General features: G+C 52.6%; 1 protein-coding gene and 1 long non-coding RNA gene across 3 annotated transcripts in view; one reads left to right on the top strand and one right to left on the bottom strand.

The window, feature by feature from the left end:
* Positions 1-52,023: 52,023 nt before the first annotated feature.
* IRX2 (iroquois homeobox 2) lies at positions 52,024-62,294 on the bottom strand. 2 transcript variants are annotated; one of them, XM_049767936.1, is made up of 5 exons: positions 62,055-62,294; positions 60,505-60,910; positions 59,573-60,304; positions 58,983-59,056; positions 52,024-52,044 (listed from the first exon to the last, which is right to left on the bottom strand). In XM_049767936.1, exons 1-4 carry the CDS (start codon positions 62,292-62,294, stop codon positions 59,004-59,006), a joined length of 1,431 nt encoding a protein of 476 aa, XP_049623893.1. In that variant the 3' UTR covers positions 52,024-52,044; positions 58,983-59,003. The 2 variants fall into 2 exon arrangements, with proteins under 2 accessions (XP_049623893.1, XP_049623892.1); XM_049767935.1 differs by lacking the exon at positions 52,024-52,044 and adding an exon at positions 57,976-58,525.
* Positions 62,295-67,977: 5,683 nt separating this feature from the next.
* Positions 67,978-70,347, top strand: part of LOC126000813 (uncharacterized) — an 18,410-nt gene continuing 16,040 nt past the window's right edge. Inside the window, exons 1-2 of the long non-coding RNA XR_007492860.1 lie at positions 67,978-68,391; positions 68,501-68,595. This is a non-coding gene — a long non-coding RNA (uncharacterized LOC126000813). The remainder of the gene's footprint in view (positions 68,392-68,500; positions 68,596-70,347) is intronic.

The following is a 70,347-nucleotide window of genomic DNA, read 5'->3' as shown; positions in this document are numbered from 1 at the left end:
ACATAGCCAGGAGTAACCCCTGAGCGTCACAGGGTGTGGCCCAAAAAAAAACAAAAAAAAAAAAAAAAAAAAGAAATAAAACAAAGTAATTTATGTCAAAAAGGTTCTATGAAAAAGGTGGAAACCCCTATCTAGAAGATACAAATAAAATTAAAATTAAAAAAAGGGAGTTGGCGATGATGAGAGCCTCTAGAAGGACCCTGCCCATTTTCAGCGTATTTGATTTCCCCCCCACAGTTTATTACTTTTCTCTTCTTCAAACAAAACCACATAACTTGAACTATCTAGTCCCGCCTCCCAATTAGAAGGGGAAGTAAGGGAGGTACCAAGATCAAACAGGTGTAAGACCACTAAGTAGTAAACTAGGCACTGAGGGGACCACTTATTCTGGCAGCCCCAGGGGTGAGGGAGGAGGATATGGGAGGTAGGACGGGAGCGGAGGTGGAGCGAGAACAAATCGGTGATGGAAATCCTTCTGATTTTATGTAAATATGTACCTAAAATATTATTGTCAACAATATGTAAGCCACTATGATCAAAATAAAAATTATATTAAAAAAATAAATGCTAAGAATTTAAAGTTAAAAAAAGGGGGGGCTGGCAGTGGTGTTTTTCTTTTTTTTTCTTTTTCTTTTTGCATAGGTGCAGCAAACATTGGGAAAATTAGAAAGGAAATACCCTTGGTCTCAAAATACAGGGTATCTCCTCTACTCATGAAGCATCCTGCCATAAGACTGACAACAGGCTCTGGGCATACTAATTATCCAACCCCAAGGTCTTTCTTCATGGTTCCAGGAAAAGTTCTACTCAATCGTGATGGCTGTAGTCAGGCGTCTGGAATGAGAGATCTTGGTTTTTGCACAGATCCTATGTCCAAGCCAGGGTGTCACAGAGTGTCTTTTGATTTCATCTCACCATTAGGTGGTGATGCAGGGAAACCTGAAAGCAAGTTGCTGCTGTTTCCTATTGGTCAGGGTGTTATATAAACTTACCCTGGAGCAAGTTGGTGCAAGACTGACATTAGGGCCTCTCCTGGTAGAAGTTTGATTCTTGGTGCTCGTGCAGAAAACTATGCCGTGAACACCATCATTTTTTATTAATTTTTTATTTTTAATTATGAGAACAAAGATGCAAAGAAAGAGGACAAGGCAAAGTTACAGTGGAAGGACAATCACCCATAAACAGAATTCTCAGTAGTCCCATTGCTGATATCTTAACTTTAAACTTTCAGCCAAAGAACATTAAGAAAAATAAAACAGAACCCATGTACAATAACTTTGTCCCTCACGTTCTCAGATTGTAGTACATAATATTTCTTAGCAGCACACAAAGAAATCTAAAGACATAAAACTTATGTAACTCCTTAAACATGGAAGGCAAAGTACTTTTTTACATTTCCATGCACATGCATATTAGTTTAAGTTAACCTCAAATGTTCAAGTGGTTTTTTTTAAGAATTAGAGTCAAAGGAGCACAGTAGAACCGGTGTTAGAGTGGCAATTATTGTTTGCATAGGCCCACCAAAATATGCAGGACATGAAAAGAAAAAGCCTTGGCCTAAATACAATGCCTGAAGTTTCCTGGCAAAAGACCAACTCCAGGCTCCAGGCAAACTAGTTTGTCCAATCCAGGTCATTGTCTGTAGTGCCAATACACTTTTATTTTTCACACAGTCTCTGTTGTTGGTATCATGTTTCTGTATTAAAGATCCTGGAATCTGCATATCCTACATTGCAGTCAGGATGGTGCAGAGTGTCCTCTCGTTTCACCTCACAATTAAAGGGCAATGCAGAGAACCCTGTCCTGTAAGCAGGTCGTTGTTGTTGTCAAGTCTTCTTAGTGTCAAGGGAAGTCTCTTTTTTGAGCAGGTTGATGTCAGAGCCGTGGTAGGGTCTTCCCTGGTAGAGGATTGCTTCCAGGTGCTGTTATAAAAAACCTTGGATGTTTCGTAGATAGATTCCCTGGTTCAGGGGTGAATGGAGGATGCCTATTCTTCTGAGGCCTGTGCATGAACACCATCATTTAAAGGACAAAATTAGAGTGGATCAACAGCAAGACCTAAGCACACCTTGTCTGTCTAAAGTCCACTTCATATATGCAGGCAGATCTAGAGGAGAAACCAATGGGTAGGGAATACAGACAGACCATGCTAGTGCGAATTCAAATTGAGAAAGAAACTATGGCAGGCTTCCTGGGAAAGGCTTACGAAGGAGAAGAAAGAAGTGGGTTACAGGATGGTGTGAAACATGGAAGAATTTAGGAGGCAGAGAAATCTGTGGAGTGTGGACTTAGAGAAGCGGATACTTGGGTAGGGGAATCTGGAAGTCTCTGAGGAAGGTGATTACTGGCCAGAGCTGGGCCAGAGCTGGGTCCTTCTCCACTCTGGGAAGAAAAGGACATGGGTAAGCCATGCCACTGGCACACAGAGATGGACAGGGCAGCTTCCCATGGGGACAGGTAGTGCCATCTCAGCCTTCTTTGCAACCTGAATGTTCATTGGGATGGCACCTTTCATCTGGACCAACCAGAACCATCTGACATTTTAAACAATATAATTGCTACATCACCTTCTCTCAGAATACCATGGACATAAACAAGAACCAGATAACTGGAAAAGCCCAAGGCATATAAACATACAGTAAATACTTTTAACTAACACAGGGGTCAAAGAAGGAATATAAAATCATTAAAAGATACTTTAACTAAATAAAAATTAAAACATCACAACGCGTGGCCCCTGTGAAAGCTATGGTTAGAGGGAAATTTATCTTGCGGAATGCAGATTCTAGAAAAGAATTGAGATCTGAAGTCAGTCATCTAAGTTTCCACTTTAGAAGACAAACAAACAAATAAAGCAGCAAATAAAATCCAAAGTAAGCAGGGGGAAAAAGATTTAGAGCAGAAAGCAGTGAAATTGAAAACAGAAAATCAATAGAGAAGATCAATGAAATCACAGCTGGTTCTTTGGATTTAAAAAAAAATCAGTAATGCCTCTAGCCAGACTAATGAAGAAAAACTAAGAGAAGAAACACAATTCTTAATATAAAAAATAAAGGATTAGACAATTCGGTCTAATGTCCATTAAAATGATACAGGGATATTACAATCGACTCAGTGAGTACAGGGCTGACAATCCAGAGTAAATAAACGTGTTTCCCCTAAAACGACTTACATAAATAAGCAACCCAAGTGGATCATAGAGGTAGATTATACATCTGAAGAAATGAGGTTCAGAGCTGCCCCAATGGGTTTCTGGGTGAATTAAGGCAAGATTCAGGAATAGCCATGACTGATCGCTGCAGATGTTCATTCTTCTTCTTTCTTCTTCTTCTTCTTCTTCTTCTTCTTCTTCTTCTTCTTCTTCTTCTTCTTCTTCTTCTTCTTCTTCTTCTTCTTCTTCTTCTTCTTCTTCTTCTTCTTCTTCTTCTTCTTCTTCTTCTTCTTTTCTTCTTTCTTCTTCCTCTTCATTCTCCTCCTTTTTCTTTACTTCTTTTTCTTCCTCCTTTTTCTTTTCTTCTTCCTCTTTTCCTCCTTTTTCTTCTTATCCCTCTTCTTTCTCTTCTTCCTCCTCCTCCATCTCCTCCTTTTTCTTCTTTGTCTTTCTCCTTTTCTTCCTCCTCCTCCTTTTTTCTTCTTTTCCTCCTCCACCTTTTTTCTTCTTCCTCTTCTTCCTCCTCCTTTTTTTCTTTTCTTCTTCCACTTTTCTTCTTCCTCTTCTCTTCCTCCTCTTCCTCTTTTCCTCCTACATTTTCTTTTTTCTTTTCTCTTCCTCTTTTTCCTCCTCCTCCTCATCTGCCACCTTTTCCTTCTCCCCTTCCTTCTCCTTTTCTTTTCTTCTTCCTCCTCCTTTTTCTTTTATTCTTTTTCTTCCTTTACTTCCTCATCTTTCTTTTCTTTTCTTCTTCCTCTTATTTCTCTTCTCCCTCCTCCTTCCCCTCTCTTCTTCTTTCTCTTCTTCCTCCTCCTCTATTTTCTTCTTCCTCCTCCTCCTTCTTTTATTCTTCCTCCTCTTTCTTCTTCCTCTTCATTTTCCTGTCTTCCTCTTCCTTTTCTTCTTCTTCCTCTTCTTTTCTTCTTTCTCTTCTTCCTCCTCCTTCTTCTCCTACTCCTTACTCTTCATCTTCCTCTTTGTCTTTCTCTTCTTTTACTTCTTCCTCTTCCTCCTTCTTTTCTTCTTCCCCTTTCTCCTCCTTTTTCTTCTTCTTCTTCCTCGTTTCCTCCTCCAGTTCTTCTTTTCTTCCTCTTCTTCCTCCTCATTCTCCTCCTTTCTCTTTATTCTTCTCCTTCCTCTTCATCTTCCTCCTTTTCTTCTTCCTCCTTTTCTTCTTTTCTTCTTCCTCTTCTTCCTCCTTTTTTCTTCTTTCTCTTCTTCCTCTTTCCATCTTCCTTTTTCTTTTTTTCCTCCTCTTCCTTCTCCTTTTCCTCCTCCTCTTTCTTCTACTTCTCCTCTTCCTCCTCCTCCTTCTTCTTCTGCTCCTCCTCTTCCTCCTCTTCCTTCTCCTTTTTTCTTCTCCTCCTAGATCCTCACTCAATAGGATAGGGGGCTGCCCTGTAATCCAGGTGTAATTGACATCTCAAAGAAAGAGGTTAGGGAAACAGGAAGTTGAGGGCAGGGTTACAAGAAATGTCAAAAGAAGGTGCAAATCCCTGAGCCGAAGCCACCAGGACAAGCTCTAGGCTCTAATACTGGGCATTGATTCAAGGCTAATACAAGGCATATCCAACACTGAACAAGAGAATTCAAATGACCCCCCATGTCACAAGTCCCCCAATAAAATACTGATGTGGAAATGTAACCAAATAGCCACAGGAAGGACATTGTCTGAGGACCTCGTCTGCTGAGTGAAGTCACAGAGTCAAGAGCAGACCAGGCCATGGCTATGCTGAGGCAGATTCACATGGCCAGGTCACGGCTCTCCATCCACACGGTCTTTTGGGGATGTGTCCTTTCAGGCCATGGGCCTGGGAAGACAGCACAGAATGGTCAGTGGGGTGGGGTACTGTAAGGAACCCCTTCCCCAATGCCCTATGTTAATCTTACCTGGATGTCAGACCCACCCACACATGGGAGGGGGTCTGCGTTTTGAATAAAGAATAAAAAGTATTGCCTGGGGGTAAGGAAAGGCAGCATGGAAGCACGTAGAGCAGAGGAAAGGGAGACAGAGAGAGCTCCTGAAAGAAAGAGATGAGTTAGGCAGACAGGGCGCAGAGTCTTAACATGGCAGATAGGGCCATGGAATAAACTGAGCTGTCTCCGATGAAACTTTAATCAGACTACTTGTGATTATTTCTTTGCCGTTATCTGCATCTTCAGACCCGCTGGTGGAAGGGGCTAGACACGCCATGCCAAGAAAGGCCTCACCCCAGACACGTGGGCTTTAAACTTTATATTTTATATTAAAATAGGTTACCTCTATCTACAGCTGACTAGAACAAATACTTCAGGGATCTAGACTGCGAGATGCTAGCAAACTGGGAAAACAGAGTGATGGAACAGGCTCTAAACCACCCCCCCAGAAGTTGAACCCCAGTCAATCTGATCTGGCCCTTTGACAGGGATGCAAACGTTGCCATAGAACAAGGCGCCATTTTGGCAACTATTCCCCACTACTGGACGGCTAAAAGCAAAAGTGTTACTGCTACTGAAATTCCAGAGAGACTCTCCACCCTCCCCAAATTAGACAAAATAGATCCTAGAGCGGAAGACATGGCCCCATGGCTGTGTCCTGGGTTCCAGGTGGATGTTTAGGGGTCCATGCTTTGCAGGGTGTTGACCACGGTTCAAACTGATCTAATAACATTGAAACCTGCCTTGCTACCTTGTAAGTGACCTCACAACATCGTGGCTAGTTTTACCACCTTGTAAGTGACCTCGCAACATCATGGCTAGTTTTACCACTTTGTAAATGACCTCGCAACATGGTATGAAGCTTTGCCACTTTGTGACTAGGTTTACTTAACAAGGTGGAACAAGTGGCTTATTCAACAAGGCATTATTTCCCCGGCTAACCTCCTGTGTCCAGCTCTCGGGCGACCAGCCCCACTAAGCAAAGCAGCCTTCTGGGTGTCCATCAGGTCTCTATTAACAATTCATCAACTCAAAAGTTCAGAGGCTGCCCTTGCTGTGTCAGTGAGATGTGCCAGGTCTCCGAGGCTGGAACAGAGCAATCCGCTGAGTTGATAAATAATTTCCAGGGGCGACTCGCCTTTCAGTGGGAGGTCACTGTCCGGCCGCCCCGGCCAGTGTCAGCTGCCCTCAGACAAGACAAGACATGGTTTCGCTTATCAGACGTGCCAATTTCAGCTCCGAAATCTAAGATGTGCGAGTCTCTTCGTGGATGGGCAGGGGACGCTCTGGACTGGTGTGGCCCAAGCCAGGTAGGTCTGCTGCAGTCACTTGACGAATGATGACCACTTGGATGCTTCAGGGACCACGGCAATTTGTGGGTGCTCACTATAGGCTGTGTGATCCCTTTGATGGAGGCCCCAGAGTTACTGATACACACAGAGACAACCCTGACTGGATGTGGCCTCTTATCAAAAACCCCTCTGTTTCCTGGCCCCCCATAAGGGATGGGTAGCCATGGTGGCTGGAACTCAGAAATGCCCATGAGCCCCACCTGACACAGTAGTTAGAGATAGCTCTGTGAAAGGTGCCAGTCACCCACCTCTCCAAACTGATGTCAAGCGTAGGCTTCAGCCCTGTTCACCTATAGCTGTTGCTGGGCCCTTTATAAGCTAGGACTCACATTCATCGTTTCCTGTGTGAACCCTGTGGAAGTATAAATCTTCCTGGAGTTGGCATAAGTGGGTCAGTACAGGCTGGATGCAGGGCAGCATTCTGGCCATGGGACTCCCAGTCTTGCACCGGCATGCCTCTGACTGAGGTATGTGTGTGCTGAGCACACATCTGAGAAACTCAGGGACCTGGGTCTGGGTGCCATCCCTGGTAGCAGGGATCTGAAGCTGGCTCACCGAGTCACAGGTGGGGTGAATGAGCAGGTCCAGTTGGCAGCAATAAGTTCTGAGTTTGGCCAAGAGTGTGTCCATTTATCTGCCTGACTGCCAGATGGGGGAGTCTGCTTGGCATATCGGCCTGAGCACACAAAGTAAGAAGGTCCCCAACATCTGGGTAAGCTGTTGATGCTGGGCAGGGAGGCAACGGTGGTGGAGGAAAGCCTGTGGGCACCCATTGAAGACAGGGCCAATGGTCACCCTGCCCCTATCACACCAGATGACCCAGGTGACCCCAACCCAAACCTGGCTTTTGTATTTTTAGAAGTGATGTTCAGGGGCTGGAGTGGTAGCACATGAAGCTGACCCAGGATGGACCCAGGTTCAATCCTTGGCATCTTATAGAGTGCCCCAAGCCAGGAGCGATTTTTGAGCACATAGCCAGGAGTAACCCCAGAGCACCACTGAGTGTGGTGCCTGACAAAACAGTTCCTAGAAGTGATGTTCAATCCAGCTGTCCCCAGGACCTCAGCCAGCAGTACCCAACAGTGTCTGTCAGAAACTGCCATGTGTGCTGAGTTTTCAACCAACTGAGGAAGCCCTCGAGGCCCCTTGCCCTGTTACTCAGCTGAGGTGCAGCTGGGACTGTCCTCTCCCACAGAGATACAGTAGGCGGATGCTCAAGTCCTCCAGGGATGTTCTTTCTACAGACCAGGAACCTCTAGATTGGAGTTATGAGGGTGACACTGCAGGGCCAAGAGGAGCAGATCTGTACTTTCTGGGCTCCTGTGTCCCTTCTATCCCTAGGTGATGGGGAAGGGGCACAGGCCTCCAGAGCATGCAACACTCTCTACAGGGCCCTCATGTCACCCGTGTAGTGAGTTATGTCAGAAAACCAGCCGAGAGGGGCGAGGCCCCTATGAGTTCATAATTCACATGCAGAATGATGGAATCAGCCCTAATTTGCATCTTTATATCAGCCACTGAGCTGCTGAGCCAATGGCAGTTGAGCTTCTGGAATATTCCGAACAGCCTCGTATTTCTGTAAGATGAAGCAGGGGCCATTTCGCACGTTTCTGCTCTGTCTTCGCTCCGACCCTTCTTTGGGTGGGAGGCTCAGCAAACTGTAAAACACACGCATCAATTATCGCCAAAATAATTTGGAAAGGAAAATATCACACCATGTATTTACGACCGCCAGGCTTTGTTCTCGACCGCAGTGTCTCCTGTTCGCTCGTCCTCAATCAGAGCATCGCGGGGCGAAAGGGAATTTAGCAATAAAACATCAAAAGAAAGGTAATGAGAATTTGGTGATGCAAAACATTATCTCTTTCTCTTCGTGAGGTGCTTTACCTGAAGGAATAACTTAGGGCCTGTCATCCTCTCCCCTAATAGGATAATAAAACCCCAGTGGTCTGCCTTTACCTGCCAGATCTGCCCGGGTGCCTCCTCCCCCTGCTGCGCCCAAGGGGCCCCCTACTGCATCCGCACACAGAGGCTTCACCCTTGGGAAACAGGAGCAGCTGTTGGGATGGAGCTGGGTGGGTGTGGGGCTGACCCACTGGACCAAGGAGGAATGGAACAGCCCCGTGGGAGCTTGAGGAGGGGCCGTTTCTGCCAGCCTGGCTCAGGCCCACCCTGTGGGATGGGGAGACCCGTGTGTGCTACAGGACCCAGTTTCAGGGCAGGGAACTGGGGCTACACTGCCTGCACCATCACTTCTGCCTGCTCATGTGCTGGGACGAGGTACTAGCTGTTGCAAGTCAGCCCCTGAAGAAGTTGACTGATGGAGGGATGGAGGATGAGGCCTTTCTCTTCCAGCTCGGAGCACGCGTCTGCCACCCTGTCTAGCCGACGGTTCTGAGGTGAAATGGCGGGTAAACAGCTCGCAGACAGTCAGGCTCGTGGAAATATTCGCTTTATTCGGTGGACAAGACTGAAGTCCAAAGACTCAGCTTCAGTTTCAGCCAAAAAGCCTCGGCCTTCCACAGACCCTTGTTTTTATCCCCCAGATGGTGGGATCCCCCAATGGTGGGATCAGATACCAACCAATGGTGGAAGCAGAATCAGGTCCTACCCTAGGGTGGGGGCAGAATGCCAGGTCACACCCTAGGATAGGGCACAATCACCGATCAGTTTAGGGTGAGTAACATAGTAATCCCCCAAAATATTTACATACACAACAACTGGCTACACTGAATCCTCCATCCCAGTGCTCAGGGTTCTCTCTCTCTCTCTCTTTTTTTTTTTTCAAATATGGCAGACTAATGGGGAGGTGTTGATGTCATATAAATGAATAAATAAATATATAGCCCACGTGTTGGGTGAGGCTGCCCCAGGCATCATGTTTTTAACCTCTCAGGCGGATGAGTCTGAAGATGCAGAGAAATGGCAGAGAGATAATTTACAAGCAGCCAGTTAAAGTTTCATTGAAGTCATCTCACTTTATTCCATGGCTCTGACCGCCACGCGCATTTCCTCACATCTGCTTCTCTGCTAAGCTTTCTGTTCTTCCCCCTTCTCTCAGGCTTTTGCTGCTTCCTCCTTCAAGTGTCTTTCTCTCTCCTCTCCTCCCCACCAAGCCAGCATCTTTTTTTTCTCTATTCAAAATCACCAGCCCATCTCAGGTATGGGCAGGTCTGACCATCCAGGTGAGATTAACATCTCAAAAGGAAGTTTAGGTACCCCACAGGGGGTGTCTCTGTCTCTTCGTGGAGCCCAGTGGGTCCAGGACACCATGGGTCAGTGGGGGACTCTTCATGGGCTCCTCCTGCCTTGTGCAAACACTCAGCTTCCACTCTGCCCAAGCAGAGCTCATGTAAGGAACCCCCAGTCTCACGCCCAATCCTGGCATCTCACTGACCATTAGCCCCTTCCTCCCAACACCCTCAAAAGTCTCCTGTCACAGTCTGGGGACAGATGTCCCGATGGAAAGTCTGTGGGTCACTCCTGAAGTCAGAGAGAGGTGTGCATGTAAGTGATGTCTAGAATGCAGGTACTCAGACTTATATGGGTGTGAATATGCTTAGATATGTGCCACAGAACACACATGTGATACTTGTAGGTGTACCTATCTGAGACCCTGGATTTAGGTGTAGTTACCTGACACCCACCCATTTCTGGGAGGGGTCTTGGGAACTGAATATTAGGTGTAACCTTACCTGCTAGACCCTGCCCATTCCTGGGAGGGGTCTTGGTATAGGTATATAAGCCTTTGAGCCAGGGGATTAGGGCCTTACTGCCCTGCTGAGCTCGCTGGCTTTTGGATCTCTGCGTTCTGGTCTTTGACCAGCATGGAGCCCAAAGGGAAGATGGCTGAAAGGAGTTAAGATGCAGGGCCAAGAATAACTAGTGCTTGAAAGGTTATGAGTAGGCCACACACATGTGGTGAATAGGGCATGAATAAAGATGATGCTTCCTGATGCCTGCCTGTGAGTGAGTTCTATACCCGACGTTCACCTAACCTGGGACCCTGGGACCCGCAGGCTGAATGGGGTTGCTGAGCCACGTGGCCTGGGATGGCACTTCCATCCACCACCATCGTTAATAATTTGATTCAACAATACTCATATACTTACATGCATGTCTGTGTACACAGACATGCATGCCATACCATATTTGTACATGCATGTTCAGGCATGTGCTGCATGGTGTGCAGCTAATCACCTTAAGCACACACTCTGTTTTAATACCCATCCTGCTTTCCTGAATCCTCTTACTCAGCTTCCCTAAACACAGAAGCACACACTCTGTTGTCATCCCCTCTCACATCCTACCTGACTGGCTGACACAACACCTTACTCTCCACCTTTCTCTTCCCTAAGATAAATATCCATTTCCCACCTACAGTAAATGGAGTTACTCTCCCGAAGTGACTGGCAGATGCTTTTTGGTGAGTGCTCTATTCGCTTGGAATACGACCTCAGCAGTGACTTCTACATCTTGGGATCCTGTAACCCTGCCCTCAATCCCTTTTACCTAAGATTTCTTTGGAGGTGTTAATCCTACCTGGATGATCAGACCCACCCAAACCTGAGATGGGGCGGGCTGTTTTAAATAGGTAATAAAACATGCTGGCTTTGGGAGAAGCAGGAGGGGGGGGAGGGAGAGAGGGAGGGAAGGAGGGAGGGAGAGAGAGAGAAGGAGGGAAGGAAGGAGAGAGAGAGGGAGGAAAGAAGGGAGAGGGGGAAGAAGGGAGAAGGGGGAGAGGAGGAGAGGAGGAGAGGGGGAGAGAAAGGAGAGAGGGAAGGAGAGAGGGAGGGAGAGAGGGAGAGAGAGGGGGAAAGGGAGAGAGAGGGAGAGAGAGAGGGGGGAGAGAGGGAGAGGGAGAGAGAGGGGTAGGAGAGGGAGAGGGGGAGAGAGAGAGGCAGCAAAAAGCATAGCTGAGAAAGCAGGTGTGAGGAAATGCACATGGCGGACAGAGCCATGAAATAAAGCAAGCTGACTATGATGAAACTTTGACTGATGCTTGTGAATTATTTCTCCGCCATCACCCTGGCTCTTCAGACCCACCCCCGATGGGATGGCACTTCCATCCACCACCATCGTTAATAATTTGATTCAACAATACTCATATACTTACATGCATGTCTGTGTACACAGACATGCATGCCATACCATATTTGTACATGCATGTTCAGGCATGTGCTGCATGGTGTGCAGCTAATCACCTTAAGCACACACTCTGTTTTAATACCCATCCTGCTTTCCTGAATCCTCTTACTCAGCTTCCCTAAACACAGAAGCACACACTCTGTTGTCATCCCCTCTCACATCCTACCTGACTGGCTGACACAACACCTTACTCTCCACCTTTCTCTTCCCTAAGATAAATATCCATTTCCCACCTACAGTAAATGGAGTTACTCTCCCGAAGTGACTGGCAGATGCTTTTTGGTGAGTGCTCTATTCGCTTGGAATACGACCTCAGCAGTGACTTCTACATCTTGGGATCCTGTAACCCTGCCCTCAATCCCTTTTACCTAAGATTTCTTTGGAGGTGTTAATCCTACCTGGATGATCAGACCCACCCAAACCTGAGATGGGGCGGGCTGTTTTAAATAGGTAATAAAACATGCTGGCTTTGGGAGAAGCAGGAGGGGGGGGAGGGAGAGAGGGAGGGAAGGAGGGAGGGAGAGAGAGAGAAGGAGGGAAGGAAGGAGAGAGAGAGGGAGGAAAGAAGGGAGAGGGGGAAGAAGGGAGAAGGGGGAGAGGAGGAGAGGAGGAGAGGGGGAGAGAAAGGAGAGAGGGAAGGAGAGAGGGAGGGAGAGAGGGAGAGAGAGGGGGAAAGGGAGAGAGAGGGAGAGAGAGGCTAGAGGTGCTATATCTGGAGAGGTACTCACCCAACAGGTGGGCTTCATGTTTTATATTTTTATTCAACAAGATCTACTTTACCAGCATCACTTACACTGATGCATTCGTGTTTCATTCCTAAGGTGTACTCATGAACATGTATATAGATGTGCACACCAAACTATGTGTGTGTGCTGTGTGGTGTGTGCATTAATGTGTGCGTGTGCTTTGTAATGTGCCCATGGACCACGCGCATGGTCCAGAATGGTGTGGAATATGGCAATGTGGAATAGTGTGGAATGTGATATGGAGGGCACAAGTGTGCACATCCAACGCTGTCTCTCTCCCAAAGTGAGGACTCACTCCTCTCTTTGCTGTTATCCTCCCTTGGCTCTCATGGGAATGCTCTGAGATGGGGCAGGGTCCGAGTGGGCTGCACTTCCCAGGTGCAAGGGTCAGGGGTGGGGACTGAACAGCTCAAGAAGGGGGAGCAGGAGCAGCCCCCAGCTAGGACCAACCACGAGCCGAACACTGGGGTGCCACACTTCAGGGACAGTCCTCACAGTCCTCAGCATGTATAGCTGCAGTGAGCATCCTTCTGTGAGACACCATCCCAGGGCTGAGCTGGGACACACATAGAAGCTTCCTGTGTCCCCCAGGAGGAGCAGAGAAGTAGGTGGATACACAGTAGAATGAAGGGGAGTTGCTGTCCTGTGAAGTTCATTCCATGAGACGCCTGTAAGGTGTAAGGTAACACCTCCCCCAATGCCCTTTTACCTAAAGTTTTCCTTTGAGATGTTAGTCCCTCCTGGATGGTCAAACCTGCCCACACTTGGGATGGGTGGGCTATTTTGAATAAAGAATAAAAGGTGGGCCCAGAGAGATAGCACAGCAGTGTTTGCCTTATAAGCAGCTGATCCAGGACCTAAGGTGGTTGGTTCGAATCCTGGTGTCCCATATGGTCCCCCGTGCCTGCCAGGAGCTATTTCTGAGCAGACAACCAGGAGTAACCCCTGAGCACCGCTGGGTGTGGCCCAAAAACAAATACAAAAAAAAAAAAAAGGTGCTGTGGGGAGAAGGAGATGAAAGACACATAAGAGAGGAAGCGGCAAGGGACCAGCAAGAGGAGAGAGTGAAAGCTTAGCAAAAGCCATGTGAGGAAAAGCATATGGCAGCAGGACCTTGGAATAAAAGAAAGCTCATGCCCATGAAACTTTTACCGACTGCTAGTGAATTAGTTCTCCTCCATTATCCTGTCTCAGACCTGTGTGCTAAAAGGGGGCTAGATGCTCTGTGCCATGGGAGGCCTCACCCAACATGTGGACTCTATACTTTATATTTTATATTTCAATCAACATCCCTGTATCCCCCTTGCAGGAAGTGGCTGTTTCCCAAGGGTGCTGCGAGGGAGGGTTCGACAGAACTTCAAATGTCCTGCACAAATCCAGGAGTAGAGCTACTGCCTATGTGTCTGACAGCAATGGCAGCCCCCTGAGCTGGGAAGAGATGCCAGTTTTTGCCTGTATAGGAATATCTTACTTGCCAGTGTCCAAAAGTTTAGGAAAACAAACACCTTCAAAACTGGGCACTGTGAGGGGTTCCCTGCACCTTCCTGGAAGGCTCAGTATACCCAAGATCTTCTGGAAACATCATCAAGCCACAGTCCCTTCTGGGAGCTCAGGGATTGAGCTGTGCACATCTCCAGTAGAGCTTTTTCTAGATATGACCACACCCAACAATATTCTTTCCTCCTTCCTTCTCTGTTGAGCCCCAAACTGTTCTCACAGTGCCAAGACATGGTGATGTGGGATTATGGGAAGATAAATGAAAGGAGGATGGATGGATGGGTGAATCGAATGATGGAAGAATGGAAAAAACAGGTGGGGAGAGCAGGGGCAGAGGAATGAGGGAAGGTATAGAATTAAACCCTATGGTTCTAAAACCAAAACACTGGAGAGATGAGGGTCTGGAAACAAATGGTGGTCTGGGAAATAATCCATATGCACAATACATGGAGGGAGAAATGGATTTCAGGCGTTCCCACACATTTGCCTTTTGCGCCTAAGAAACAGCCAGCTCTGTGGAGGTCCGGAAGTGCAAGTGTTTTCCTCAAAATCTGAGTGTGGGTATCCTCTCCCCCAATTTCTTGTTTATACCACCAGAATGATCAGAATTGCCCACACCTGGAATGGGTGAGAAGAGAAGTCTGCTGGGGGGGGGGGAGAAAAGGGATAAGAAGAAGAGTTAGAGAGAGAAGAGAGAGGCAGGAAGGAACCCTGGAGAGCAGCTGAAGGAGAGCAGAGGCAGGAGGGATCATAGGGCAGCAGGAAAGAGGCTCTTAGCTTAGAAGCCATGTGGACGTGGCGGTTAGGGCCTTGTAATAAAGCTGGATTTCTCCTGAAATTTCATCTGACTGTTTTGTGAATTTCTCCGCCATCACCCTGCAACCCTCAGACCTGCCAGGCCATAGGGGCTGCAGGAGCCAGGCTGAGCAGAGAAAGGCCTCACCATCGCCCTCCCAACACATGTGGACTGTCTCTTTATAATAAAATAACATTCGAGTATTTATTGTGAGGGAAAAACCCCCACCTATAGGGGAGACCAGGTGGTCTCAACACCCGTCCAAAGTGCTACATTCAAAGATGTTTCCAACCAATGAGTAACAAGACGTAGACTGATAGGGGTAGGATCAGATCAATCCCAAAATCCAATTAATTCCACAGGAAGGATGGGTGGATGGATGGGGGATGAAGGATAACTGGGTGGGTGTATGGATGGCCCAATGATTGGGTGGTTAGTAGGTGAGTGGATGGATGCGGGGAGGGGGTAAGAGGTGAAGGATAAAAGGGATATTGAGTGATGAACATAAGAATAATCCTAATCCGGGGCCAGATCGATAGCTTGGAGGTAAGGCAATTGCCTTGCGTCCAGAAGGCCAGTGGTTCGAATCCCAACATCCCATATGGTCCCCTGTGCCTGCTAGGGGCGATTTCTGAGTGTAGAGCCAGGAGTGACCCCTGAGTGCTGCTGGGTGTGTTCCAAAAAGCAAACAAACAAACAAAAAAGAATAACCCTAATCCTTAACTCACACCATACAGTAAACACAGGTCACACAAAATAAAGAGCGTAGACAAAAATTTTGAATCTTTCTTGTTAACCCGGGCCCCTGCCCAGCAGTTCTTGGGCCTTACTTCTGACTCTTGCTTTCACCAGAATCACTCCTGATGCGTTTGGGAAATCATAAACAGTACTGTGAATCTAATCCTGGTCAGCCTTGTGCTGGGCAAATGCCCTACCTGCTTTCGCCTGGGTCTACATGAGTGTTGATGTCTGAGTGTGGCCAGTATTGAATTCATCCCTTTGGTTCTGACCCTGGAAGACTGGCGAGACAAAGGTCTGAAGTCAGAAGGCAGTCTGGGAAATAATTCACACACACCCACACTTATATAAAGAGAAAAGGCTTTGGACAATTCCCCCATGTTACCCTCGCTCCTATCTGCCGACCACCACTCCAAGCACCCAGCACCATGGAGATCCGGAAAAGAAAGGGCTTTTTCCTTTCTGCCCAAGCTTTTTTATATGAGGAAAAAGTTAGACCTGGAAGTGGGGACCATCAGGTTTCACCACCAATCAAAGAGAAATAATTCCATCCACTGAGAAACAATATGGATGTTAATTGAGGTAGAAACAGACAAATCCCATTCCCACAGCTGGGATGGTGTGTGGTGTGGTGTGTGTGTGTGTGTGTGTGTGTGTGTGTGTGTGTGGATAGAAGTGTGTATATTGTATGAGTGTGGTGTATTGGTGTGTGTGTGTGAGGTATATGAGTGTGTGTGTGAGTGTGATGGTATGTGTGTTGCGTGTAGTAAAGACTAAGGCAAGTAGGAAGGGTGGGGAGAGAGGCTGTGCTTGTCCTGAGCCCTTGTGGCTGGGCACTGACTTCGAGTGTCTATGGGAGAGGCCACAGGACAGTGGGCCACCAGCTGTGTCGCACACCAAGGCCTGGACACACAGCTCTGTGGCCACAAGAGCAGGGACCCTGGCCGTGCTGGAAGAGAAGATTCGCAAAGGGTCCCAGTCACACTTCCTGCACCCGCTGTGCTCCCATCTCTGCCGCTCAGGGCCCGTCTACTGCCAGCGTCCCCAAAGTACCCCTGCCTTGTCTGGCATCCATGTGGCCTCAGAGACTTGGCAAGAGGCTCTTGGGAAACAGCAGCTGCATCAGCTCTGGGCCCTGTCTTTTTCCCACGGCCCGGTGGGCACTTTCCAGGCACAGCCCTATCTCCCATCTCCAACGGTCTCAGGGATGCCAGCTTGGCCGCAGGCCCAGGACATGCTGGGGCACATCCCTGACCTCCTCCCTCCTACACAGCAGGGCTCGGCCCTCCCGGTGGAGCTGGCGAAACCCTGAAGTTGGTGGTATCAGGGATGGGCCCAGGTGTGTGACCCCCATGGCCCTGGGATGCTTGGGAAAGCTCTGTCCTGGGGGGGTCTCTGAGGAAGGGGGCTCTAGGGTCACTCAGTCAGGTACTGAAATAGCAATGGGGCTCCCCATGGCCACTCTCCAGCCTAAGAGGAACTTGAGGGTCTGGGGTGGCCCTCACCGCTCTCCCTTGTAACTCCTTCCTGCATACTGCACCCCTCCCACCTGCCTACCTTTAATCCTCCCCACTTCCTACCAGATCCCTCCCTCCCCACCTGCCTCACCACCACACTCGCTGTGCCCCCAACACATCTTATGGGGTGATGGGAGGGGGGCGGGGCCATGGGAGGTTTTGCAGGTTTCCCACATTAACTGTGGTCTCCTTCCTCAGAGGAGGGAGTTGGATTTGGAGCCTGAGTGAAGCTGCACCTGGACTCTCTGGACTGGACACAGTGGGGCTCCCTGCACCCCTGGGTCCATGGAGTGGGGGCTGCACCCTTGGTGATCAGCAGGGGCTGGTCCTGGGGAGCTGAGGGGGCAGGGCTCAGGCAGGGTGGGAGAATGGTGCTGGCATGGTGGCAGTGGGTGGCAGGTGATGGCAGATGGTAGGTAGGTACTTGTGAGTGGGTAAAGGGACCACTGATGAGCGATGGTGGAGAAATAGGCAGACAACTGGTTGAGGCTGAGTCCTCTGCCCCTGGTACACACGCTCACACTAGCACACACTCCCACACTAGCACATACTCTCACACTAGCACACACTCACATTGCTGCATTGCCTTGGCATGTTGACATGACTCAGTTGAAGCAGAAGCAGCTGCTGGAGGACAATGAGGTCATGTATTTGGGGCATCCAGTAGGAGGGACAAATATTATGGCCCATGGGAGTCTTCTGGCCACACACACTTTACCAGGAGTCTCTGATAATTGAGTCATTGAAACACTTTGGCTTTGGGGCACAGCTGAGTCAAGAAAAGAACAGGATGATGGGCCCCACCCACAGCAGTGGTATTGCAGCCTTCGCTTCAACCTAGCTCCATGGCCCATGTCTGTTGAGGGGGGTCAGGAAGTGAGGGTAGCAGGAATTGGTAGACAGAAAGTGAGGAAATGCAAGAGCAATATCAGAAGACATTGCAGGCCTTAGATTCTGAGTAGCTATAGTGGGTCACCTACTGAGCATTTATTCATCCACTCATTCATCTATCCTCATCTCTACCTATCTATTGATCCGCCCTTCCAAGCATCCATTAATCTCTTTATCCATTCATTCATCCCTTCATCTATTTATCAATCTAGCACCTATCCATCTATTTTTCATTATCCATATTTCCAGGATCCATCACATATCTGTTTAGTACCCGTTTATCCATCCATCCTTCCAGCATCTATCTGTCCAGCATCCATCTATCCATCCATTCATCCATCTATCCATCATCCATCCTTTCAGCATCCAACCACGCAGCATCCATCTATCCTCCCAGCATCCATCCGCTGGCATCCATTCACCCATTCATCCATCCATTCATCGAACTATTCACCTATCGATCCATCTACCCATTGATCCATCCATCCAACCACACATCCACTCACACATCCAGCCATCAATCCACTGTTCCACCCATCCATCTGGCCCACTCACTCATACACCCACTTACCCACTTATACATCTACCCACCTACTTACATATAGATGCATACAATCATCTACCCATCAACCGAGCTATCCATTTATCCCACAACATCCGTCCAACCATATATCCATCCATTCAACTCTCGTCTACCTCCATTCACATTTATCTATCCATTTGCATCCATTCATCCACTTCTATCCATCATCATCCACATCCATCTTTTCATTCACCTCTACCCATCTATCCTTCATCTGCCCATCCATATTCATTAATCCTCTATTCATTCAGGCACCCACCCATCCATTCATCATCCATCCATCCTCCCATATAGTCATCCACCCAATCTTCTAGCCACGGATTCTCCAACTCTTCCTCCCTAAACTCTTATCAACACCTGAGCTGTGCCTGAAAACACCCTGCCTGGACCCAACTTCCATTCAGAGGTAATGCTGCATTTCCAATCTTCCAGCAAACATCATTTTCAATCTTTTAGTTACCTTGAGTTTTCACACCACCTTCCCCTTTCTTCTGCTTGTTGTTCTAGGGAATGAATCCACTCTTTCTTGGCCCGACTCCCTGATTTCCCCACAGGGAGTGCTCCTGTGTGTGGCCTGGGCCCCGCAGCCCCTCTGGAGGGTCCCTGCAGCGGGTGCTCTATGGGCACTGCTTGATGGGCCAGGAGCTGCCCGCACACGCTGCTGTCTCTGACTCAGGGTGGCTGCCCAGACCCATGCTCAGAAATGCAAGAGTTTATTTATGTAGCCAGATCAGCAGCGAGATAAGTGGCAACAACAGCCTTAGACGTGTTTTCTTCGTAACACAGAAGCTCCAAACAGAAGTTTCTCGTAACATAGAAGCTCCAAAGAGCTCAGCCTGCTGGGGTGGGGGGCACTGTCAAGGAGCTGGGGTGCACTCCTGCACTCCTCCCTGGTGCTAGACCCCCTCAAGGCTCCATGTCAGTGCCACTGTGCTCTCCTAGTCTGGGTGCAGAACCAGCAAGCACCCTGGCAGCAAAACTCCAGGAATTTGAGGAAGCACCAGGAACTTCTTGTGTCAGGAGTCAAGGCAGGAGTGAGGGTGATGGGGGGAGAGTGTGATCCCTTCCCAATTAAATGCAGCACAGACGAGCCTGAGAGGGCCTGGAGTAACAGCTTTCCCTCAAAGTACCCTCAAAGAAGCCGTGAGCCTGCACCTGGAAAATGGCTTCTGGAAATCTGGGAACAGCTTGGACAATGCGGCCCATTTCCAGGAACACCATCACCCAGTAGTGCCGCTGCTTGTGGGGGTTCACTGTTTCTCTAGGAGACAGAGGAGAGGGCATGGAGGTTCACCCCAAATACTCCATAATTGCACATAATGACTACAACTTCAATAAATGAAGCAGACTGCCGCAGGCACTCCATCCGCTTTCCCCCCCCCCCCCATGGAAGCCTGTCTTTCATGCCTCACCGATGAGGTCACCCCAAACTCACTGAACACCTCAGCACAAACGGCAGGTGCTGCCAGTGCAGGAGAAGCCTGCTCTGAGGTTTCGGCAACAGTGATTTCAGGAAGCGATGACTGTCCCAACAGTGCTGCACCCCAATTCAGCCCTGAGTGGAAATGATCATAATTTATGAGCCAGAGCAAGTGGCTCAGAGCTGGAAGTTACCTTGTCCATGTTTCAAAACTTGCTTGTCTCAGACAGAGTGCATGTCTGGGCCTGGGTGGTTGTGTGTTGGTGTGATGTGCATGGGGAGAGGTGTGTGGCAGGGGAGATCCAGTCAGGAGGGGCCTGGACAGGGTGAAGGCTAGTCAAAGGATGGCTAACCTTGGGTGCTCTGATATATCAGAAATGCCTTCTAGAGGTATACACAATGACACATATGGCCATACATGCACACAGCCTATACATGTACACATATACACAAAGGCACACTTGTGCATGTGGGCACACACCCCCCACCCATGGTGTACAGAGGCACACCCTAGCTCCCACTCTGTGAGGGAAACTCCCAGGGAAGTGGGGTGGCGGGAAAAGGTACTGGAAGCAGTTGTTATCCTAAGGCCTGATGCCTGCCTTGGCCATCTTAGCCACCTTCACATTTTTGTGTTGAGATAACTGAAGAAGGAACTTCCTGAGCCTTGATAACCTGGAAGGAAAAACCTGGATGACCCGGAACCACAAAGAGGGTCTGCCATGGACTCGGGGCTGCAGCCCAGAGCCACAGACCACAAGCTGGAAGATCGGAGTGGCTAGGCTGGACTGGGAGGGTTTGGACGAGGCCACAGGCAGACCCCTGGGGCTGGATAGTTGCCAGGTGAGATGCCTGCAGCTTCCGTGGGAAGTGAGTGCAGTAGCTACTGGCCGAGTTTCAATCCTGGGTGGCCTGTGGCTGTGGCAGGGCTCCAACTCCCTCCTGCCCATGGGCCGCGTGCTTGGGCGTGCCAGGTGCCCGGGGCCTGCCACTCCGCAGCCTCCCACTCAGCTCCGACTTCACTCCGCCTCGCAGGGCCCCCTTGGCAAAGCCCAGTCTTCAAAGGCGGCGTTCCTAGGTTTTCTCCGGCGAGAAAAAAGGACTCGATTGTTCCACACTTAACCAAGACATGATGAGCCCTAGTGAAAGAGGGTGTTGAGCACAGCATCACTCTTAATTATGACACGCATTATCTTTAATTGAGAACAAGCCAGCGTGCGAACAGCGCCCAATTATCTGCCCAAGCCTGACTCGCTGCGCTCCTACGTTAACGAGCCAGGGGAAGGAATGGGAGTAGATATTCTAGCCACACGCAGAGGCTCTCCCCAAAGTTGGGTTATAAAAACCTTTCCTTCAGTACGTACAGTCGGCAGAAGAGAGACCTGGAGAATAAAAAGAACATCAATGCTTTTTCCTTGAGGCGACACCTTTCTTGAAGACAGATAATAGACTATTCAGGTCAGACCTGCTTTACATAGATATATAGATGTGGGCAGAATTCAGTCTTGTATCCAGTCAGACATGTCGGGGGAGGAAGACATCTCTGTGGCCTCACCTTTCCGACGAAAGAGTAGCTAAGTAGGTGATGTGGGGCATGGATCTTAAGTAACATTTTTATGGGCACCTTTTGTCCATATGGGGACTATAGGCCCTAGAGATATAGTCTAGAGGACTATATCCCTGATATAGTCCCTGAGCACAGAGCTATGAGTAACCGCCCCTGAACACTGCTGGATGTGGTCCCAAAACAAAAACAGACGAAAATCCAACAGGAACAAATGGTGAGACCTAGATATGTGTGTGTGTGTGTGTGTGTGTGTGTGTATGTGTGTGTATACATAGCTACAAAAGTGTGTGTATACATATACTGTTTTTGTGGGTCTTTTTTTTTTTTTTTTTTTTTGGTTTTTGGGCCACACCCGGTGATGCTCAGGGGTGACTCCTGGCTGTCTGCTCAGAAATAGCTCCTGGCAGGCACGGGGGACCATATGGGACACCGGGATTCGAACCAACCACCTTTGGTCCTGGATCGGCTGCTTGCAAGGCAAACGCCGCTGTGCTATCTCTCCGGGCCCACATATACTGTTTTTAAAACTATTATTGGGCCGGAGTGATAGCACAGTGGTAGGGCATTTGCCTTGCACACTGCTGACTCAGGACAGATCTGGGTTTGATCCTCAGCATCCCAAAGGTCCTCTGAGCCTGCCAGGAGCAATTTCTGAGTGCACAGCCAGGATTAACCCCTGAGCACTGGTGGGGTGCTTAAAAATACCCTCAAACCCCAAAACACTGTTATTCCTTTTGCCTGGTAGTATAGGAAAGACTTGATCATAGTTTTGAATTTTGTTTGAATATTTACATTTGGAATCTTTCAACTATGTTTTCAATATCTCAAATGCCCTCACTAACATTCTACGTTGAAGCATTATTATTTGTAATAGAAAATTAAAGTTTATCATTATTCAAGTTATTTTATTTTCACCCATGGCTATGCCAGTTCTCATAGTGAATCCTAGAAGTAAAATATTCTTGGTCCTTAGGCACTTTATAAATGTTTTTGATACTTCATGACAATATTTTCCAGAAAATATGAACAATTTCTATTGTGAAATTGATAACCTCTGAAAAGATGGAGAAATAAGTGTGCCTTTCTTTGTAAATTGCCTCTATTTTGAGAATTACTATTCATAAACCTTCCTGCTAACAATTTAAAAAATTTTTTTATTATTTTATAATAATATCTTTCTTTAAGCACCATGATTACAAATATGTTTGCAGTGGGTATGCTTTTATTTTTTTAAAAAGAGAAGTTTTTTATTTTTTAAATTTTATTTTATTAAGGCACCATGATTTACAAAGTTATTCATAGTTTGAGTTTCAGACATACAATTTCCCAGCATAAATTCCACGACAAAATCAACTTCCCACCATTGTGGCCAGATTACCCCACACACACAGTGAAACTTTGGGTCTCATGACTTGATTCTAAGATGTGTGCCTTCAGCTCTATCCTTCCTCAATTCGCTGATATACCTGATTCCCCTGGACCCCAGTCTCCTCGTTGCTTCTCATTTCTCTCTTTCCCCTTCCCCTCCGCTTTGTTTCTTTCCTTCTTTGATAATCTGGGGCCAAGGTTGAGCTAGACACCCCCTTTAAACCATGGCATTAACTCATGCAGTTCTTCTAAATACCACATAGATGTGAGATCATTCTGTGTTTTTCCTTCTTCCAGATCACTTCATTTAACATGAGATCCACCAATCTTTTTATAAATTTATATTTATATGCGCACCAACGAATTGGAAGACTATAGTTCAGGGGTCCTCAAACTTTTTAAACAGGAGGCCAGTTCACTGTCCTTCAGACTATTGGAGGGCCAGATTATAGTAAAAACAAAAATTATGAACAAATTTCTATGCACACTGCATATATCTTATTTAGAAGTGAAGAAACAAAATGGGAATAAATACAATATGTGGCCCACGGGCCGTAGTTTGAGGACCATTGCTATAGTTGATCAACCGCTTTTTATTACTGCCTTTGTGAGTATTTTGCTATATTTAAGTTGTTCCTTAATTTTATTCTAATTTACTTGTAAAATTTCCTGGCATATTCAGGCTATTATAAATACTCAGTGTTACAGGGGCTGGAGTGATAATACAGTGGGGAGGGTATTTGCCTTGCAAGCGACCAAGTTGGGTTTTATCTCTGGTACCCTGGATGGTTCACGTATCTCTGCCAGGTGTTACCACTGAGCACAGGGTCAGGAGTAAGCCATGAGCACAGTTGGGTGTGTCCCCCAAATAAAACCAAACCTTTCAAAGCCCCAAACCCTCAAGCCACCAAATGCTCCATGTTTTAGTAACTGTCCTGGTGGACTGTGGTTCGTTTTGATTTTCTTGAGACACTTTCAGAAATGTGGATGCTATGATTGCAGTATATTTCAAGATAAGCTGAAATAAGTGGAGGGACTTATCAGAGAATTTGATCCTTCCAGTCACAATACTCAAGAAAGAGGAAGAAGGGCCGGGAGAGATAGCACAGTGGCGTTTGCCTTGCAAGCAGCCGATCCAGGACCAAACGTGTTGGTTCTAATCCTGGTGTCCCATATGGTCCCCCGTGCCTGCCAGGAGCTATTTCTGAGCAGACAGCCAGGAGTCACCCCTGAGCACCACCAGGTATGGCCCCCCCAAAAAAACAATAAAGAGCTTATTTCTGAAAAGAAGACTAACCTAGAAGTACCCTAAGAATCAGTAAGTATGACTACAAAGTTTAAAAGAAGTAGGAGATAAAAGAAAGAAAATAGTTGCAAGTTCAAAAGAAATTAAGAGAATATTTAAAGATGTTTGAAGGTATTTGTGCCAGAGAATGGCCCAAAGAGACACACACACACCCAGCACCTCAGGCCTGTGCCCCTGCTCAACTTTCTAGGGGGGGCAGACATCAGTGCATGTGGCATGACACAGGCCTGCATTACATGCCAAGAAAGAGAGCATAAAATTGGGGGGTGGTGGTGGTGATGAAGAGGTTATTTAAAAAACAAAACAAAACAGAAGAAACTGACCATTTTCATAAGGTCATCAGATGGGAGAAAAAGACATTACTTCCGACCAGCTGTTAGTAGCTCCCTGGATGGGAAGAGAAAAAAAAACTGGCCACCGGGCATAGCATGTCTTCTAGAGTTGAGAGTGCTGGAGGTGCAGAGGAGAAAAGGCTGATGGCCTTAGATACAGTAGCAGAACCATGATTCCCGATACAAAGATTGATAAGCGTGATTTAGATGGAAATCTCTATCTCTGCAGAAAACAATGCCAGGAGATGGAGACAATGAGTCATTGACTTCAGGGAAAACGGTTTCTAAAGATAAAGAGCTACCGGATGATGAGGTGTTATCTGTTAGGCAGCACCCTCCTAAACAGCAGCAATGGGAAGCCAACAAGTGCACCAGAAAGTGGGCCACAGGCCGGAACAAACACTGATCAAACAACATGGGGACAGATAAGCGTTTAATAGGAAACATGTCTGCACCTTTGGGAAATGCAAATGGTAGATAAGCACACGCCTGATCTATCTATCTATCTATCTATCTATCTATCTATCTATCTATCTATCTATCTATCTATCTATCTGAAACTGACGATAGGAATGGTATGGAACACAAGAAACACCAAGCTCAGGAATTGTGGGGGCAATTCGAGTTCTCACTCGCTGCTGGGATGAGGATGAGACACCACAACCACTTGGAAGAGATTCGTACCACACTAAAGCACGACCTACTGAAATCCAGCTGCTATCTCATGTCTTGATATGACCTGCAGTGGCTGAAAACTTACACATGAAACTTGCACATGAAACCATGGACATGGATGCTTAAATAAGCTCCTGTTTATGCCCCAGTCTGGAAGCATCTGCTGTTCTTCCATTAGTCAGTGGATGGATGCACGTGCAGTGACCCACATAGACTGGGAAGAGGTTCCAGAGGGTCTGTTGAGCAAAAGGAGAGTGTCAGCAGAGTGTCTAGAGAATGTGTGCAGATTATCTGGGTAATATTGGAGTGTCCTGAGAGTACCTGGAGAGTATCTAGGGAGTGTCTGCAGAGTGTCCTGAGAGTACTTGGAGAGTAGCTAAAAAGTATCAGAAGAGTATTTGGGGAATGTCAGCAGAGTATCTGGAGAGTGTCTCACAGTGTCTGGAGTGTTTGCAGAGTATCCAGAGAGTACCTGGAGAGTATCTGAGAAGTATCTGCAGGGTATCTGGGCAGTATTGGAGAGTGTCCTGAGAGTACATGGAGAGTATCTAGAAAGTATATGCAGAACATCTGGGGAGTTTCTGGAGAGTATCTTGGTGGTATTGGAGAGTATCCTGAGAGTATCTGGAGAGTATCTAGGCGCAGGGATCTCAAACTCAATTTACCTGGAGGCTGCAGGAGGCAAAGTCGGGGTGATCCTTGAGTGCAAAGTCAGTAGAAAGCCTTGAGCATTGGTGTTTGTGACCCAAACAACTAAAACAAAACAAAACAAAAAAGATTCCTCTAGGGCAGGGCCACAAAACGTTGTACGGAGGGCCGCAAACGGCCCGCGGGCCTCGAGTTTGAGACCCCTGATCTAGGGATTGTCTGCACACTATCTGGGAGTGGTGTCTGCAGTGTCCTGAGAGTACTTGAAGAGTATCTAGAAAGTGTCTGCAGCAAATCTGGGGAAGTCTGCAGAGTATCTTGGGACTATTGGAGAATGTCCTGATAGTACTTGGAGAATATTTAGAAAGTATCTGCAGAGTACCTGGGAGTATTTGAGAGTGTCCTGATAATATTTGAAGAGTATCTAGAAAGTGTCTGTAGAGTATCTAGGGAGTGTCTGGGAAGTATCTGGAGAGTATCTGGGGTGTGTCTGCACTGAAGCCAGAAAGAGCAGTTGCAATAAGTAGAGCTGGCCGGGGGACCCTTGCTGTCTTGTGTGTCTCACAGCACAGCAGGTCACAGAGACCCAGCTCTGAGCTGCAGAAGTTACAGAACAGCTGGCCCTGCCCTGTGCTCTCACACCCCTGGTCCTCCCCAGCAGGAGGGGGCAGCCTGTTCTAGCCCAAACCCTCCCACGGGAACTCCGTCCTGCAGGCCGAGTGCTTGGCCAAGGGCAGGCGGGTGAGGACCCTAATTAATGGTTCCTAATGATCGTTAAAGACTCTCCTTTGATTTCACTTGCTCTCATTGCTGGCATAAAGTGGGTTTCAATTCTGTATAAATGATTATACCTCACCCTGGGCCCTGGGCCCAGAAGGCTCCATGCAGGGAGGGCTGTGAGCTGTGGACCCCTGAAGCCCTCAGGATCTGCACTTGTCTGATAGTTAGCACCCAGGTGGACTTGAGGTAGTAGTGGAGTCACTGACAGATGGATCCAGGGGATTGTCCACAGAACAGGCAGGTCCAGGGCTGCAGATTAGGGGCCCACTGGATCTGCTCTGACCTCACACTGGACCTTCACATGGGCATGTAGTGCAACTGCTCTGTATTGATGCCTTGCTGCTCTGTCTGCCCAGGCCTGATCATAAGCCCAGTCCCTGGAGGATGTTATACCTGGGCAGAGCAGGGTGGCTGGAGCCGGGGCTGAGCTTCTGCTGCTAGCTCGCTGAGCCCCCGTGAATAGCAGGGTCCTGGTGTGAGCAGGCAGGGGAGGCCTGGCAAGATGGGACATAGCTATGAGCTGTCACTATAGCCGTTTCGTTCCAGGGTCCAGCTCTGAGTTTCAGTTTGTACTTGGTCCCTGAAAGTGGAATTAATTGCAGGTTATGGCAGTTCCCTCTTTCATCAGCTGGGAGGTGGCACAGGGGCCCTGAGAGCAGAGGGTGAGAGAGCCAAACAGACTTATGTTGGAACAATCCGTCTCACACATGCCTTTGATGAATATTCTTAAGGTTTTGGTAACATTTTACTCTCTTTTTAGCCAGTGAGCTCTGAAGTTTCTAAGCAACATCATTTGATGCCAGATTTCCCAGACTTAAAACACAGTTCACTCAACTTTTGTCCAATGCATTATTATTTTGACCGTTGAAATCCTATTTCTATTGTGTCCTTTATTCGATTTAAGGTTAATAACATTATAACAGTTATCTTTGAAAAGCTTTAAAGATTGGTACTGGAGTGATAGCACAGGAGTAGGGTGTTTGCTTTGCATGTGGCCAATCCAAAATGAAACTGGGTTCGATCCCCAGCATCCCATATGATCCCCTGGGGCCTGCCAGGAGCGATTTCTGAGCAGAGAGCCAGGAGAAACCCCCGAATGCTGCTGGGTGTGACTCCCTCTCAAAAAAAAAAAAAGCTTTAAAGACTTTTAAGTAAACGGACAGCTGTGGGAGGAAAAAACCTTGTGACACAAAACTTTAATTCCAGTAAAATTCGGTGTTCTTATGCTGTAAACTGGAGTTGGGTAGTTAGGAGGTAGGAAAGAATTTCTGGAGAGAGGCAGGAGCCACCCTAGAGCATACATGAGCTTGATTTGTGGAGTTTGTTTTACACATGGTCGAACTGGGTTCGATCACAGCTCTCCACATGGTCTCCACAGAGTCTTTGCACCTCTTTTTCTGAATGATACCCTCTGCCAGTTCCCCTGGTCTTGCTGTCAGCCACTGGGAAAGAGCCGCTTTCACAGCCCTTGTGGAGGTCTGTCCAGTGGGTGAGACCACCCACTTTGGGCTCCTCGCCCCACCTTTCTGTTGGGTGCAGCACCCAAAGCAAAACAAATGAGCCAGGGTAGGTCGCAGCATGGCTGGGTGGGAGGGAGGGTGGACCCTGTCAGCAGCTGCGTGTCTGCGGAGACATGAATCCAATCTGCAAGGAGGTCTGGGCTTGCCCAGCCTCAGGGACAGGGATGGGGACTGGGTGCTGGGAGCACAGGCAAGGGGAGCCCCTCCCCACCACACACCTGCTAAGGAGCCCCTGGGAAGACACCTGCTCCCCCACCCGATGGGCCAAGGCTTCCCCCCCCCCCACCTGATGGGGCCCAGCAGTGCCTGATCTGCTCAGCGCTGCTGCAGCTGTGGGTGGGGGTTGGGTTCTGGTGACCCCGTAGAGAACCCTGAGCTGGGATTTCAACCGAGTTCCTGTGTGCTCTAGTGAAGACCAGATGCTCCAGTGAAAACAACCAGTTATAGATACCCCAAGAAGCTTGCACTAGGGTGACTCTCCATGCCAGGGTCCCACAGGACCTGGGATGGCTCTGGGTCCACCTACTGCTCCCTTTCTTCATTGGTGCCCACCTTTGGATTTGGCATTGCCTTAAGCACAGGCCAAGTCTCAGTGGGTGGTAAGGGAGGTAATAGGCACCAATGAGGGGGGTTTGCTGAACAGATGCATCCCTGGCTGAGGTCCCAGGGGATAGGGGGCTGTGGAGGTCTCTCCTGTGGGGGTAGGTGCAGGTTCTCAGCCCAGGGTTATCTCCAGACCAGGCCCCTCTTTCTCCTTCTGATCACTGAGACATAGTCCCCATCTGGTAGGAGAGAGAACCAAAGAGAGGGATCTGGGAGCAATCCCCATTAGGGTCTGTGGAGCTACAGGAGGGAGGAGGACCATCCCTGGGTCCTGGGATCTCACCCGGCAGGACAGTGCAGTCCTGCCTTTGTGCTCCGGGTCCAGGCACAGGCCAGAAAGCAGAGAGAGGCCACAAGAGAGGACTTTAGAGGAGATAGATGTCACCATTGCCCGGACAGCATCCCTGGACTTCCTGCCCAGATATTGGGGGGTGCTGGGAGGGATGGTCAGGACCCAAAACACAGCAGGGGCAGGTCTGGCAGGGAACAGGGCAGGGCATTGCCAGGGACCCAGAACCAGGCACTGAGGCACAAAACGGCTGTTATCATGTCTAGAGGAATGTCAGGATAGTTAGCGTGACCTTCACAGGAAGTGCACATAGGACACATGACCCATGGCCCTCAGAGCTCAGCTGAAATAGCCACATGCTGGGGTTATATGGAGTCTTGGGGCCCCCAAATCATGGGTGACCCCGAGGCAGGGAAAGAAGGAAGAGGGCCCATGGTACCTGCCTGTAAACCAGAAAACAGAGCAATGGCTGTGACACTGGCTGGCGTGGAGATGGATGCTTGGACACGGGGCTAAACAAGTCCAGACAGGCCGCCCGCCTGGACAGTCTCTGAGAGGGGCTGTAGCGACCAGGACTGCCAAGGAGAAAGGAAAGAATCTTCCAGCATGGAGGCTGGGAGAGCTGGCAGGTGTGCCAGTGGATGAAGCTGGCCTCCTGGCTACGTCCAGCTACAAAAAATTTCACAAGAGGGAAGGAGATCCAGAGCTGGGGTCCTATGAGCTTATGTGGGGAAACATCCCTCACCATTGAGCTGTCTGAAGGGTTCCCCATGGGGGGAGGGGCACTTCCAGCACCCAAGCAAAGGGCTTGAGTCCAGGCACTTGGGGGCTCTGTGGGGAGGATCATACCTTCACTGAGGACCTGAGTGGGCTTGAGGGGAAGGCCCCCTTCCTCACTGAGGGCCTGAGGGTCCTCTGAGGCAAGGATTCTGCCCAGTGCTGTGTCTGAAGGCTGCCTCATCTCTGCTGTGCTGAACTTCAGAGAACCTAAGATGCTACCTTGGGTGACCTTCTACTCATTGGAGAGGCTGACTGTCGCTCAGGCACATAAGGCACTGGTGGCTCTCCTTCCATGGTGCTGGAATGTGCCATGGGTGTTTGTTTCTTAGAGATGAAAGGAAGGAAGGGATAGAGACCAGCTCAGCACAGCCAGATCCCGTCAGTCCCCACTGCTCCCCTCCCCAGCTCAGACACTCCCCAGGTCCCGGGCTGGTGTTCAAAGAGATTACACTGTACTTGGGGATAAAGCACACACACACACACACACACACACACACACACACACACACACACACACACACACACACACACACACACACACACGATTGTCCCCATCCTTTCCTCACTACCCTCTTCCTTCCACTCTAAAAACAACTCCTAGGAGCCCCAGAAAAATCCACTCTGAGGCCAATGTTATAGGGAAGTTTCCAAAGCCTGCCCAGGGGTTTGGGACAGACCCAAAATGCCAGCCTGGGTCTCTGACCAGCTCCCAGCACGACTGTGCTCCTGCCGTGGTGGGTCTGCGATCAAAGGCACTGGGTCAGGGTTATTGATGAGGCTGAGGGAGCCGAGCTTGTGTGGAGAAGTTCCGAAGGAACATTTGTTTCCAGCAGTCATGGGAGCAGTTTCCCGGCATGCGGGGGCCCATCCATCAGCCCTACGAATGAAAGGCACCTCATTCCTCCCAGACAAGGGGGTGTCCCGGCCTAGACACAGCTCAGCTTCTCTTTGGGTCTCTTTCTGACACCCTCAGAGTCTTGACAAGAGCTCTAGACCAGAGATTGTGCAGCTTATGGGCTTCCCAGGCCGACCTGAGGTGGAGGGAGTGCCTGAGTGAGAGTTGGGGGGTTTATCCTATACTCCAGAGTCCAGGGACTCATGTACAGTGGTCTGAGCATGTACATGTACAGTTGGGGGCTCCTCTGAGCCTCTCCTAAGCCTTGAGAGCATCTCTGCCCATTGTGCTGAGAGTTCACGGAGCCCCTGCAGAATGTCAGGTTCGGGGGCTGCTGAGCAGAGCTGTGCCCAGAGCTCACACTCAGAGTTAGGCTCCAATGACCTGGCCAGTCTAGGTTCACCTAGCTGCAAAATCCGAACTGAGATTCCTGCAATAGCTACTACACTGTTTGTTCCTTGTTGGGTGGTGCCTTGTGCCAGGTTAGACAGATGCCCCAGCCGGATAGGGGCTGGGGCAGGGCGTCACCGGCTGAGGGTTGGAGGTGATGGTACAAAGCCAGACATGTTGGTTCACGAGCCTTGGACTTGTGTCTGTCCTCCGAACCATGTGTCAGCACCAGTCGTCAGGCCAAGACTGAATGCATTTGCTCTGGAGATGCTCAGTAACAGCATAAGAAAAGTGACTATTAAGAACCAAGAGACCCTGCCAGCCCCTGGTGTGTCCACTCATGCCGCCACCCCTAGCACATGCCACTGCAGAGAAGCCAGGTCCATGGGGACCAGACACAGGCACACAGCAGTTTCCGTAAAGTCCAGGAGAGAGTGAGTGAGCTTGCTTTCAACTGCTCTGCTGTCTTTTTTTATTTTTTTATTTTTATTTTTTTGGTTTGGGGGCCATACCTGGCGTTGCTCAGGGGTTACTCCTGTCTGTCTGCTCAGAAATAGCCCCTGGCAGGCACGGGGGACCATATGGGACACCGGGATTCGAACCAACCACCTTTGGTCCTGGATCAGCTGCTTGCAAGGCAAACGGCCGCTGTGCTATCTCTCTGGGCCCTGCTCTACTGTCTTGATGTGGGATCTCTGTAGGCTCAGTCCAGGCCGCCCTGGCCTGTATCCTCCGACCAGTGGGCATCCCATTACCCTATGCCAGTCACTTGGCCCTGGCCATTCTGGAAGCACAGTTGGCGACTGTGGCTGGATCATCTCCTCTGAATCCTCATCATCTCCACATGATCCCCAGGGCCAGCAGAGTACACATCGAGCCTGAGGTGCATGATCAGCTGGTTTCATGATCAGATGGTTTCTCCATCAGGACTTGCACTTGTCTGGGACTTCCCTTGCCCTTGACCCCAAGTCTAGCAACATTTATCTTCTCCCAGAGTGTGAGCATGCACCCCAGTCTCCACACCTAGCAAGAGGAAGAGCCATGCACTCAGGAATCAGGCCAAAAAGTTCCCTCCTGCCCCCATAGAGCTGACGTGACACTCCCAGGTAGCACTGTGATCCCAGCAACTGAAGACATGTACTATCTATCCCTTGGCTCCTAGCTCAGCGCAGTGAGGAGCAGGTGCAGTTCTAGGTGATCCACCTGCAGCTATGCCCAGGAGACGCAGGGTAACTACTGGCACACACAGATGAGGGCACAGGTAGAGGCAGAACAAAAGCTGAGACAGGGGCCGGGAAGGTGGCGCTAGAGGTAAGGTGTCTGCCTTGCAAGCACTAGCATAGGACGGACCGCGGTTCGATCCCCCGACATCCCATATGGTCCCCCCAAGCCAGGGGCGATTTCTGATCGCATAGCCAGGAGTAACCCCTGAGTGTCAAACGGGTGTGGCCCAAAAACCAAACAAACAAACAAACAAAAGCTGAGACAGGGAGATAAGTGACAGAAGATGGATGGGTAGGTGAAGGTGGCTCAGGAACCAAAGAGAAGTCAATAGAAACGAGGCTCAGATGGAGACACAGAGTCGAGTGGGACATCACCATAGACCAGGAGGAGATGGGGGTAGATGGAGTGGCTGGGGAGACAGAGTCAGGTATGAATGCCCAACAGGAGGCAGGGAGATGCAGATGTAGATGGAGTGGGATGCTGTGTAGACAGAGAGGTATAGACACTGTACAGGGGACAGGTAGGGGTGGGTGTAGACAGAGAGGGATGATGTATAGACAGAGAGGTCTAGATACCATAGAGGGGAGAGGTAAGTGCACGTATAGACAATATTGTATTGTGTAGATGGAGAGGTAGAGACACTGTAGCACTAATGGGCAGGTGCTGGTGTAGACAGATGGAGGCTTGGGTAGTGATTGGAGCAGATGGTAAGTCGTAGTGATCTGTCCACACAGTCCTGGGAGCCAGGAAGCTTCATCCATTGCCTGCTGTGAACCAAGTAAGTTAATTCTTCCTGAGAGCTGGGGATCGGGGCCTCCACCATAAATTCTTGGTGTGTGGGAGTGGGGTGGGGGGACCAGGAACACAGGTGTCTAGGGGCTGGAACAGACTGTTGCCCATCCACACTGCCTCTGTGGAAGAAGAGCCTGTAGACACTGCGAGTGGCTGTCATTGTCGGGGGTGAGAGCATGGTGGGAGTGGGGAAGGCCTGTGTGCTCAGGCCCTTGTGTCTCTGTACAGCCATGAGTTGGGGCGGGCAGGGCCTAGACGTTTGAATTCAGGTTTTGACCTGACTTTCTACCACATGAGCCCACGAGCACCTCTGAGGTGGCCTCTGAGGACTATGCCAAGTGCACCCCCAAGCACCATGGCATATGCTAGACCCCCCCAAAAAAATAAAAGTTCCAGAATCTGGGTGGGGGACGTTTGGCCAGGAGGGCAAGGAGTCAAACCAGACAGGACTTGAGCTTGGTCTTGTGGTGACAAAACTGCCAATCATCAAGACAAAGAACCATAGAGAAGGAGAAAAGTCTTTCAGCAGACAGAGACAGAGAGGCAAAGAGACAAAGAGACAGAGAGAGAGATAGAAAGAAGAAAAATATCTGCATAGTTGCAGACTGGGGGTGGGGACAGGAGGGAAATTGGAGACATTGGTGATGGGAAATGTGCCCTGGTGAAGGGTGTTGGACATTGTATGACCAAAAATTAATCATTATTAACTTTGTAACTGAGTAGCTCAGTGATTCAATTAAAATTTTTACTTAGGGGCCAGATCGATAACACAGCATGCCTTGCACGCAGCTGACCAGGATGGACCTGGTGTCTCATATAGTCCACCAAACCAGGAGCGATTTCTGAATGCAAAGCCAGAAGTAACCCCTGAGCATCACTGGGTATGGCCCCAAAACAACAACAACAAATTTTTATTGTAAAAATAAAAATAAATTTAAAAATTAAAATTAAAAATTTTACTTTAAAATAAACAAAAGATTAAACAAGAATGATACCAAAGTTAAAATGAAGAATGCATACTTGTAAGATAAAAACATAAAGCTATAGGGGTGGGAGTGGTAGCACAACGATAGGTCGTTTCCCTTACATGTGGCTGATGCAGGATGGATGCAGGTTCGATCCCTGGCATCCTATATGGTCCCCCAAGCAAGGAGTGATTTCTGAGCGCAGATCCAGGAGTAACCCCTGAACACTGCCAGATGTGGCCCCAAAACCAAAAACCAAAAAAAAAAAAGAGATAAAAACAATACAAAACATGAAGCTATAAACATACTGGTTAAAACAAATGAAGAGCAGATTCCTCAAACAATGGGCTGAAGGGGTGAATGTCCCTTTTAGCACAAGTCAGAAAGGCCCTGCTCAGAGCTCTCACTGACCCTGCATGCTCTGCTCAGGGTACCATGGCTCAGAGGGTACCCCCACATCCCAGTGCTGTAGTTCTAGGAGACACCCTGCAATTCTACTGAGTTCCATCAAAGTTGGGGAGAACAAGCTAATTACTATTCCTAGTACTCCACCACAAGGCTTCCTGTAGTGGACAGGGAGGACAGGCCAGTCTCGGTCTTTCCTGCGCCTCCAGAGGGATGGCCTGGATTTGTGATGTTCAGACTCAGTGTGACTGTAGAGCCTGACTGAGGTGCCAGGGAGAGCCCAGGTGTGAAGGGTGAGGTCGGCCATGGCGCCATTCCAGAGGCACTGGGTGTCCATGCTGAGCACTTGACACCCTGGAGCACCCCAACACCCTGGAACATCCTGCATCCTGGCACACCCTGTAGCTGCCCTGCACCCCTGCATCCTGGGTGGCCCCTCTGTGCTGCTGCTGACTGCTGCCAGTTACTGGACCATGTGTAGGACCTGGAATAAGAGGGTTGAGGGTGCAGAATGTCCATCTGGTTCCCTCTGGGAGGAGTCAAGGTTTGGGTAGCCTGGCAAATAGGGGCACTTGGTGAGGAGACACCCACGGGCAACAAGGGAGCTACTTGTGCCAAAACTGGAGTCTTCTCACCATAAATCCTGAGTCTGCCTTGAGTTTCAGCCCTAATGGGCATGGCCAGAGCACAGCCACTTCTGTACCCACCCTCTGTGCTTACCCTTTGTGCTCCTGGCCACCATCAGGAGAGGCAGCAGACTGGGGCACGTCTCATGGATGATCCTGGCAGCTGCCCTCCATAATTGCTAGCTTCAGGCAGGCACTTGGCACCCAGGAACTTCATGGCTTGATGTAGAAGGAGTATGAGGGGCACTGGCAGGCCTGGCCCCACAGCCTCACCTCTGCAAGGGTCTGCAGAAGGTAGGAGTCACAGCAGAGCCTTGGTGTGACACCTACTCATTGCAGGACACCCCACCTGGGCCCCAGACCTTCGTTCACTGCAACGAATGGCCCTTTCAGCCTCCCACTGGCCCTGCTAAACAGTCTTGGGCATCTCCAGGCCATGCCTGCTTCCAGGGCCACAGCATCTCCTCCAGGCCCAGTTTCCTCACTGTCCAGGCCCAAAGACACAACCTTATCCCCTCCAGGAGAGCTGCGATTTTCATGCGACAACATAGGTGCCACCCCAGCTATGACCCCAACAGACTCCAAAGCCTTCCATGATCCACTGATTGGGGATCCCCCGGCATACAGACCTCGGCCATTCCTGTTATGGGGGAGTCCTGCAGGCAGGACACGTTGGGACTGTCCCTGGGGAATAGCAGAAAGCAAAGGGGCCTACACTGGGCTTCTCAGGGTGCTCCTCCTATGGGTCCCCAAGATATACTCCAGTTATTCCAGTGCTGCTGGCTCTGTACTGAATCCGACTGGGCAGTGCTGGTTCGTGAGAAGCGTCAGGTCAAGGGTTTGCACATCCAGCTCAGCCCACCCAGTGGTCCCTCCAGCCTCTGCATCCCTGTTACTCCTAGCCGGTACCAGGGCCCCCTTAGAGGCTCTGGACAGTGCTGGTGGGGGCAGCTGCAGCCTGTCCAGTCTGAGGGTTTCCCATAAGGACATCGGTGGGGCCAGAGTCCCCCTGCAGTGTCAGAGTGCTTGGTCTCAGTGGAGGGGATCATGTCCCTCCTACATGTTTCTATGTCAGAACACAACCTCCAGAATTAGCACCCACAGGCCAGTCTCTGGCCGGCTCAGCACTGGGTCACCGTGCCCTCGGTATACCCCGTTTTGAGAATTCTGGTAAAGGGAAGCCGGTGATCCTATTGTACCCCATTAACAGCCAGGAGGATGTGGGTTCTAGGCAGAGCCTCTCAGAGGAACAAGGAAGGGGTTGGTGGGGGGGGGTCCTGTCTGGATATAACCCAGGTAAGACCCCACTGATCCAGCCACGCAAGGTTTCTGCTCCCACGGCCGCAGCTCAGGGTGACCCAGCTGAGGGAAAGTGCGGTGCCCTTCTCGCCTGCCCCCCTGGCCCCTTCCTCTCAGAGATAGTGCGAAGCAGCTGCCCCGCTGCATGGACGGGAGCCAGGCCCGGAGACGTGGCGGCCATGTCCCGCCAGCACCGCGCCCGGTTCCCAGGACCAGGGAGGGTCTGATTGATGAGGCTTCCGTCTGTCCCCCCCAGTGCCCTGCGCCACCCCCCAGGGCCTCGGCGACTCTGCCCCGCCTGAGTCTGGGGGCTCAGGTCGAAGCCAAGGCAGCGAGCTCGGCCCTGGCCGCACATGGCTGCGAAGACTGACCGTGGTGAGCGCCATCAACCTCGCAGCCGGAGGACCAGCTGAGCAGTAAATTAATTAATCATCGTTTTATGCCTCATCAAGCCCTTTGCTGAAGCTCGCGGCGGGAGCCTCGGGGCGAGCCAATGAGGAGCAGACTGTTGTGTTTGGCTGTGGAGGGTTCCACAAACAGGGCGGCCCTGACAAGCCAATAAATCTGTCATCCGTCTCTGCCACCACCAGCAGCCGGTCCCACCTGCACGGTGGCGGGGTTCCGCCCGGCCTGGTGGGCAGTGAATGATGGCAGCAACGTGCCCGCGAAGGTGGCCAGGCAGAGGCCTAAATCGTGGCCCCGAGCTCTCCCGGACACCTAGAGACTTGCTGGGCCCTGCCTCACTGTTTCGACACCGGGGTCCTGGCCCAGGCGCCAGAGCAAACAAGCCTCCATCCGTCACCAGCTCCTCCATGCGGGCAGGCCCCAGAGAAGCCAGCGTGGTGGCCGGTGCCCAGCAGCCTCGGGAGCTGGGCTCCTTCTCGGATCCTTGGAGCGAGTCAAGGGCAAAAGTTTTCCCGGCCTGTCTTGATAATAGTCCATCGCCTCCCGTTATTGGGGTACAGGCTTGCGGGAAACGGAGTTGCCCAGACAATTTCCCTCCAGCAACAATTCTGACCTCTTGGCTTTATTTTCCTGATCACAGGCCATACTCAGCTCCGGGCATGGCCAGGGCGGTGCCCTCGAATCTCTGCAGCCGCCTCACAGGCCTCTGATGGGTCAGAGATTCATCACCAACCTTGAGGCAGGTCTGTGGTGTCTTCGAGGCCGAGGGACCTACCGGGTAACTGGGAAGATGCTGCAAGTGAGGGTCCCTCGAGACCCGTTCCTGATACAGACAAGAGGGGTCTGCAGGGAGGGGCACAGCACCTGGGGCCACAGCCAGGACCACCTCCCTCCAAAACTCCCCAGCTAATTTGTGCTCAGGGTCCCCATGAGAAGCGCATGAGGAGGTCCTGTCCTGCTCAGCACCCTCACATGGAGGTATTGGGGGCTCCAAGCAGCCCCCAGAAGGCTTTCTGGAGTGCTGGACCCACCTATGCTGTCTTGTGCGCGCTGTGCCCATCCTGTCCCTCGATGTTGCTTGCTGATGGCACTACAGGACACCGAGAGCATTTTCAGGGGACCAGAGTCCCAGTTCCAGACACTGCACAGTGACAACAGCTGACCCCTAAACGGAGGGTACTAATGAGAGAGGCAGAGAAGGAGCTAGACAGACAGAAAGATATGCACACAGCTCAAGGCTGTAGCATCTAACCCCTGCCCAGTTTGCTTTCTTGTTTGTTTGTTTTGTTTTTGGGCCACATCTGGTGATACTTAGAGGTTACTCCACTCTGCACTCAGGAATCACTCCCGGCAGGTTCCGGGGACCCTATAGGATACCGAGGATTGAACCCAGGTCTGTGGCATGCAAGACAACCCCCCCTCCCTTCTGTGCTGTCACTCCACTCCCCCACCCCCCAGTGTACTATAATGGAATTCTAAAGGAACCCAGACTGCCGAGCATGGAAAAGGCATCAACAAGTGAGGGATTTTTTGGTTTGTTGGGGGTGCTTTATACACTTCTTTTCTGTAAGCATCCCTGCGGCTGGGGAAGTCCCATCTGGCAGTGCTTCCACCTGGTGCAGGGGTGCTGGGAAGCAGTCCTCACCAGGTTTGTGGGGGAGGCGAGGTCAGCCACACCCCAGCCTTGCCCTGTCAGGATTCATTGTTCCCCAGAAAGTTATTAGCCTAACTATGCTGCCGCCTTTGCTCTCAGGGTAAAGTTCCTGCGTAATGAACTGGGTCCTTGGTCTCACCCCGCTCCAGGCACTTCTCATCAGTGACGACACCAACCCAGGTGCAGGGGTGTAAATCAGGACCTGCCCCCCCAGGCGAGGGAGCCAGCAGAGTGAGAGAGGTGAGACCAGTTTGCAAAAGTTTTTTTCCCAGGTGTTATTTGCAATTCGGGGAGTTAATTGATGGCCCTGCCAGGATGGTTACAAGTGATAAACATCTTGTAAACACGCCTTCCTCTGCCCTCCCGGAGGCGGTGGGGGGGGGCTCAGACTCCTTCCCTGGCTCATCCACCCCAGCAACACCCCCTTTCTTCGTGGCCCTAAATCCTTCCCTATCCAGCATAGGAAGTCCTTATCTGAGCTGAGACCAAATCTGAGTTGAGCCAAGATTGAGCCCTGGAAATGCAGTGCCGACTTGCTCCCAGTACGGTTTTGTGTTGGGGGCCACACCTGATGGTGCTCCCAGGCGACTCCCTTTGTTGTGCTCAGAGCTGAGGACACTGCTCTGGGGCAACTGCACATTATTTGGGCTGTCTCCAATGCTCAGAAAACCCACCCCAATCGTCCTGGACCTGGTGGAGTTGAGTTTCTCTGAGGATATTCCTCTCTCCTCATTCCACGAGGATCTGTTCCTTTTCAGTTGCAGGTGGATCATTCTTTTATTTGTGAGACGTCACCTGAACCTTGCAGACTGCCTCAGTTTCCCCAGAGTCCTGCACAAGGCCCTGGCTGTCCCAGTGTTGACCGTGGTGGATGTCACCAGACTCCCAGTGTGAGAATCTGCATACCCACAGTTCAGGGCACAGACAGCACATTGCCATCAGTCACACATGAATGTTAGGGACTGTCACAAACTTGAGATTGCAGTCAAGGTGGATGGAAGAGAAAGGACGTCATGGGCAGGGCGGAGTTCATGAAGCCCTCGGAACGCTCACCCTGAGGAAAGAATCCACCCTGATTTTATACATTCAACTAGTGAGACAGAGACAGACAGAGACACAGAGACAGAGAGGGAGAGAGACTGAGAGGGAGAGACAGAGAGAAGGAGAGAGAGGGAAACAGAGAGACTGAGAGAAAAGGAGAGAGACGGACAGAGACAGAGTGAGGGAGAAAGAGGGAGAAAGACAAAGACAGACTGAGAGAGGGAGAGATGGAGAGACAGAGACAGAGAGAGGAGAGATAGAAAGAGAGACAAAGTCAGAGACAGAAAGACAGAGAGACAGAGACAGAGAGGGAGTGTTCTTACGCAAACTAAATTCCAGTCAAAGCCCATGAGGCCGAAACAAGCAAGACGCTCTTACTCAAGCTCAGTGGCTTCTGGGCTGAAGTGTCTGGGCTTGAGGAACAAGAATTCTGGGCTCATCTGTCCAGCTGCAGCTGCTTGGGCCAGGGAACTGGGTGTCGCGTGCCCAGTGTTTCCTCGGTTTCCTTCCCAATACAACAAGGGCATCTGCCTGGCATCTCCTGGTCTGGAGGCTCCCTGTAGTATCAGGCCAGCCTGAGTGGGAACCTGGTCCTGCCTGCTGCCTCTGCTGCTCTTCTTCCAACGCTGTGCCTGAGGCCAGAAAACAAAGCAGCCCCAGCCCCTCGGTAGCCCGGAACCTGCTTTACCTGCTAGGGCATGAGGAGTTTTTTTCTGATGAAAAGATGATTCTGTGTGATGTTCTGGCTCCCTTAAAAATGATTCAAACCTCCATTGAGGGTCTGTGTTCAGAATCTGAACACAGAAGGAGTGGGGAGACAACTGTGGGGGGAGGTGCCGTCCAGCTTCTCAGGGACTGAAGTGGGCTTGTCCTCTGTGCAAACCCCAGGACATGTGGGTTTCCTGGGGTCTCTCCACTCTACATGGGACCAAGGAAACCACTTGTGCATCATTATGCACTATCTCAGTCTCCGTTTCTGTCTCTCTCCCGTCTCTGCCTCTCTCCATCTCTGTCTCTCCCCATCTGTCTTTCCCCCATTTCTGTCTCTCTTCATCTGTCTCTCTCATCTCTGTCTCTCCCCATTTCTTTCTCTTCTTGTCTCTGACTCACCTCATCTCTGTCTCTCCCATCTCTGTCTCTGATCTCCGTCTCTCCTCATCTCTGTCTCTTCTCATCTGTTGCTCTCATTTCTGTCTCTCCACATTTCTATCTCCCTGTCTCTGCCTCTTCATTTCCATTTCCATCTCCCGTCTGTCTCTCTATATCTCCAGCTCTCCCATCTCTGTCTCTCTCCATCTGTCTTTCCCCTATCTCTATTTCCTTCTGTCTCTCCCTATCTCTCTATCCCCATCTCTGTCTCCCTCTCCCATCTGTTTCTCCTCATCTCTTTCTCTCCTTGTCTCTGACTCTCATCATCTCTGTCTCTGTCTCTCCCATATCTGTCTCTCCTCATCTCTGTCTTCCTGTCTCTGCCTCTCATTATCTCTGTCTCTGTCTCTCCCATATCTGCCTCTCATCATCTCTGTCTTCCTGTCTCTGCCTCTTCATCTCCATCCCTGTCTCCCCATCTTTGTTTTTCTTTTCCATCTCTGGCTCTCCCATCTCTATCTCCTCAGACAGAAGGCCATCCCACTGTCCTCTCCATGTGCTGGGGTCCCTTCCTGCCCTCTCTGGCCCCTTCTGTCTGGTCCTGGCTTGCTCCTTCCCCATCACAGAACCACGAAAAACAGGCTCCCCAGAGAGCCATGGATCCGGCTTGGAGCAGGGCCTGCACCCTCTACCCCCAATTTCAGAACATCACTTTAGACTCCTGGAAATGAAGGAACACCAGAGTTTTGGCGTGATCAGTGGGTGGCCCAAATATTCACAATGACATCAGTTTGCTGGCCCATGAGTCAGCCCCTTTAATGCCTGCTGGGTTCTTGTGCTGTGTCGGGGTCCAGGATCTGTCTCTAGGCATGGCCTCTCAGATCCCCTGGGCACAGTGGGGTGTCCCGGAAGCCCTCCACACTACCCAAGCAGCTATACCCTCAGCCCTCCTGTGCCCGTGGGGAATCCCATCCCTCAAGGATGATGATGTGGAACTGAAACATTTTCTCCCATCTCAGTCCACACCCCAGCACATCTGGAAGACCAAAGAGTGTGCAGGGAGACCCCACTGGGCAGGGGAGCAGAGGGACCAGGGTATTTGGCAGGCATAGCCTAGCAGGAGTCTCAAACTCAATTTACCTGGGGGCCGCAGGAGGCAAAGTCGGGGTGATCCTTGAGTGCAAAGTCAGTAGTAAGCCTTGAACATTGGGGGTATGACCCAAACAACTAAAACAAAACAAAACAAAACAAGATTCCTCTAGGGCAGGGCCACAAAATGTTGTACGGAGGGCCGTTTGCTGCAGGCTGCGAGTTTGAGATCCCTGCAGGCATGTTCCTTCCTGAGAAGGCCTGGACACGGGGGTCTGTACACTCTGCTCCAACCAGCCACTGTCTCTATCCTCACCTGCCACTTAATGAAATGACTGTGTTTGTCATTGAAAAATCAAACCGCATAGTTGTTTGTTTTCCGTTTGGTTGTAAAGGAAAGCAAAATGTTTTATGGAGGTTTGTTTCTTTTTTTTTTTTTTTTGCTTCAGCTATTTTGGGACAAATTAAAAGTCCTGAACTCTGAAAAAAAATAAAATAAAAAATAAAAATAAATAAAAGGGTCTAAACTGGACCCTTTCCCCCCATCTGTGCTCCGGGTACCCCATGACAAGGGGCGTGAAAAAGTGCATGGGGGTTGTCACCCCAACTTTGCATTTTGGGAGTTTTTATTCTTTGGTGGGTCTGTGCCATACCTGGTGGCACTTAGGGCTGACTCCTGGCTCTGTGCTCAGGAATAACTCCTGGCAGGCTCAGGGGACCCTAATGGATGCCCGAGATTGAACGCAGATCAGCTGCATGCAAGGCAAATGTCCATCCTGCTGTACTGTCGATTAGGCCCACATTCACGGAGTTTTTGTTTGAGGACAGCAGTGTGGCCCTTTCAACCCCTCCTGACAGACTGGCACATCCTTGTAGTCAAGTTTATCCCCAAACCCTGAAATCAAGTGAAGCCTCCTGTACCTTCACCATCAGACCAGGCAGCACTGGCTCATGGGCCCCCAGGGCACTGCTGCTTCATTGGGAGACACTGCCCTCCCTCCTTTCCCAGTACAGGAGCGATTGCACCTTCCTGTGTGGCCCCAATTTCCATACTGTTTCTGCTCTCAGCAGCAGCAGTGGCAGCTATGCATGAAGGAGCATCTTTGTCTTTTCCAGGGAGAGTGGGGTGTCCCTGGGGAAATGTGTTTACTAGGCAGCTAAAGAGTGGATTGTGTGGCCCGGTGTGCACCCCAGCTCGAGAATGGCCAGCAAGGTAGCATGTGACATTGTGATGTTCTTCTCAGTGTTAACTGAAGCGCCAGTGAAGAGTTACAACTTCCTTTCTCTTTTGTCTTTTTCAGTGTTTGGGCCACACCTGGTGGTGCTTAGGGGATCACTCTTGATTGTGCTCAGGGAAGCATATGGGATGCCAAGGATCAAACCGAGGTTGGTTGGGTGCAATGCAAATGCCCTCCCTCACCGTGCTCCCCGAGAAGCCCTGCAGGCCAATAGTGCCACCTCTTGCCAACCTGCTGCACAGAATCCATCTGCCTTGGGCCAAGATGGCTACCCGAACACTGTGTGTGTGTGTGTGTGTGTGTGTGTGTGCGTGTGTGTGTGCAGGTGACACCAGAAACAACAAAGAACATGAGGCAATACTGAGCCTGGGCTCACAGGCCCTGTCCAAAGCTGTGAGTTCTCTGTAAGTGCTGTTAGTCTGTCCACACTGGGACAAAGATGTGACTCCCTACCTCATACCACGCAGCAGAGGGAGCTCAGGGGTACGGAAGCTTTCAGGCTTAATGCACAGAAACAGAAGTCAAGAATCTATGGTACTATCGCGACAGGTGAGCAAGGAGGGTATATGTCTTGCACAGAGCTGACTTGCGTTTGCTCTCTTAGTACCCAATGAGGCCCCCTGAGCCACCAATAGGAGTGATCCCCAAGTATCACTGTGTGTGATCCCAAAACTAATCAAGGGGGCCTGGAACAGAGAGGACAGGGCCTAGGAGCAGCCTTTCCTGCAACCCCCCCCCCCCCCCGCCATGTATATCTGACACCTGGCATCCTCCAGCACTGCCAGGTGTGCCCATGGAGGGACTGAGCTCTTGGGAAACACCAGGGATCCCCAATATTCCAGGGTCTAAGCAGTATCACACTCTGAGGCCTTTCATGGAATCACTGGTGCATTGGCCAAGAACCACTGGGGTCTCCGGGGCCTCTGAGAATCACCCCCCACAAATCAAATAATAGTGAGAGGAGCCAACCACAACCACGGGCCTGGGGCTGCTTTGCTAATTAGGACTCAAAACTCGACAGCCACAAACACCTGCTACCTCACAAAGGAATTTCAAATGTTGAGTCAGAGACAAATGACCTTCAGCGTGCAGGAGAGAAAGGCAAGGTGAAAAGGAGGAGGAAGGTGCGTCCATCAGAATGAAGTGCATGGACCATGGTCAGTCGAGGCCTCCTCTGAGACCGACAATGGGCATGGGAGAGATGCCTCCGCTTGTCTATGCTCACCTGAACATGTCTGAGGGTGTTCAGGAAGAGCATCTGGGAGCAGCAAGGACTGTCAGCCTCACCTGTGACATCACCTGCACATCTCATCTGCACACCTCACCCGACACACCTCTCCTGACACACTTCATCTGACACATCTCTTCTGACACACCTGACCTGACATGCCTCTCCTGAGACACTTCATTTGCATACCTCACCGCCACATCTCATCTGCATGCCTAACCTGACACACTTTACCTGGCACACCTCTCCCAAAACACCTCACCTGACACACCTCTCCCGACACGCCTCTCCTGACACACCTCACTTGACACACCTAACTGAACACACCTCTCCCAACATGTCACCTGACACACCTCTCCTGACATACCTCACCTGCTAATCTCACTGCACTCCCCACCGGCACCCTCACCTATAATCACATACTTGACCATGCCTATTGGATTACTGGTCCTACCCTAATCAATATTCATACTCCACCCTAGGGTGTGATCTGGTGATGGCATTATTGGATTATTCCCTACTTGGTATTCCTCTCCCACACTAGGGTGTGGCCTGGTTCTAGCCAATAAACGCAGGGGTCTGAGGAAGGCAGGCTCTCATTCTTCGGTCTTCCTCCACTAAACTGCTTTCCTTAGTAGCAGAAGGCTTGTGTGGTGGGCCTCCTTGCTTGAGTGCTGGATTTCCTGAATCCGTTCTTGTACCTTTTCAGCATGTGGATTATTTCCTGCATCAACATTTGCTTCCAGACCTGCGTCTCACCAGATCTTAGTCTGGGAGCCCTGGGCTCCATTAGCACATGCCCACATCCAGGGCAAGGCTTCACCAATGGGCAAGTGAATTCCAATCCAGCTCTGTGAATGGGGAGCACTGCCATTCTCACTGCTCCACTATCCTCTGACCTGCCAGCTTTGGGCTAGCATTTCCTGCACTATACATGCTATTCCCAGGAGACTAGACCCCAGTTTGCCCCAGCTGCTGTCTGGACTCATCAGAGACCATGTCTTCCTCCCCCCACCCCCCTGCAAGCACCTGACAGGACTCTCTGAGTGCTCCTGCTTGCACCCAGCACACCAGCACTGCAGACAACAAAGCCGGCAGCAGTTCCATGCGGGTGATGTCACCCAGGTAAAATCGTCCTGACAAGCTTTTAATTAAAGTTTCCCCACATAGCCTTCTGCGGATCCCCGAGCGCTTCTTCATCACACACTGACTGCAGCCAGTTGGGTTGGGCGGGAAGTGTTTTATTTCCAAAGCTCTTGCTGACAGTTAGAAACACTTTGCCACACCGTCTGTTTACGTTTCATACACACACACACACACACACACAATCTATCAGAGGAGGAGGAGGAGGAGGAAGAGGAAGTGGAGGAGATGGAGGAGAGCCGTCACACAGGGTGCCTGAGCACAGCAATGATCAAATCCAGCTGCCGCTACACTGAGCAGCCACGAGGAGGTGATGAATAGGTTCAGGGCTCTGTGCCCAGGCCCTCTCGGGGACCCCACAGGTCTCGACAGGTGTGCAGACTATGGTTGGGGAGAAAGCAGCCCCTGAGATGAAGGTTACCTGCAGACAGTTAGTTGCCTATCGCTAGCTGAAACAGGGGTGAGCTGTGGGCAGAGTGTGGGTCTCTGGCATCCATTCCCAGTTGTTAACTCACTTCAAAAGGAAGAGCGTGATTTGGGGGAACAGTGGGTAGGCGGGGTCATATGGGCCCTGACTTATCCCTGAAACTGCCCTAAGGAAGTGGGGTCCCAGCCAGGCCCCTATCAGGGAAGACAAAGTCCCAGGAGTCAGGCACCCAAGAAGCAGGACAAGGGGTGATCTTCCACAAAGCCCACTCATGGGGATTCATGCCACACACATTTGTGCTCATGTAGGAGCTCAGCAGTTCCCCCTGGTTCCCAGGAGAGCAGGGCCCGGTGCTTAGACTGAGGTCCTGAGGCGCCTTTGGGAACAGCTGGATCGAGCCCTGGGCCTCTGCGGCTCCAACAGGTTCCACCCCATTGCTTCTGTAGAAACAAAAACACTAATAACTCCTTCATGCTCTGAGTCAGAAGCAAAGCGCTTTTCCAGGGCTGCCCTTATAAAGCGGCCACAGACAAGCTGGTCCCCATGGCCCAGCACAGACAGGCTGTGATTTAGGGCCAGACAGGGCAGCTCAGGGGCTAGTCCCTGAGCTGGGCTTGGCAGGGCCCATCCAGCTGTGAGCCTGCGATTGCAGGACACTGGACACTGGCTGTGATGGTGGGCCGTGGGGACACTGGCTCCCTGTATCAGCATGGAGCACTTCAGAGCTACACCCCGGGTGGGCTGTTCAGAAGCAGAGGAGACACTGTTCTAGAACATACTGTGAGTGGTGAGTCGGCAAGGCTGGCCCGAAGTATGTGTGCTGGCCAGACACCAGAGGGCAGAAAGGGCTCCAGATATTCACACCCAGCCACAAGCACCCACTATCTGAGCACCCAGGAACGAACATCCACTGTTCCAGCACCCAGTCATGAGCACCCCTGTCTTCACACACTGTCACAGGTACCCACTGACCCTGCACACAGTCATGGGCACCCATCCAGAACATATATTCATTGCTCTACCTGCAGCAGGCATGCAGGCTGCTTGCTAGGGAGCTGGGGGTGCTGGCTCCCTCCTACCCCTGCCCAGGGCTGCTTTTTTGCCCCAGGGAGGACTCCCTGCACCTTCTGATATGTCTAAAGCTGGGAGCAGGGAAAGGACTGGGGCTGATCCAGCCTGTGGGTACCTTAGGGCCAGGAATCCCTAATCTCAGTGCTGACCCTGTGGAGTGCCCAGGATCTCAGCACAGTGCTCGTTTATGCCTCTTCCTTGGTGTGGGCACAAGGAGAAGGGTAAGGTGGGATCCTGGCATTGCTAGCCTGACAATACAGTCATCTGTCTGTATGTCTGTCAGCTGACCCTCCTCCTCTGGCATTATTCCACCTGCCCTGGAAGCTGTGAATGTGCCCACATCCCACACTCCAGAGCTGTACTGTCCAGCACTGGTTCAGCCCGTCAAAGTGTCCATGCATTTGGTCAGGGCGTAGGCAGGCAGAATCAAACAGTAAGCACAGAGGGGGATTGGTTGGGGGTGCTGGGTGGGGCCTGGCCTTGGCCAAGAGCATTTCTCCAGGTGCCCACCTTTCAGTTTCAGCCTGGAAGGAGGACTTGAGCCCAACTCCTTGGCCAACTGCTTATTCAGCCTCCTCATGAGCATGATGGGAAAGCTTGGCTACACCTGTGGCTCCAGCATTATTTGCAAATTTGAACTAAGAGTGTGAAGAAATGCATTATAATAAGGACGTGCAGCGGCAATGGCAGGAGGCAGTGGGGACCGACCCCAGTGACGGCATTAAAATGATTAAAATGAAAGTTGGTGGTGACCCCCATTATTCATCCTAGCAAATGGAGATGCCTTTAAATTTATATGAAATTCAATTTAAATGCCATCAAAACCGTGGTTGACAAAGTAGTGCCCAATGAATATTTTCGTGTGATTCAATGGCAGTAAACTTTATTCCTCACCCCCGGGCAGGGTGATGGAGCTTTTCTATATCGAGGCTGACTGGATTTGTAGTGCCACGGCTTATGATTTCCATAAAATAACATTTTATCTTTAAAAATGATTTTAAAGGGTTTAAGCCTTGAACTCTGAAAGCGTTTCTTCGGGGCCCTTTTCCTTCGCACATTATTCCACACCGGGACAGGCTGGTTCTGCTGGGGCCACCCTGCAGAAACCTCGGGTCTCCAATGAGCCACCAGCTCATAAAATGGCCTTGAGCTTGCCAGCAGTGTGCCCTGATAGTTCAGCTAGAAGTTTCCACCCCAGCTTTAGCTCTTGGGGCAAAGAGGCTCATGGAGAAACCTATGTGACATTTGTACTAATTCCTGAGGGTTCATAAATGAAGAAGATAATCCCTCAGGACTCATTGGCGCGAGAGACCCTGTCCTCGGAGGGACACAGGTAACTCAGTCATGCTGCAGATGTGCGGGGCTTCCCACAAAGGGACACAGGGTGGCACTGTGTCTGCACCCAGCCCTCTGATCCCCCCATAACACCCCTTTCAGCTTTGAGAAGTATGGGAACAGCTGTTCTTGCACAACCTGGCTCCATGAATGAGAAGTGAGGTTCGCATGGGGCTGACGAGGTTCATGCAGCAGGGGCCATCATAAACATTAGGTGCGGTGTGCTGGTGTGTCGGGAGAGCAGCAGTACAATGGGTTGAACAGAGTGGTTGCTGGCCTTACTAGTGGTACAGGAGGGTTTGAGCCCCCAGCACCTCAAGCCAGGTTTCATTCCATGTCATTCTTTTTAGTTGGAGTTGGGGTGGACCATACCTGGCAGTGCTCAGGATAACTCCTGGCTGCTCAGGAATCACACTCCTGCCAGGTCTCACTCCAGACTCTGCCCAGGGATCACACCTGGAGGTGCTTGGGGCTGATTCTGCTCAGGGCTGACTCCTGACTCTGTGCTCAGGGGTCACTCCTGGTGGTGCTGGGAAATGGGACCATCAGCCCTGGGTCAGCTGAGCATAGGCAACATCCAACCTTCACCTTTGTTCCCTCTTGGGCTCTCCTCTTCCTCTCACTTGCTTCAGGCCCCCAATCGAGCCTAGAGACTTCAGTCCTGGGCAAAGCCAGAAGCTCTGTCCCTCCAAGGTGAAGACTCAAACTAGTCTGAAAAGGCTGAACTACACCTTGGGGTCAGGGCTCAGCCAGCAGGCACCAAATTCTTGGAAGAAAAAGAGGGAGGCGGGCGATGGCAGTGCAGTGGCAGGTGCCCCAAGAGTAGGCTGGCATGGACACGTGGGTCATGAACTCACCCCAGGGTTGGGCAGGGGCCAAGAGACTGCAAGTGCTTCTGGGGTCTTGGTGCAGCTCAGAGCCCAAGAAATTAGCAAGTGAGTGAGTGTGCGAATGAGTGTGTGAGTGTATGTGCATGAATGAATATGAGTAAAGATGACTGTGTGTGTGTGTGTGAGAGTGAGTGTGCATGAATAAGGGTGAATGAGCATGAGTGTGTGTGTAAATGTGCTCGAGTGTATGAGCCTGGAAGTGTGAGCATGGAGTGTGCATGAGTGTGTGATATGAGTGTGCATGAATGAGCAAGTATTCATGAGTTTGCATGAATAAGTGTTACTGAACATCGAGTGTGCATGCATGAGTGTGTAAGTGACTGTGAGTACATGTGAGTGTGCACAACCCAGCCCAAGAGGCTTCACTCGAAACAAGAGTCTCAGGAAAGTAGCTGCTGCCCCAGAAGGAGAGTGCAGAGCTGAAGTAGGGTGTCTGTGCAGGGATGAAGTGCGGGGAGAGTGGGTGGAGGTTGCACAGACAGGAGCTGGGAGCTCTCCCAGCCCAGCACAGTAATCTGAAACCAGAGAGGTTCAACCATGGCCCTGGGGTGCTGGCTGGAACCCAGGGCCATGCATTGTCTTCTGACCCCAATCAGGACATAGAAACAGGCCAAGAGGACATGCCAGGGGCTTCTTGGAACCTGGATCCCCTCAGCGCTTCCTCCACCATCTGCACAGGAAGATCATCCTGAGGGTTGGGGAGGACCATGTGCATGGACTCACCTGTACAAGAACTCAACTATATCCGGACTCACCTGTTATGGGGCTCACCTAAATTGGGAACCCACCTGTATTGGACTCACCTGTATCGAGACTCTCATGCACTAGTGCCCATCTGCTGCAGCTCTTTCCAGCATGCTGCACGTGTGTGCAGACGTAGGTGGCAGACTCAGGCTTTGGGTCTGTCCCCGCACCTAGCTCTGTGTCCTTCACCTTGTACCTCAAGTCTGCAGAGGGACAGCTGTCCTCAGCCTCTGTCCAGTACCCACAAGTGGCTGCTTTGATTTGCTGAGGATTCAAATCTTCAAACCCAGTGCCCATCACAGTGGTCACCCCTTTCCCTCCTGGGGCATCAAAACTGAAGACAAGGAGAGTCCAAAGCAGCTGGTTCTGCTTTCTAGGGGGGCTGGACCCCAAACTGACTCTGCAGGAGCCATGTGGTCAGGGTGTGTGTAAGGATTATGTGACCCACGTGTGTGTGTCTAGACAATTCCTGCACATGTCTCTGGATTATATGGATGGCCAAGTGCTCGAGAAAATGAGGGGCAGAACTCCAGGGGTGGGGTCACTGGGAATGGGGCGTGTCTCACTGCCCTTCAGTAGGAAGGAATCCAAGTTGCACGTTTACAGGCTCAGATCCCATCTTTTCTCTGCAGCATGGGGTAAGGTTGGGGGCTACAGTAGTCACAGCTTAAAGCCAGTTTCCATCGGGACCCGTCTGAGAGGGCAGGTAAGTTGTGGGCAGTGAGCATTGTCACACAGAATACCCTGCCAGACACTGAGAACTCTGCTGGCAGAAAAGGGACCCATACTGGGGGTCCATGAAGGCACAAAAATCATGGTCTGATGGTGGTGGGCTCCCCTCTTTGCCCCTCGTGTTCTAACCCTAAATGCCCATGCTAATAAGCCTGATGTAATCATGCCTGTGACAGCCTTGCATGCTCAAGGCCCCGAGTTTGATCCCCATGTCCTGGGAGACCCTCAGCCATGCCACATCCCTGCACCCATCTTGGAGCCCACCCCAGGGAAAGGATGAAGTGTGTGAAGGGGTGGGGAGAGTGGGGGTGTTGATCTGTGGGTACCTCCATGGGAGGGTGGTGGGACCTTAAGGAAGGGCTGTGCTCATGCCATCTCCTGATAACCCTTGCCAACACAGGCACCGGCGGGTCCCTCTCTGCCTGGCCCTGGAATCCCCAAACTACCATGTTACCCGCAGCCCATCCCCCCAGTGACACAGCTTCCAGGCAAGGGCCACTTAATCCCCCGCCTGCAGGGGGCGCCTGTGAGCTAGGTGTCAGCTTCTGGGGTCCATTCTCTATACCCAGGTTTCTTCTGTGCCACCTCTTCCCTCAGGGGTGCGGTGGTGCCGGATCTATGCTTGCCAAGAGAATTTGTATTTGGGGCACACCTTATGGAGTTTAAGAAGTGACTTAGAGCTGTGCCTTGGGGGGCATGCAGTCTGCATAGCTCTGAATCTCAGCCCAGAGGGTTTGTCCATGTCTACAGGGCTGGGGGCTCTTGGGGTCATCCCAGTGTGACTTTCCCAGGCAGTGTGGATGTGATGGCTTGCTGCACCCCCATCTCAGTAATAGACTTTCGAACATTAAAACGAAGTGTGTGTGTGTGTGTGTGTGTGTGTGTGTGTGTGTGTGTGAGAACACTAGCACAGCAAGGAGAGCATTTGTCTTATGTGCTGCCAATCAGAGTTTTATCCCCAGCCTCCCACGTGATTCCCCCAAGCCTACCCGGAGTCATTTCTCCAGAGTGGAGATTTAGGAGTAACCCCTGAGTGCCACTGGGTGTAGCCCCCAAACAAAATACAACAGAGTGTCATTTTTCAAGTTCTGATACTGTAAAGCGATCTTGTGCATTTTTGATTTGAAGATCTAGAAGTACCTCTCCACATATAAAAAATATTTTGAAATAAAAGGAAAAACAAACGTTTTGGAATAAAAGGAAAAAATCATTTTGAAATAGAAGAAAAAAACATGTTGGAATAAACAAAACCAAAATAAACCAACACAAAACAAAGCAAAGCAAAACAAACAAACAAACAAAAAGCAGCTTGAGTCTCTGCAGTCCTTCAGTGTCTGTGTCCCTGATGGTCGCCCTGAGAACTGTTTCCGGCAGTTCTGCTCCAGACACTGGAGAGTCGACACCTCGGAGTCGATGTGTGGAAGCCATCTGCAAACTGAATCGGCATAAGGAGACACAAGCAGCCACGGAGCAAGGGCAGGACACAGATGCCACCCTGGGTCTGGCGAGGGCAGAGCCCGAGGGAGCCAAGAAAACCATTCCCGTGGGACTCCCGAGGGTGCACTTTCCTGCCTGTCCCACGTGATGAGGTGCATTGGGGTGACAGTCACTGTGTGTGCCCCCACTCTGCAGTGTGGGGTTTCAGATGCCCTCTCAGTGCACCCTCACACCCTTCAGACACAGGGCCCTGGATCTGGTGCAGCTGCTGTCTCTACTTGTGGCCAGGCATGTCTGGTGGCTGGAAGGTGCAGCAAGTGGGGTGCTGAGTCAGCTCCCCACCACCAGGGACCCTGGAGCATCTAGGAGACCTCCAGATGGCAGGCAGATGCCTTCAACCCCAGGGATAACCAGGCCTACTTTTCCTTGGACTTTTCCCTGAGCCCTCTTCTCCCCCAACCCCGTGATGGTCCCATTTGAGCCCTGGAACCATCCCGTGGGTTCCTTGGGTCACCTACCCAAAGCTGTAGGACCAAGACAGCATTAGGCAGGTGGGTGTCTGGGGTTCCGGGCCCTGAGGTGGGGCTTGCTTTTGCCTAGCTAGCTGCAGTATTGGGGGTCAGAGTGGCCCCTATTGCACCCCCTGCAGACCTGCTGTGCTGGGATACAAATGCCCTTTCAGGGGCCCCAGGTAGGGGTCCTCCACAACTAGGCTGAGCTCAACTCCACAGCCTGCAGTGAAGGAGCCCGTCCCTGTCCCTGTAACCAGTCCCTTAAACCCATCAGCAGGGTCGGGGGGATAACTGGGCTTCCCTGAGACCCCTGGGTCTCTGCTGCACCCAAGGTGTTTACTTCCCCAGCCCTCACCAATAGCTAGTGCCCTGAGCCCACATCTGGGCTCCGCCCCTCACCCAGTTCCCCCTCCCGTGCCTCTTTGCAACCTAGGCAGGACCTGAAGCTCAGGTCAAGTTACTGGGTGTCTGGTGGCAGGGGGACCTGGGGCCTGAGACCCAGAACCAGAAGCCCTTGTTGGGCCACCGCCTCAATCAGCCTTGGCTTAGAACCCTGCTGGAGGCTGGGCTGTATCCCTGTCTGGCTTTTCCCCGAACCCTAAGAAAGAGATCACAGGGGTGACAGGAAGGCTGTGGGGGGATTAGGGGACTCTCAGCTCTGGGGCATCAGGATTAGGTGGACTCCAGTACCAGGTTTTCCAGACTGGTCTCTCCTCCAGGCAGCCCTGCAGGGGGTTCTGAGGAGAGCACAGAACTATTTGCTTGGGGGTTTCGGCTGCTTCCTCCAGGCAGGTGTCCCTCTCAGGCTATGTCTGCTGGTAGTGAACATTCCAGACAGTGCTCACTCCCTTCCCTTTGTCCAGAGACTGACCCAGGGGTGCTGGCAGGGAGGGCCAGAGTGACCCACTCTTGTGGCCAGACCCTCCCATGGCTTGGGCAATCTGGGTGTGAACCCTAGGACTTGAGCATTTCAAGATGAGCTGGAGGAATTGCAGGGAGCACCAGGCCCCCTGCCTGCTGCCCTCTCCTCCCCTCCCCTCCCTTGCCTTCTCTACTCTTCCTCTCTTCCTTTTCCCTCCCTTCCCCCCTCCCCCAGCCCTGCAGTTTTCACCCTTTAGGGAAGAGCAGCCATAGCCAGGATGTGGCCTTCCAAGCAGTGGACACAATCTGGGGTGCACAGTCATGGGGTTCACCTTTTGCTGCCCCAATTCCATGGAGCCTGTGGGGACCCTCTGTTCCCTCCCAGGGCACATAGTTTCTGCTGCCTCCCCCCAATTCTCCAAGTCCACAGTGGCCACTTTGGGGACTCAGCATGGTCAGGGGAGAACCCAGGGGATGGGGATGGGTATCTGTGTAGACAAAGCAACCCCCTATGAGGTGGAGTTGGGCAACATCCCAGAGCCCCACAAGAGCTGGGGCAGGAGGGTAAACAGGCAGGGCAGTGCAGAGGAAAGTAGGGGAGGGGCCACATATGGACCCTTCTCTATTCCTTCAGCATGGCCCACCTTAAGGGGACCCTTCATCACCCTGAGGGTGTAGGTGAGGGGATGCATGGTAGCTCTTCTTAGGGACAGACCACCTGTTCCAAGCACCTCCCAGGCCCGGCTGGCAGGCGGACTTGGCACTGTCCTTCTGGGTCCCAGGAAGAGGCTAGGTTGGCTGGTCCCCAGCACTGGCCCGGCACCAAGGGGCTAGTCCACTCTAGCTGTGCTAAATCTGTGGTTTCCCTCCTCTGGAATCGGGGCAGGTTCAGGACAGTGCAGGAGCTTTATCTAAAAGGTCACCCGGGGCCCCAGTGCCAACCAGGACTCAGAGCATTAGCTAATTGCCACATCAGAGAAACGAAAAAATAAATTTACCTTAAAATAACCGAGGGTAATTATAGCCCCACTGTTGACACTAATGATTAATAATTGATCAGGAGTTACACACAATAAATTGTCAATTTATCTCCCCAGGAAGCGCGGTCGCTGCTAAGTCATCAGGCCTGGCCTCTCGGGGCATTTGCAGGAGACTGGCTGAGCTGCAGCCTGAGTGAGCAAGCAAAGGAGCTAGCTAGAGAGAGGCACCAGATCGGATCCGCTTTCAGCCCCCGCAGGCAGCTCCAGCATGGAGTAGAACAACTGGGCTGTTTTCTGGGATGGGCTTTCCCTTAGCATTATGGGATCAGATGGAAACAAAGGGAGAGGCCATATCTGCCTGTCTGTATGTCCATCTGTTCGTCCATCTTGGCAGTGTCTGGGGACTGCACAGAGCTCGTACCCTCCGCACAACCAATACCTTCATTTTCTGTCTTAGAAACTGGGGTAACAGGATCCCAGCCCTGCCTGCCAGGGATGAGGGAGGCAAAAATGGGGAAAGGTGCCCTAGAGAACCAAGCTGTTTGTGTGCAGGGGGTTACTGGTTGAAGAGAAGCCAGGTTGTGTTTTGGGGTCAACACCCTGAAGCTGGGGTTCCCATACCCCTTGCCTCCCAGCGACTGCAGTTCAGGTGCACCCCAAGGCCTGGCCAGAGGAAGCACTGACTGAGGGTGTCTGTAGAAAGCGAATTTTTTGCAATTGGAAAATTCTATTGTCATACCTTGCTGCTCCTCATCCTTGAAAATTATCTGTAGGGATTTGCCACGTACATGGAAGGTCGGAAGTGCATCAAAGGGGCAGACACCCCCCCCCCCCTTGCTATTGCTACAAATTCAAATGCTGTGAATTGTCCAAGGAATTAACTGCAGACCATTAGGGTGAAACCAGGTTTAAAAACGTTTAACATGTTGTTATTTATACGGGGGGCAGGTTTAAAACCCGCCCCAAAAGAGCCCTGTGTGTCCCTAATGTGGCTTTCTGAGGTGCCGTGAGGGAGATAACTCAGGGCTGAGGCGTCACTGCCCACACCCCAGGCAGCTCTGCCGGTTGGTGACAAGCATTTGAAAAGCCTCCCTCTGGGGCCAGATAAATCAGGTGGTGCTGATTTCCTCAAGCTGGTGTCTGTTTATGTGGCTCTAGCTGCGGGAGTTCAGTGGGCATTTATGCTGCGACGTATTAAAAAAAAAAGGTCGACTTTACTCTTTGCCTCTTTGATAAATATTTCAACGCCACTTTCAGTGACCCCGAAAGGCGCGGCGGCTGCATCCAGTGTTTCCTGCGAGTGTGCGAAACCAGAGAGGCTCGTGAGAGGCACCCTGGGGACCCCAGCCCTCTCGGGGGGGCTGCTCTGGAGTGGCCTGGCAGCGGCTGTCTGGTGGGGGTGCCCACCCCGAGACTGGCAGCCTTACAGTGGACAAAGGTGGAAAAGTTCTTGGCGAGTTCTGAAGACAGTTGGCGGGCGGCTGGGCAGAAACAATGGCTCTTTTATGGAACCAACGCTGACATTTGACCGGTAGGCACAGGGTGCCCACCTGAGCCGGGATAGTACCAGCGACCCTCATCAGACTGCGGGTGGCCCGGGTGTGGGGTGTCTGCCACCAACTCAGCCATTGGCTTCGTTCTGGGGACACACCCACAAAAATGAGCTGTACCCCTGGTGCTCCCCCCCCCCCCCGGGAGATCTGCTCCTTCCTCCTCTTCCTCTACCTCCTCCAGCCCCAGAGGGGCAGGACTTGGATATCTCTGTTCCCCTTTGCTCCCTTTAACTGGCCCTTTCAAAGATCTCCAATCACCTGCTGGCCTTCTGTTCTTTACAATTTCCAGAAGGAAATTAGGGTGCGGGGCAGGGAGAGGTATGGAAATCTGCCCTAATTTGTAGGGCGGCTATACATCAAAGCCTTAGCTTGGGCTCCTCTGCTCACAGCAGGGTGGGGGGGGGCAGCATCCATTAAGGCTGTAGACTGCCCCCTACCTGGGCGGCTGTGTGCACGCTGGGTGTCCCCTCCCCAGAGCAGGAATCGCATTTCAGGTAAAACAATCCGGACCGAGGGAGGCATGGAAGGCCTCTTCCATGCGGCTTCTTCAGTTTCCAACATTTGTCTCCGCCACACTGAGCCCAGCGGCCCCGTCACACAGGCCTGCTCCTCCATCTGTGCTCGCTGCTGCTGTCTTGTGTCCGTCATTCACATTCCTTCCACCCAGACTTGGGGTGCTGGGGCAATGGCCAGAGCCAGGAGGCAGGGGAGCCAGGGTGGGGTGGGGTGGAGAGGGAGGCAATCACACCATATCTCCCTCCCTATAGTCACTGACTAGCCAGTGGGGCAGGGGGACTCGGAGTCAAGGTTTCCAGTCACGGCTCAGCTGAATGACTAGAGGTCACAGTTTGTCCCCTTCTCTGCTGCCACCCCGTGGTGGGCTCGGCCCCGAATGGCCCTAAATGCTTCAGGGGAGGAGAGAAAGGGTCCCTCACGCCATCCCCAGCGTCCCTCACTCCCCAAAGTGTCTGCGTCTAAAACCAACCAAGTCCTGAAGAAGCAGAAACCCAAAGCCTCCTCCGCCAGCCAGCCCTGCTGGGCTGGGAGTCCAGTGAACTGCCCCCTCCCCCTTCCCTCAAGTACCCCAGATTACTTCCAAATTCCCTCCCTAACAAGGCCCAGCGAGAGGCCACTTACTTTTCCGGACACAAAAAGCCACTGGCGAGGGAGGGAGCCGTTTGTCAGGATCAAGCGACCGGGCCATTTCCCAGCCCCAGAAACACCGCCCATCGGGGCCGGCAGATGTTTAGACAAGATTTTATAAATTGTTCAATATCAGCCGTAATGAACCCCAACTGACCATTCCAAAGCAGCCCAGAGCAGCCAGGACCTCCCTGCTGGGATCCAATAATGCCCGTACGCTGCAGCATTATTAATCACAGAATAAAACACACGAACCTCTTGAAAAATAAGTGTATGATTGATTAAAGGGCAATCTAAGAAGCTATTATTCTTGTTTTATAACCGTAAGTTATATTCACTCAATTTATCTTTGCAGAGGAAATAAATGATTGTTCATTTCTTTGCTGAAATCGTATTATATGGGCATCCATATAATTTCACTGAAAATTAAAGTGACAGCCTTTATGATACTAATCAAAGAGAGGATGTTCCTGGACTACAAATTCTAGGCTTGTCCTATAATTAGATACTGAGCGGGGCCCCAAGAACAGGGCAATGGTCGAGGGCTGTTTAAACTTTCTTCCCCCCCCCCATACCCCCCCCCCCCGGGGTGAGGCGAGGAGCTACTGAAAAGAAAAGAAATCTCCCCTCCCAGCCCTGAGCCTGGTGTTTTAACTCGAGCTGCAAGAAAAGGGCAACTCAAAGAAGGTTCAATACGACCAGCAACACCTCAAGATCATTCAGGCTCTGAACAATTAGATGCACCAGCCATTTACTGGGTGGAGGGAGGCATTTCTTGTCCTGTCTGGGACTCCCTGTTTTCCCTTCCCAGGGAGTTGCAGCGAATCAGGCAAGCAACGAAAGAAATACAAGGTAGAGCCTACCCCAGAGGGAACTCAGACCACTTTATTCTCCCAAATTGGCAAGATTTGCAAGGACAAGTTATCTGCATGCTCAGGGCTCAGGGACATTTGCTTTCTTCCGTGTGTCGCTAAAGAATCTCAAGCCATATGTATCTATCTCCTCTCTGTAGCTCCATCTCCCATCTGCCCTCCTTTTTTTTTTTTTTTTTTTTAGGAGTGAGGCAAGGGGAGATTATTTTACACATTTTCACTTAAAAGCCTGCGATCAGATCACCTGGGGGAGGGAACAAGCTCTTGCTCCAGCCCCACCCAGCAGGAAAGAGCCCCACACACCAGCCAGGTCATTTAGACTAGTCTGTCTTTTATTTACAATTTACGATATAAATTAGTAAAGAATTCTCGTTAAACAACCGCCAAAGATTGTCTAACCAGCACTGTTCAAATAAAAATCAGGCAGAATTTATTTACAAAAAAGTTTAGATTCCGTTGCAATATAACTTGCATAAATTACTAGAAGCCTTTATATCATTATAAAAATAAATATCAAATTTGTTTCCACTCAAGTCCTCAAGTCCTTCAGAGACATACTGTGTCTACTGCCTGTGTACGACGGACGGTACACGGGACTCCTAGCACGCCTGCAGAATAGATATATATATATATATATTTATATATATTTATATGCGCATGTATATTCCGTGGCAATGGAGGGACCGAGGTATCCTGAGAAAAGATCGTTTGCCAGACTCACACATACAAGGGGAGCTACACTAGGCCACAAATCACAAGATCCAACGCGAGTGAGTGTCCGTTAGGTCTGGTCACAGGGCAGGGCTTGGGGAGGGGGCCAGCCAGCTGACTTTTTCTTTCCAAAGCAATTGTGACACCTACCTGTGGGCCGTGGAAAAAGCCAAATCACTCTGGATCCCGGGTGCCAGTTCCAGAGTCCCCAGACCCTGACCCTCCAGGAATGCTGGGTGCCTCTCCCCTCCCCAGGCAGCGCACCCCCCGGGAAGGCTCTCAAGGGGCGTCCAGTCTCAGAGTACCCAGTCTAGTCTCATTACTGCCAGAGCCCGGTGCCTTAGTGAGGACCTATCTGGACTGCCAACACCCCAACCCGAGGAACTTCAACTTCAGGAAGGGTTTCCAATGCCCCCAAATGTCTGCTGGTGACACCCCACAGTGAGGGAGGGGGCTCCTAACTGTGTCCTGAAGCTAGGAATGGAGCCCCCTTTCATGCTCACCCACCCTGTGCAGAGAGAGGGTGCGCCCCTGTTTACTGGAGGAGACTGAGCGGAAGAGGGAAGGAGGGAGGGGGTCAGCTTGCTGGCGGGAGGCACCCACTTACTTGAAAGCGGAGCCTGCCCTCTTATAAGTAGGGCTGTGCTCCCCCGTCCACCACTGGGCAGCCCTCACCGGCATCTGCGAGGGGAGGGGACATTTGTCAGCTGAAGTCAGACGGGGCGCCCCACACTACCACCCTACATGCATACGCACCCTCTGCCCACCCACCTCCAGCGGGTGGGGGCTTCATGGACGCTCCTCCGTCCCTCCCCACTACACTGAGCCCTCACACTCGTAAGGCAAGGAGTATGGATGGGGGAGACCTGGAGGTGTTGGGTGGGTCCCAGGGAATGCAGGAACACCAGCTCCCCCCAGGTTGAGGCCTGGCAGAGGGAAAAGACGGGGACATCAGTTTTGCCCACAGAAACTCCTTTGTGGAGTGGCCCAAAGGGGCGCGGGGGTGATAGAAATCACGGCAACAAAGGCGCCTTCTCCTTCGCAATGCCAATACAGGACCCCCCTCCCTGGAGCCTCAGACCCAACCGCTTAGTCCCGCTGTCCTAGGGACCCAGGCGACCCTGCCAGGCTGGCCTAGTTCTGGTTCTGGTTCTGGGGCACCCTCCCCGAGGGACCCCGCAGGCGCAGGCAGCCTACCTTTCTTGGGCTCGTAGCCGCCGCCGGGGGACCGGTAGTGGGAGCCCAGGGGGTGCGCGCCAGCCTTGCCCGCGTCGCTGGCCGCCTTGGGCGCGACGTGCAGGGCGTCTGCCGGTGCCGAGCTGTATCGCAGCAGGCCCTGGCCGGGCAGCGCGGCGTTCAGGTTCCCGTAGTTCGTGTAGCTGCCGTAGAAGGGCGCCGTGTAGTAGAGGTGCCGGCCGAGCAGCGGGGACGCGGGGTAGGGCGAGCCGCCCGGCGGGGCCCCGTTGGAGGCGGGCGCGGCGGCCGTGGGCAGGCCCGGCGGCGCACAGGCGGGCCCCAGGCTGGGCTGCTTGAGGTCCGACGTGGCGATCTCGGCCAGAGACCACAGCTTGGGCTTGTGGACCGGCGGTGGCGCGCCCGGAGACGTCCGGCTGCCCAGCAGCGGCTTCCCGCCTCCGCCACCGCCGCCCACGCCGATGCCGCGTGGCACGGCCTCGGGCGCGGGGCTCAGCAGCGGCGCCTCCACGCCCGTCAGCGGCGACGAGGTGACGGGCTTGGGCGGCGCCAGGTCCCGCTCGGCCGCGTCTTCGTCGTCCTCGTCGTCCTCCAGCTCGTCGTACTTATCTTTGCATTCGGAGCCCGACTCACACAGCGGGTCCCCGGCGCGGGCGCGGCCGGGTAGCTTCTCCCCATCCGACTCGGCGGCCGAGCAAGAGTGATCGGTGAGTGAGTCCACTTGCAGGCTGATCCCTGCAGGGGCCGCAGGTCGGTGGCACCGGGGCCTTCCCCCTTGGAGGACACCCCCCTCCCCTGTTCCCCAGCGCTGCAGACCCTCCCGCCCCCCTGCGCCCCCAAGCCCCACACCCCGGTGCCCAGCGCGCGCAGCCCCGCGCGCGGTCCAGATGCGTCCCCGCCTGGGAAGAACAGGCCCCAGCGGCGAGGCGACTCACCTTCGTCCTCCGCTGAGGTCTCGGTGCCATCGGGCGCCTTGTCCCCGCTCTCCTCCTTGGCGCGCGCTGCGTCGCCGTCCTCCTCGTCCTCGTCTTCGCTCTTGTTCCGTGGGGCCCACGTCATCTTGTTCTCCTTCTTGAGGCGCCGGCGCGCGTTGGCGAACCAGGTGGACACCTGCGTGAGGGTCATCTTGGTGATGATGGCCAGCATGATCTTCTCGCCCTTGGTGGGGTAGGGGTTCTTGCGGTGCTCCTGCAGCCAGGCCTTCAGCGTGGCCGTGGCGTCGCGCGTGGCGTTCTTGCGGTACGCGGGATCGTTGAGCTGGTACGGGTAGGCCGCGCTGCCGTAGGGATGGTAGCCGATGGCTCCCGTCATGCCCGTGGCGTGCGCGTCGTAGTGCGCGCCCTGCGAACCACAAGAGCCGGTGGGTGAGTGGGGCGCGCTGTCCCCCGTTCGCCCGCCCCCGGCCCAGGCTCTCCAGCCGACACCGACCGCGGCCGCCTTCCTTCCCACGCCCCGGGACCCCGACCCCCGCGCCTCCCGCAGCTCCGAAGAGCAGGATCCCGCCGAGGCAGGGGCGGCAGGACCCGCTGCGTCCGCGAAAGCTCCGATTATTTATTTACTTTTTGAACAATCACGTCCCCCTTCAAATTCAAGCGTTACCCCCCCAAATGTCGCCCAAATGAACTCCGGGCGCGCGAGGCGCGGGCAGGGCCCACAGGTAGTTTCTTGATGTCTAAATTTCGCCGCCTCCTCCCCCCCTCCCCGCCCCCGTTTGGTTAAAAGAAAAAATAAATAAATAAATCAATAAAGTACCCGCAGCCCCCCGCGCCTCAATGCGCCGCTCCAAAGCTGCGCAAATCCAATTTGCAACTCAGAAGCCCCCGCGCCGTTTCCAAGTCTTCCAAGGCGCGGTCATTAGCATTTTAATTCAGCCTTTAACGTTTAAACTCGACCCTGGAGCGGCCTCCTCTGAGGCCCCCGCGCCCTGGCGCCGCTGGCCCGGAGTCCCACCGAGTGGCCTTCTCCCCCTGCCCCCCCAACCACCCCTTCAGCCCCAGCTCCCGGCTCGAGGCAGGCCCAGCGGCTCGAATGCAGCCGGACACCGGGACGCGGGAGCAGCTCCAGGGGCCCGCGCGGGGCGGCCGGGCAGACACGTTTGCACCAGTGCAGCCCGCGGAGCTGGCGAAGGCCCCGAAGAATTCGGCGCGCCCAGCCCGCTCCGGAGCTGCCGCTCGCGGCTGCGCGTCCTCGACCGTCTGTCTGGGTGACACCCGAGCCCTGTCGGGGAAGACCAGAGCCCCGCCGCCAACCCACAAAGTCCCGGACGCCCGACCCTCGAGTCTCCGGTCTGCCACAGACCCCGGGCCCCCACGATCTCTCCGGGCGGCAGGCAGCGGCCTAGAACCGCGGCGCGGATCGCGGGGCACGGGACGCGCGGGCTCGCTCGGGGCGGTGTCGGGCGCGCAGCCTTCTCCCGTCCCGGCGACCAGGGGCCAGATCGCGCCCTCCCTCCCGCCCGTGGGTGCGGGGGACCGCAGCGCGTTACCATGTAGGTGGGGAAGCCGGCGGCCGCGTCGGCCGAGTACTGCAGCGGGCTGCCGAAGCCGGTGGCCGCCTGCGCCGTGAAGGCCGCCGAGCCCGGGTAGGGGCTGAACGCCGAGCCCGACGCCGAGCGCGCCAGCTCCTCGCTCCGCGGCGCCGCTAGGGCCGAGGCGCCGTACGCCGGGCAGGAGTAGAGCGCCAGCGAGCCGGGCGCCTGGTACAGGTAGCCCTGCGGGTAGGACATGGTGGGCGCGGGGCGCGGGGCCCGCGTCACGCCGAGCAGCGGGCAGGGCGCGCGGCGCCCTCCATCCACGCCCGGCCGGGGCGCGGGGCGGCGGCGATCGCGATCGCGGGGGCCGCGGGCCGAGGCGCACCAACCCGCGCACTAGCCCGGGTGGCCCGCAGGCCGGGGTGCGGCGGGGCGGCGGCGGCGGCGCGGAGCCGGTGGGCGCAGCCGCGCGCCAGGCCGGCGGTCGGGGTTTGGGGGCGCCTACTGCCGGGAGTGCCGAGTCTCGGACCGCGCGCTCGAGTTTCCGAGGGACATTGGAAAGCGCCGCTGTCTGTCACGCGGCATCTGCATATTCGGGCGCCGCCCCCCGGTCCCGCTCCGCCCGCGCCCGCCGCGGGGCCGTGGCCGGGGCGGGGCGCAGCCGGCGGCGGGGCGGGGCGGGGCGCGGCGAGGGCGGGGCTGAGGGGCGGCGCGGCGCGGGGAGCGAGAGGGGCGCGGGCCGGGCCGGGGGCCACACGCTGGCTTTTGTGGCGCCTTCGCTGGCGCGCGCCACGGGCCTGCGGTGCCAAAGCCTGGCCCGGCCGTGCGGCGCGGCGCGGCACGGCGCGCACCCCGGGTCGTCCTCTCGCAACTCCAGCCCAGCCCCGCGCCGGGGCCTCCCCGGGCCACTCGGGGACTAGAGCCCGTCTCAGTCTCTGTCTCTCTCTCTCTCTCTCTGTCTCTCTCTCTCTCTCTCTGTCTCTCTCTCTCTCTCTCTTTCTCTCTCCCTCCCCTCAGTTCGACCTGCTCCTGAGGCTGAGGACACCCGGACACCCGCGACCCGAGTCCTCCTGGGGGTGGCGTGCGCGGTTCGTGGGCACCGTCCTTTCTCCGCTCCACTGCACCGCGCACCCCTTCCCAGCGGCATCCCGCGGGACCAGGACCCTCACGCGTGCCCCTTCCCTTGACTCGGGCCGCCCTGACTCGGGTCCCCGCGCATACGAAACGGCCAGCAGGGCTCTCCGTTCGATTTGATTTGGCTTTCCTAAGTGACTCGTCCGTCTCGGACTGGTGCCTTGGAACCCCGGGGCGAGCGCAGGTCGCCGGACAGCCCGGCTCGCGCGGGCGCAGCAGCTGGTGCCACTCACTCGGGAAGGGACCGAAAGGCGACAGACAGGTCGGCGGCAAGGTGGTCAGGTAACGGGGCTGCTGACTCTGAGGAGAGGGAGACAGACGCTTCAAGGGTCCTGGACCCTCATCGCCTGGGACCCTCGTCCCCAGCCTCCCGAGGGTGGAAGGGGCCCCTGTCCACCTGGGGTGTCACTGGGCGCCACCGACGGGGGCGCTCACGGACTCCGCTGGACGCGGAATGATCCGCTTGGCTGCCAACAGGTGCCTCACCTAGGCGCCCTGTGATGGTTCACTGGCCCTGGGGCGGCATTTGTGGGGCTGAATCCCCTTCCAGTGATATCTCCTGCAGTGCGTGCAGGAAGACTTCCGAGTGGGAAGTGCAAATCACGGGGCTGGACAAACCAGGCCCTGGGTCTGTCTCCCCTGGAATCCAGCCTTGGACCTCTCTATGCTCCAGAATTCCCAGCCAGCACCACCGCTCCCAGACTACAGACAGGCCAAGTTCACTCAGGTCCACAATCCATCTGCGACGTCTCACACTTAGCCTCAGCCCACGTTCTGGTCCTCTGGGCACCAGCCCCTTCCCCAGACAAGCTAGCCTGGTCCTATGGTCTTTTAAATCAATTACCGTCAGACTGGAGGAGGAGGGAGGGGTGGCTAGGCAGACCAGAGCAGACACTTCTGGCAGCTGTGGCTTTGGGGGTCTTCCTGGGAGGAGGCATGAGGGAGACCTGGGGGGCCCTCATCTGGGCTGACACAAGGCCAAGAGGGTAGCCGGCTGCAGCCTCTTTGCCACCACCAAATGGTTTGCTTAAGCAGGAAAACCTCATGTCTTCCACATCTCTCCCAAGATGGGCTCTATGATTTCCATTTCTGAAGGCCAGTTCTGTATGTGTGTATGTGTGTGTGTGGGGCAGTTTCATTTACTTTGGGGGATCACGTCTCCTCACCACCCTCTCCTTCTATGTCAAGGCGAGGAAACAGTGAGTTCCTGAACCCCACCCCCAGTCTGGAGAGAGGGCAGGGGCAGCGGCTGACATTCTTGATTCTGACATCAATTAAGTGTCTAACCAGACCAGGGCACGTGGCATCAGGTCCCAGCGAGGCCTCGCTGCCCGCCTGTGGGGCCCACCTTGGAGCCGAGCTACTGGCTTTGGGTTGGGCCCTGCCCTGGGTGTTCCTCAGCAATTAGGCTGCTCCGCTGAAATCTAAATTTTCCAGACTGTTGCTGCTCCTAATAAAAGCCGTCTTCCTTGCGCTATTAAACAGTGGAGTCAAAGCACACGCCGTTTTTATTGGTAGTGACTGTAGCAGATGAAAATGCGTGCATGCAGACACGCAAACTCACACCGGGCATGGTGAGTGGGAAGATAAACTATAGAAACTACCTCTGGCTTTAAAGCTCTCAGGGTGTTTTGGTTTTTGTTTGTTTGCCCTTCCTTTTCTCAGATGAAAGTAGGTTTTCTAGAAAATCAATGAGAGAGAGAGAGAGAGAGAGAGAGAGAGAGAGAGAGAGAGAGAGAGAGAGAGAGAGAGAGAGAGAGAGAGAGAGAGAGAGAGAGAAGAGTACTCTCCCACTGTTCTGCGGGTGGCCACATCTACGCTTTGCCTTTGCTGAATGGCTGAGCTGGAGAGGTTGCAGCCGAGCCGAGCTGGGGCGAGGAGCCTAGGATCTGGGGTCTGACTGGCCGCTTCTCTGCAGGGGCTGGGAGGAAGCAAGTGAGAGCGCCGCAGGGTCTCCGAGCGCAGCTACCCGCGGAGGGCGGCCGCAGCTCCCAAGGATCCCCCCTGCTCTTCCCTTCCACACCCAAGATCCCATAAATAAACTGGAGTCCCAGGGTCACATTCTGGGCTACCGTTAGTTCCTTTCCTTGTTCCAGCAGTGAGCGATGCGCATAGAAACGGGCGGTGCAGACTCCAAGTTTGCTCAACTCGGGGCTCTGCGAGACCACGCGCCCATACGTGGCTGAGGGCCGCAGGCTGGCGTGTGCGTCGGTGCCACGGAGCCAGCGGCGGCGGCGGACGGGCAGGGGCACACTCCAGCTCTGGCGAGTCCGCGCCGCATCTGCGGCTTTCGTGCCACCGCCACCAGGCGAAGAAGCCGCGCGGCCCGAGTCGAGCGCGGGCGGCGAGGGGGCGCTGTGGGCCGCGCCTGCCGGCCTGGTCCCAGCGCCCCGACCCTCCGCTCCGCGCCGTCTCATTCCCTCCCCACGCCGCTGGGACCAGGGGAGGAAGGAAAAGAACCAGAGGGGTCAACCCTGCGGCGCCCTCACTTGCTGGAGCGCTGCCAACCGCTCTCCTATACTTTTGGGTAGGAAAAGTGGTGGCAGCCCGGAGCTCTCGGTTCATTGTTGTTATTCCTGGGTCAACCAGGGTTAAACAGACACACTTTGCTGTGTTCTGGGTTAGGGGGGGCACATTTAAAGAGCAGAGAGTTTCAGTGGAACAAACCCATTGCTCTTAAATCCTCACCAGCTATCCTCCTAAGAACGCAGAACTTGGGGGGAGGGATCTCAGAAAGAACTAAAGAAATAAGGAGGTGAAAGGAGGAACCCGTGGCCGCAATTAATTCCCTTTCTCTCTGTTTTATTTTTTTTTTAAACTCACCTTTTTATAAATTAGACCAAACTGAAATCAGAACGAAATGTACTAATCTTTCCCGGTGGAATACAGCGCCTTGCGCCTTCCACAACCCCATTCCCTTCTGTTTGGGTTTCAGGTCAGACACCCCAAGTTCGTGAGCTCCTTTCCATGCCGGTGTTCTCCCAGGAGCCGCAGCAGGGACCCCGACGAACCCTGTCCAGGCTACGGGTGAACGGGGCTTGGAGTCTGCCTTCCCGCCTGTTTCCAAAACCAGACGGCGCAAAGAGCCGCTTCAGCGTCACGGAACTGGTGCACTCGGGGCCGTGACACCCGCGCTTGGAGGCGCCGGCGCGCCCAGAACCTGCCTGCCTCCACTTTCTGGGGCTGTCGGCGGCTCAGGGCTCTCTCCCATCCCGCGTGGGGCAGCACCAGGTCCTCCGCGAAGAACGCCCCGCCCCAGCCGCGCTTCCTGAACTTTCTGTGCCGCTCTGCGCCATTTCCCGGAGTCCAGCGGCTCCGCCTCGGCGCGCGCCCCGGTTCCAGGAGGCCTCGTCGCGCGGGGCTCCGTCCCCGGGCGTCTGCGGCCAAGGCCAATGTGATCTGGCTCCCGGATCGGGAGGACGGGACGGCCCACGGTTGGCTGGGTCAGCCCGCGCTCTTTGGAGAGAAGCAGCCCGCCTTGAGAATTCTCGCACTCTGCACAGGAAAATCTAGGGTGGCGGATACCGCGGAGCGCCTTTGGGGCCTTTCCATTCTCCCTGGGTCGCTGGGATCCCAGACCCCTTCCCAGCCCACCCCGCTGGCACCGACACACACACACAGGCGCAGGGCCACTTCCTTGAGGAGAGGCGTTCCAGCTCCAGCTGTTTCGGGCAAGTGGAAACACAGGAGAAACTGTCAGTTCGGGGCTGTATTTTTTTTTTTTATAAAGTGTTTCTGCAAGACAGTCTTCTCAAGGACTTCGCTCCTCCCTGCAGCCGCCCTGTGGTTGGAGCCCAGGTGAGGATCCTCCGCTTCGTCCATGGTGGCCAGAGTGTGCGTTCCCCGCCCCAGCCCACCTAGCGCCACTCCAGGCCGCTTGCTAGTCACGGGCCAGGCCTGCAGTCTCTCCTGTCCACTCTTACTGAGGCATCAGCAAGTGCAAACCTCACTCTTAACTTCCAGGAGGGCGCGTGGTCCTGGGAGAGGAGAGCACTCGCCCGGATTGGGGGTACTGTGAGCGGGAAACCCTTTCCTTCCGAGAGAAGCAAAAAGATAAGATGCCAGAAGCTGGAAAAGCGGCACTTTGGAGAGCTGAACAGTAAATTGGAACTAGCATGCTGGTCCTGGGCTGGAAGGGTGGTGGAGGGCCTCTCAGAGCCTGGAGGTGGGGGTGAAACTCAGCCGGTAAATGGGGAGGGGCAGAATGGGGCTGACATGCAGAGATACAAAGGGCCAGGGAGTTTCCCCAGTCAGATGCCCCTCACTGTGGCAGAGAAATGGGGCCTCTGGTGGAAAGTACAGCGGTAGGGATGAAGTCTTGTCCTTATTCTCCTCTATCCTTATGGGCAAATACCAGGAGCTATGCGTCTCAGGAAAGTACAGAACTCAGGACACTTGCTTCTGAAGGCACCATCCTGGTTGCCTTACAGACAGACCTAGGCACACAGTGCCTCAGCTCTGCTGGATCAATCCTCTAGGATTCCCAGCAGGCCACACAGTATGGAACTTAGTTTTCCAGAAGCTTCTGCAGCAAGCAGAAGTCCCTGGAGGCTGAAGCCCTGACCCTGCACAATGCCTACGGACTCAGTAGCGAGTGCTAAAGGTAGATGTAGGCCCACGAGGCCCTTCCCGGTTGCTGCTGGGGAGACAAAAAATGTCCTTAGCTAAACCCCTTTGTCTCCCCAACACTGAGGAGGCTGAGTCTTGGAGTGCAGCTACTTCCTGGAGCCACCCTTCCTGTGCAGACACCCCTTAGCCCTGGATGTCACCTCTGCTTCCAGTGGGATTGGGGTCCTCCTACAGGCCCCTGTACCCATTCCCCCACCCTGCAGGCAGCTCTTGTGCTGGTCCTGGTCACCTAGATACCAGAGAGAGCATTAAAGGCCCATCAGGGAGGCCAGAGGAGCTGGGAGGAGGAGAGCCAGGCCCGCTCCCCTCCCTGTGGGCCCTCATTCAGCCCCTGGGGCAGGGGAGGACCTTCCTAGAACCATCTGATCAGACTTCAGTACTTGGGTGCTGCCTAGGCCTGTGGCTGCTGGTCTGAGCACCTCTAACTTGGACACTAGACACATTGCTGCCCCTCTGCTTACCCCCTCTGTGAGCTGAAGGGGCCCTACTTCCTTCAGAGGGTCTCATATGCCTCTGCCCACACCCTATTCCATCCACTGGAAAAAAGACTCTGCTCTCTTCATACTTTTGAAGCTGCCTCAGGTTTGAGGTGAACTGTGCTCTCTTGCCTCCCCAGAATATCATGGATATTCTGGCCTAGCCAAGGGGGCCCTGATTCTAGTAAGGCCTCTCCACAGCATTGCTGATTCTTTCTCCAGGTCTGGTGCCAGATGCTGAGTCTCAGGCCTCAGTAGTTCTGCACTGAAATAACTCAGAGTTTTCACAATAAACCCCTGAGCTGGCAGCCATGCAGGTGAGCAGACAGAAGGTGCTCTTTCTTCTCAGAGCTCTGAACAGTGCTCACTCAGCACCCAAACTAGGGACTGAGGAATGAAGGAGTGGTGCCTGCTGACATCCGGGAACCATGGAACTGGAACCAGGCAAACTGTGTCTGGACTGTCCTGTGAACAACCAGAATGGTGGAGAGTCTCCATGTTCAGAGCAGGAATTCAGTTGCTGGGACCTAATTGTAAAAGTCTTTTATAAGACACAGTGGGATAGAACATTCCACAGCTGAGGAGGGGGAGGAGAGAGGAGAGAGAAGAGGAGGGAGAGGAGAAAGTGTGGGAGAGAAATGGGAGGGGATGGGAAGAGAAGATCTGAAAGAGTAGAGGAGGGAGAGAAGGGAGAAGTGGTGGGAGAGGAGTGAGAGTAGAGAGGATGAAGGAGGGAGGAAAGAGAGCGGAGAGAACTAGGGGTTGAGGCCAGAGGCCCCTGTGTGGGTCTAGTATGTGCACATGTGTGTTGACTCATGTGTGTGTGTCTGTGGATAGGGAAGTTCTGACAATGCTATGGTGTATGTGTGTGCATATACATATACACGTGTATACATATGTGTGTACACATGTATGCATGTATATGGGTGTGTGTGTGCATGCGGTGAAGATTCAATCAACTTTTCTTTGTTTCTATTCAAAAGTCTTTACTGGAGCAAGTTGGTGGATGCTGTAGGTTTCAGGGCTCCCTCCTGGAAATAAGTTCTGTGTCCACTGGAGAAATTCCAGTTTGGGTTCCTTCTGCCCTCCACCCCGTGGTAGACATGCCCATTTTCTGCCCTTCCCACACAGTCCACTCTTTCCCTAACTCACGTATCCCTTTCCCTACTGTTACCCCAGCTTGTTCTCAGCATCTAAGAGTTGATTTGTTCGCTGTCTAGACTCTGCACATGCCTCATGCTAGGGGATCCCCTGCTGTCCATGTCTCCCCATTGGCTTCTTTCACTGCACGTCACCCTCTCAAGTTGTTGCAGGATTGCGTCGCCTTTTCCAAGAATGGATACATTGAGATATCACTTAAAGAGCATCAAACGTCCAAGGAGGTGTCCAAGCCACAGGTTTGATAATGTTTACAGGACTGTGCAAGCATGCTCCAATTTGACTTTGGGACATGCTCACACCCTCCCCTGAAACCCTGGAACAGTTTGTAGGATCTAAATAAATGGTCTTTGATCCCCCTGACCCCAGAATTTTTTATTAGCAATAGCCAAGAAGTAGGTCAAGCTCAGATGTCCACTCACTGGAGAATGTGAGCCTCGGGGTCACTGGACACATTGCAGCTCTGTGGGGCTTGGGAACAGATTTAAAGGTCCTGCAGCTCTGCAGAAATATTATGTGTGTGTATGTTTGTGTGTGTTTGTGTGTGTGTGGGGACTGGCATGCATGTCTCTCCTCCACTCTGGGATGGAAGGAAGCAAATACAGAAGACTAAGGGGCAAAAGGAATGAGTGAGGGGGAAGAGAGGAAAGATAGAATGGGGGAAGGACAGATGGAATGGGGGAGGAATGATAGAAGAGGAAGACAAAGGAGGGAGAAGAGACATGCAGGAGGGAGGAAGAATTTTTTTCAAGGCCTGCAGCATTTCCAAAATTCTGCCGATCTGCATCTCCAGAAAATTGTGCATGTGCATATGTTATTTTCCCCTGAGTAATGAGAGTCCCCAGGAGCGTTGAAGTGGGTGCAGTCGCCTGCATGTTAATAGAGAAATACTGGGTCAGCTAACTGAAGTC

The sequence above is a fragment of the Suncus etruscus genome, chromosome 2 (assembly GCF_024139225.1).
Source record: "Suncus etruscus isolate mSunEtr1 chromosome 2, mSunEtr1.pri.cur, whole genome shotgun sequence".
In the NCBI taxonomy this organism is placed as follows: domain Eukaryota; kingdom Metazoa; phylum Chordata; class Mammalia; order Eulipotyphla; family Soricidae; genus Suncus; species Suncus etruscus.
Note: the sequence above shows the minus strand (reverse complement) of the source record. Positions and strands in the feature narration are given on the sequence as shown.

Bases quoted from the DNA above. Each gene is read 5' to 3' on its own strand.
- IRX2 (XM_049767936.1), bottom strand. From the start codon at position 62,294: ATGTCCTACCCGCAGGGCTACCTGTACCAGGCGCCCGGCTCGCTGGCG. The intron at 60,305-60,504 runs GTGAGTCGCCTC...CGGCCCCTGCAG, and splicing joins GACCTCAGCGGAGGACGAAG to GGATCAGCCTGCAAGTGGAC. The intron at 59,057-59,572 runs GTAGGCTGCCTG...CTCCCCTCGCAG, and splicing joins CGGCTACGAGCCCAAGAAAG to ATGCCGGTGAGGGCTGCCCA.